Source organism: Helianthus annuus, chromosome 13 (assembly GCF_002127325.2).
Source record: "Helianthus annuus cultivar XRQ/B chromosome 13, HanXRQr2.0-SUNRISE, whole genome shotgun sequence".
In the NCBI taxonomy this organism is placed as follows: Eukaryota; Viridiplantae; Streptophyta; class Magnoliopsida; order Asterales; family Asteraceae; genus Helianthus; species Helianthus annuus.
The window spans coordinates 64,171,018-64,243,106 of NC_035445.2; the positions used below are offsets into that span (position 1 = coordinate 64,171,018).

Below are 72,089 nucleotides of genomic sequence, written 5' to 3' on the forward strand. Positions count from 1 at the left end.
TTGATGATTTGGGATTGAGGTTGATTTTGTGAGTTTAGATTTTGGAATGGTGGTATGCATGCAACTAGAAATCACCTGCACACAAGTAAACAAGAAACTACGCGTAATACCGCACGAAACAAAAAGAAATATTTTTGGGTTTTTATGATTAAAAAAAAAAAAGAAACACAACTAATCTAGACTAACACTAAGCGCACGAATTCCCCGACAACGGCGCCATTTTGATGACTGTCAGTAGGGTCAATCAAAAACTTAAATAAACTATATAGCTAGTGTAAGTAAGGTATCGTATCCACGGGGAATTTGTGGTTAATGTTCGATTTTAACTATGATCTAATCTATTCTAAATTCGGGGGTTTTAATAATTGTTTGAAAGAAAACAAAAATTAATGAGAAAAGTGTTATCAATAAGAGAAAAAGTAACCTCCACCCGGAATCCCAATTACCCGTTTTTAACGCAAACACTTGTTTACTGATTCAAAACACCACATAGACATGGCCTTAGATTAATGATTTTGATTAATTGTTAGGGATAGTTTTAAGATTCACCGTACACCTAACAACCCGTTTAATTATACCAATTACCCACCAGTTTATTAACCCAATAATGATGCAAATATATCGCCAATACGCTTAATAAACGACAAATAATTCAAATATAATAACCATTGCAGAAAATCAACATAAGTAGTCAAGCTTTACCGGTTTAAAAGAATGAGAACAAAGTATTCATATCAAAACAAGCAATTGTTCATCCGAGCGGAAGTCACAACATGTTTAGCCGCTCATGGTTGTCATCACAGCTTCAATCTTCATCGGGGACAGATTAATGGATGCAGTTTATGGTTAAATTAGCTGGAAATCGCCTCTGAATTCGTCTGGAACGGCTGGAAAGTGAATGGATGCCCTATAACTCAATTTCTGCCGTTTTTATATCATTCCCGTAACTGGACTCTCCCGCGCGTCGCGGGACAGTATGTTAATCCTGCCGCGTGTCGCCTGGACTGCCCAGGTCGACTTTTTCCGCTACAGGTCCCATGTTGACCCGTCAAACCCATTTTTCGGCTCGGTTTCTCTTTTATACCCTTTTTAGCACCCGTTAAGCCAAAAACACCAAACACGCGATAAGTATACAAACCAATATGAATTAACGTGTTAACACACTAAAATCAACGCGAACTACTACAAAACACAACGTGTTTTGACCCAACATCAGAGTTCACTTGTGATTTGATCATTGACAGAGATAGATATATACTTCATCCAAATCTCCAGGTATATGCAATAGTGATCAACTGATCATAGCAAGCTACTATATCTGCATCTTTAAACTTGATCCGAAATTAGCTTAAATCATATCGATTTTATTCATAAACTAAGAAACCATAAAATAAAAAAGTCGTTCATACATATTATAGCCGATTTATCTATAGATTAAACAGTCCAGTTGGATGAATACAGAGCAGTCCAGTTGGATGAATACAGAGAAGCAGGTTGAATTAAATACTTGAATGATGACAAGATGAGTGAACACAACAAGAAACCTGATTGGAGGTGTGAGTGAGAAAGGCTTGTATTGTATCGATTCTTGATTGTAGTATTGATTGTAACTGCCACTTTTGGTCCCATTATGGTCTTATATATTAAATCTTAATTAGATGCTCATGCTGATCAGCCTGCTCAAAGGTCAGATACTCATCATATCAACATAATGTGGAAAATTATACAATGTCTTACCACAACTAACATAAAGAACATCGTTGATCTTGTCAAACATTATTATACAAACAATAAACTCGTAGCTGAAACCAGACATGAAGTCTCATGAGAATTTCCATGAAGAAAGACTCTGGATCGGTGTTCCTTTCCAGCCGATGACGAGCGAATCACCGTCCCTATCAAATGTGCAACCACTTCCACACGGAAACTTTTCCACCACCAATTTTGCTTGATATAAAGAAGACATACTAAGCTCAGTCTCCTTCATCCCAAACCGCGCAAAAAACTTTCTCCAAACATTAATATTTACATGCCTCATAACTCTCTCCGCGCCTTCCGATGCCACAATGTTACTTATTCCCTTACCAAAATGCATCGACTCAGTAAATGTGCGGATTTCATCTTCACAACCCAAGCACTCTTCTAAAAAATCAAACAACGCCCCAAAGAAAAACAAACCTTCAATAAAACGGTTCACAAAGTTTAGTGAGTTAAGATTCGCTGCAACTTCACACACCACCATAACAAGAGGCTTTATACTTCTTATAACTTTCATTAAAGATTCTAAACGGTCCTGTTGCGCTATCATGCCCCATAAACCACAGGATGTGTAAACACCCAAAGCTTCATCTGGATCCAATTCAAGAAGACCTTTTTTGAAATCTAGCATATCTTCAACTATAACCAAGTTAAAAGAGAAAGATAAGTTTATAGATTCAGCAAAACTCTTCAACCAGACACCTGTTTGCTCAATTTTCTGTTTGGAATTAGTCCCGACAGCAGTTATTTTAAGATGCTCGATAGGACAATTGGGTTGAGATACGAGAGCTTGCATTAGAATCGTACACTGTGTGCCTTGTTTTATAGAGAGATCGATTACATGAACATTTTTCAACCCGGATAAACCGTCCACCAAAGCCTGCACCCCAGCAAAATGACCCGCTTGGTAAAGAGGTGTTTTTTCATAAAGCATGGTAGCAGTTGCACTTGGGGTCATCACTCTCTCTGCAAGATTTGCTTCATCTTTCTTTTTCGAACCACCAGATGTATCCCCCCCGTTTTCCTTATCAATCTTCTCTCGTAAAGCTTTTGAAAAATAGTGAACTAATCTTTGAACCGGGTTTTCCATGCTACAAGACAGAACATCACACCAATCAAGAAGCTTAATTGATCGTTCATACTGTTGTTTAGTGACTTTCTCTGAAGAAAGTAAAAGATTTTCAATGAGTTGAACATCTTTGACCTCTTCATCAGAAAGGCCCGAGAATGAACCACCGTAAGGGTGGTTCGATATCGAAATATCCTTCATCGAAGTGGATGAACAAGATTGTATGAATCGTTCTCCACCTAACCGAATAATCGCATCAGTTGATAACTTTGGGCCACTTGGATCATGTTGAACTGCTTTTTCATGACTTTGTGTGTGTGGTTTAATAAGCTCGGAATATTGAGATTCGATATCTGCAAGCTCCCGCATCTTATGTTCATATGAATGAAACGGCGGTGTGGTGTCGAGAAACAAGGCATCCAAACTATGGAAACTTTTTAACGGTTCAAATTCTACTTGATGATTTCCTGTTGAAAACGAAAACCCATAGGTCGCTTTATTATACTTGTTTCCCGAACCATCTTCGTATAACAGAGGCAGCTTTCCATGACTATCGATTTCTCGATTCTCAACATTACCAATAGAGTAGTTGTGGATTTTTCTAAAGATATGAGTATCCAAAGGAGGCATTTCATTCGATTTCATCACCTTTAGAGGTTTATATTTTATAACACTCACAGTTTCATAAACAGAGGGGAAAAACATACAGCATTAACTTACATATATTATAATCCTATCAGGACCGAGCACATTGAAATTATCGTTGTCGATATGTTCAATGTTGGTTCGCTGTCACTATATTAATCTAAGACAGTTTTTGCATTGACTTATTCAAAGGATATTCAGTTGCAGGAAAAGTTCGGCAAGATATATGCATCATTTACTTCTGTTTATAGAAGTAATTTTGTAACTAAACACCTACTCAACACTAAAAACTGTATAAAGTTTTACTGAAAGACTAGAGGTTCTGTAATAAATATAAATTGGGGCCTAAAGTTGGTAGACATCAGCATTCCAGATCAAAATTTACAGTTGAAGTTATGTTAATGGTTTCTTTTCCAAATTGTCTTTGTTGAGTACTTTGTAAAATTTGCATGCATCACATGAATAAACTTGTTATGTCTGCTTATCCGGTGTTTCGGATTAATCAAGTCAAGAATCACCATAAAAAAATTTCTAAGAATCGAGGGAGTGTTGGATCACAGATCACAATTCTTTTAAAATAATTTATATAAAATCCATCAGGTAAAGCAAAAACTGTACACTTGGAAATTATGACCCATTCATCAAGAAATGGGTTGATTTGGGTAAAAACATTTGCTTATGTGTTCATTTGGGTCTACTAAAATCAAACAAGAGGTCAATTTTGGTTTGCCTGGTAAATATGGGTCAGTTTCATAAAACTTGCTAATTTAAAATGGAGCCAAATTGGTGAGCACCACCTTCTTATTGCCACCCCTACCATAGTTGGCGTATCTGCCACCATCAACGCCAACACCTCCACTATTGTCGCTAGCCGCCATAAAAGCAAATATATCAAGTGACCCAATTTGATAAAAAAAAAAATTATTTTTTAAAAAGACTCACTTCAAGGTGAAACCCGTTTCAACCTGAACCAAATTGATACTCTTTTGTAACAGCCCAATTTGACCGGTTACCCAACCAAAGCCGATACGCTCCGCTTGCGGTACACTCATATAATGTATATATGTGTGGGCGCTCGGGGGAAAAAGTGAAAGTGCTCGAATTTTAACGTTATTTTACTAATTTTATGAAAAAAAAAACATTAAAAGAGGGGATGGTTAATCATGCATCATGTGGTGGTGTTGATAGCCGAAAGACAAGGGGTACATGCACTAATCGGCGTTTGTCTCAATTGCTGAGTGTTATGTGCCTTATGTCCAAGACTTGATACAAAACTACTATCGAGCCGGGGGTCTCACTGTAAGCGGCCTCTCTATTCCTACGGGGTAGAGGTAAGGCTGTCTACATCTTACCCTCCTCAGACCCTACCTTTGCTTTGCTATTGGTGGGATATACTGAGTATTATGACGACGACGACGACGAGGAGGAGGAGGATGATGATGATGACGACGACGACCCAACCAAAGCCGACTGATTTTCAGAATTTCAGGCCTAGTAAAAAGAAATGAAATTCGTATTCTTATAAACAAATAAAATCTAGATTAACATTCACTATACACAAAACCACAAATCCAACAGAAATGAAATAAGAAATCACCAAAGACTTGGTCAATAATAAAATGCCACGCCCGTTCAAAAACTTGGTCAATTAGGTTTATTCAGATATCTTCTTCCTAAACTAACGTTGAAACATTCTCTAATAGATCTAAACACAAAGGGATTGATTGGGGTAAATGGAGCTCTTTTGTAAATATGTAATTTTGTAGTTGTTCTTGTTGGTCGGCCCGGTTTGGGTCGGCTTGTGTGTTAATGAAAATTACCCTTCAAAAAAAAAAAAAAAAAAAAAAAAAAACTAATGTTGAAACCAATGCATAACTTAGTGATTAGATAATCCTACGATGAATAAACAAAAAAACTTGTTACAAAGAGGACAAATGGCAATATCACTGAATAAAACAAGAAACATGTCCTCAAATACATACAAATGGAGGTTAAATCCAAAGTTTATGTTGCTTTCTTACCAAATAGGACTTCACCTTTGATTTGCAACTTGTATGCAATAGTGATTATTATTTATTAGACAGGTTATTATGCGTGTATATATGCTGGGGCATTTATGTCTTTTACATTATTATCTGTTATAGAGGTTTTTACACATAAAATCATGAAAATAGGCATGTTAACCAAGAGTTTTATCAAAATAGGCATTGAATTTGTTGACTTGTAAAATAAGCAAACCAATAAGAGAAGGACAAGCAAGCAAAGCCGGCACCAAAATAGCCCATACTCTGACTTTCCGGTATGCTGGAGCATTTATGTCTTTTTTATTATCATTTGTTAAGAGTTTTTTACACATAAAATCATGAAAATAGGCATGTTGTCACACCCCGATTTCCACGTGTCACCGGTGGGCCCGGTGTGGGGTACAGTGACGTAGTTGGCATCGTCATAGACAATCAACACAATATAATAATGCACAGCGGAAGCAGAATAGATACATTTCAACTTTAAATAAAGTGCAATAATAAATATCACAGTAGTTGAAATGGATCCACAGGCGGATCAAATAAGATAAGATAAAAATAGTTCAACAGATATTTGTCGTCCGAGCTTGCGAGACTATAGTGGGCGCTCTTAGGAAACAGCCAGCCTATTTTCGTATAGTACCTGCACTTAACCTTTTGGGAAAAATACGTCAGTTTACACTGGTAAATACAAATCGACTGACTCATTTTGAAAATGATTGAAAATTTATTTAAATGCACAAGGCATAAATATTTTTATTAACTTGGGATAATTATATAATATAAACTTGTGAACGATTTACATGCACTCGTATCTCTGGTGGCCCGGGATCTGCTGTCCGGGCTAGAGATTAAATGACACACCACATTAAAGAGTTATACACGTCGGGTGTACGCCTACACCCCGTGCTCTGGTCGTGGCCATCTCGTAAGATAATGCCAAGGATATCCGGGACACGGTCAATAACCCCCCAAAGCCTTTAAGTAAGACAAGACTGTTTAAACGAAGTCGCACAAGCTATTCAAGACTGTACACCTATAAGGCGCAGGACTTGTGCGCCCGATCAAGCGGTATTTTAAATACCGTACCCCAAGCCCGTATAGGGAAAATAAGTCAAAATGTATTTACCTGAGCAAGTATAAGTCACAAATGTTGGTAGCTTTTACCGGGCCTCCTAATCTGGAACAAAGGTTTATAATTTACCTATTAGATTCCTAACGGCCTTTTATTTAAGCCTAAGCTTTGACCGGTTAGTTTTAAGAATGATACGGTTTACGCACGGTTAAGCGAAAGACCGGATAGAATGTGATTTAGACCCGACAAGTTTGAATACTTGTATAATATGGGTATACTAAATACATTCTGGATTTTGAAATAAAAAGATATCGTTTGACCTGTCTCGGTCAATTTACGCAAACTAGTTACGTAAACCGAACCGAACGCGAAAAGGGCGATACGGGTAGTCAAATGATTCAAATGCAAGTTCCCTGAGATAATATGCTTAAAATATGATATTATATCAGTAAGTTATGTTCTATATTGCCCGGAATACTTTTAAACCCAATTTATGCCTTAGAAGGGCATTTTGGTCATTTAAAAGATAATAAAAGGGTAAAATTAGAAATCTGAGTTTCGGGTCTGGTTCATACAGTAAATATACTTAATATAACATTTTATATCAGTAGGGTATGACCCATATATCAAATTTATCATTTAAAACCAAACTATGCACCGTAGGGGCAATTTAGTAATTTCACAAGGGCTAAAAATGCCAAAACTGGAAATCTGAGTTCATATACTTATACTTACTGTTTTTATATGAAAATAAGCTAAACACATCAGTAGGTATAGGTCTTATATGTTTAAAACAAGTATAACGCTTACTATGCGCTTAAAACGCTAAATATGCGATTTAAGGGCGTTTTCGGGTTTTCAAATTAAATCTGAGATTTTTATATTTCCAGAATACTTAAAATAATTTATTCATCATATAAAATCAGTAGAAAAAGGTTTCGGGTCAAAAGGATGTGTACAACTCATTTTATGGCTAAAACGGTCAAAACCGACATAAGCCGAAATGACTAGGCGATCTAGGATCCGTTCAGCCAAAAATTAATTAAAAATCATCAAAATTCCCAGAATATTATAATACATCAGTTGGTAAAAAGTTTTGTACCAAAACGTGGCCAGAAACGGGTTCTATGCGAAAAGGACCGTTTATGTAAATTTATAATATAGTTTTACGCTAATGGCCATAACTCACAATCTGGACCACCAACTGATCCGAAACTTTCGGTGCAAGTTCATATATTAGAAATAAAGATTTCTATCCTTTCATTTTTCCAAAAATCACGTTTTATATCAAAAAGGGCAAAATAGTCAACTTTATGCATAAATCGGAAACATGCATTCGAATCGGCTAAGCATAGACTTATGACATAAAATTTCCAGAAAGTTTAACTAAAATAAAAATAGTCAAAAATACTTTCCAATACAGATCTCGAACATGCATGTACGAATCCGAATCGATAGTCTACGAAAAAGTCATTTATTAAGACTTTCGGTTCCGATTCGTGTCTATACTATAGATTGTCGAGTTGATGATGATTAAAACACATTCTTATATGTGTTACAAGTTATTTATAATGATCAATCAGATTGCATGTCTAATATATTAACATTCAAGCTTATTTTTGCGAAAATCAATTCTGTTGACTTTTTAGAAACATGTTTGACTCGACAATTAGCATGCATATAGTGGGATTCAGATAGTGCCCTTTAGAGGGTTTGTTTCCCACATAAATACCAATCTATAACAGGTTTCAATTCGAGAAATGACTGAAAGAAATCCGTTTAATCAGAAAGTCAAAGCTTATGAACAACCAGTTTGACTTTTAGCAATAATCACTACAAGAACGGATTAGAGAACGAATTGAAAGCTTACAAAGGTCCTAAAGATGTTTAGTGAACACTAGAAGTCGGCCTTGATGATCTGATTATCTCCAGAAAGTCTTGAGAACTTTTGCAAGTCTTGAGAGCTCTTGTTCACAATGAAAATGTCCAAGAAATGAGATGATAATCTGATTTAAAGGAGGATCCAGAGCATTTGAAGTAGGTTACTGTTGTAGTAGCCATGCATGGCACTTGATTGGAGCATTTGGAGGCAAGACCAGCTGTTTACAACCCAAAATCGGACCCAAATCAGCCTATTTTGCGAATTCTGTCGCTGGCAGACCCACGCGGCCCGCTTGGGCTTTACCAGGCGGGTCGCCTGACCCCTGGTTCAGCCAAACAAGTTTCAGTTTTGGCAGAAATGGTCCCTGAGCTTGTACGCGATGTTTCGGCTACTATTCTCGACCCGTAAACCCCCAAACTTGGTTTTTAAGAACCTTAGGACTTTTACCAACATGGTAATGTCTTCGGATAACTTTGCGCTCAACCGAAAAGCCCTGAAATTCGACGTTGACGCTTTTAGTCCTTCAAGTACGGTTTTGGCCATAACTTTCTCATACGTTGACGAAACTTCATGAAATTTTTACCACATATTCTAGTGAGTATATTTTAGTTATACAAAGCTTCGGGTCTGCCAAAAGTTCACTCAGAGGTATAAATTAAACATGTTGACACTTTTGGCCCCTATAGTTTGAAATACTTCACTTTTGTGCAATTTCCGCGTCGTATGATCCATGAACCATCCGTTTAAGGTTATAAACATTATGTAGGGTTATCATAGAGTCTATTTATCCATTGTTGACACTTTGGACCCTTACGTTCCATAGTTTTCACCGTTTGTCACTTTTAGTCCCTCTAAAGTATGTTTTCACATAACGGAACCTTATGACACGTGTCAAGACATTATTGGACGAAATTTTTCGAGGTGTTACACATGTTGACCAAGAGTTTTATCAAAATAGGCATTGAATTTGTTGAGTTGCAAAATAAGCAAACCAATAAGACAAGGACAAGTAAGTAAAGGCAGCACCAAAATAGCCCATACTCCGACTTTCTGGCACCTTTTTAGTTCGCACCATATACACAAAAAATTACACCTGGTCCACATCTCACCCAAATAATCAATCAAAATATTACAAGTGTAAAGTGCCGACATTATTTTAGCCGGCGGCTAAAGGAGCAGCCACTATTTTTGTCGGCACTGAAAAAGAGGAAGATCCACCAATCAAAAAATAACAAGTGTAAAAGTTTCGACACTATTTTAGCCAGCGGGCTAAAAGAGCAGAAACTTTACTTGTAGTTTTTTATTTGTTATCGGGTGATATGTGGACCCAAGTGTACTTTTTGTGTTTTCTATTCCAACTAAAAAGAGCCGGAAAGTCGGAGTGTGGTTTGTATTGGTGCCGGTCATGCTTACTTGTCTTCCTCTTATTGGTTTGCTTATTTTACAATTCAACAAATTTAATACCTATTTAGCTAAAACCCTTAGTCTAACATGCCTATTTTCATGATCTTCCCTTTTCACACTTTGCATCTATTATTTCCTTTATAATACAGATTCAGTCATGCAATATACAGTAGATTTACACATAAGTAAGGTAGCACATCCGAAATTAGGTTAATCAAATCAATTTAATTCATAAATTAAGAACCCCTAAAATAAAAAAGAAGTTCAATCATACAAATTGAAGCTGGTGATATATCGATTAAACAGTCCATTTGTATGAATACAGATGGATTTCGAATGATGAAAAGATGAGGTGAATACAACAAGAAACCTGAATAATTTAACCTGTGAGTGAGATAGGCTTGTATTTTAACGACTTTCTAATCGTATTCTTGATTGCAACACCCATTTTTGGACAGATAGCTTGATTGCAACTGCTTGATTGCGATTTATGATCCGTTCATCAAGTTATAAATAATTATGAACAGGTCAGATAAGCCAAATCAATTAATTTGGTAAAAAAGGGAAATATGTCAAAAGTCGCCAAAAGTGTATTGTTAATGCATCCGGCTCCTAGATCTCTAATACTATATCAATCTTGTCAAAGGCATATAATAGTCTTTTTTTGTCAAAGGAAAGGCAACTACTTTCATTAAAACAAACAGGAGACTAAACTCAGCAAGAGGCTGAGAAAGACACCTAGAATAAAGATAAAAATGTCCAAACAATACAACAAGGTGTATAGTCTTTGGCGATCTCCAACTTTGTGACTGTTCATGCAACAAATAATAGACCAAGGCCTGTAGCGATATCTCTGGGGTAAAAGGGTTCAGGGGTTCGATTAGCCTAACGCAGGTCGTGGGGTCCCCCCACGTTTGCAAGACGTGGAGAGAGATTCACTAGTATTGTTTTTATCTTCCTTAGATCTTGAGCTGATTAGAAATCAGCCCAGAAAGCGATCGTTGGAGAAGATGAATTATTTAGTGTGAAGAAGAGAAGCAAGCATGAAGCTAGTTCTCAAGAAGGAGAAGGAGAATCAGAGAGTTAGAGTGACATCTGCTGATCCTGGAGTGAACGGCATGGTGGAATGGCCTGCATTTTATAGAGGAAGGTGTTTCTTAAAGGAGAAACCCGTGACTAGTGACTCTGTGCTTGCAGTGAGGGGTTTGCCCATTTTGGGGGTTGAAGGGTTTGGACCTGCGGACAAAAGGGTGTTTGGACCTACGGACAAAACACATGTTCTGGTTGCGGCTGGGCAGAAGGTTTCACACGTTAAGACTTGTTGATGTGACCGGACACTGTGCTTGTCCTTTTTACTGTTCATGACCGTTGGACCATTTCCGAACCTTTTAACTTTTTAACCTTTTAAGCTGTTGTGTCTCTAATCAGTTTATTAAGGTTTGAGCTACCCCTGTCATCAGCCCCCCAAGTCAGAGGTATTTGGGGTGTAAGCTCAAATGCTTCTGACTTTTGTACACGACTTTTATTGCTTAAAGGCAAGGTTATCAGACGTCTAAGTTTTTTGGATTTGAATTTTGAAATGACAGTTAATGTGATGGATGGCAGTTTTTTGCCTTTCGCGTAATAATAACTACCTATACTTCACTTTCTTTTTTCTTTTGATTGCCTCTCCTGGGTGCTAGCAAAGATCTGTATGTGAGTTATTCTTGTCTCACTAGATAGGAAGTTGAGGCTTTTTGTAAATAATGGGGGATCGATCAAAAGTTTAAGCCGGTGGCTCCGGGTTTAGATAAATCAATCGATTAGTGTCTCGCTGGTTCTATTGCTGCCATTTCAAGTTTTCCAACTTGTGTCATCCGTTTTCGGTCTTTGCTCTAAATGTTTTAGAGTATTATCGTGTGTCGTTTGGTCAGTTACGTCCTCAAGGTCTTGCTGGGACTTTATACTTTTTGTGATAGGGTATGGCCCATCGTTGATGTTTCTTCTGGTTGACCAAGAACGACAATTGGGTCACGTTTGAGACATCCCAAGTTGTTGTTTGTTTGACTTCCTCAATGGTTACTACCTTTGGTTCTTGGAAGGACCGATTTTTCTGGATTTTTGAGTCCATTGTTCCCTTTGAGCTTGTTGTGAGGCACTCTGATGATGTGTTAAACGATCTTGAGCCATTTGAGTCTGAACTGAATAATTGGTTGTTAAAAGTCATTAGAAAGTGTCCTTCGAGGCTTCATCTCTTTCCTGAACACTTTTTAGTGTTTGATGGGTGTGAGCACTTAGTGGGACAAGCCGGATCATGGCCCTGTGCTCATGAGGGATGATCGGGGTATGATGTTTTGCCTTATTCTTTATCAAGAGTGATGATCCCTCTGATGTTGTGTTTGAGGATGCTGAGGTTACCCCCTGGTGAAGATGTTGTTGCCAGAGGTGCTGAACACAGGTTCGAGGGTTCAGGTTATGTGAACGTTCCAAATGTCAAAGGCTTTACTAGGTTTGGTGCTTCCGAAGCTTTTATTCGTTGTTTAACCCGACGTATGTTAAAGGTAGCTGACAATCCATCGGCCTCTGAGCCAGTGCAACTGCGTGATGCTATAGAGGCTTTAAACGTTTGGACGTTGGGGTTGAGAAAAAAAGACGAGGATTTGTCCTTGGTGATTAGTAAGGAGAGTAAAGCAGCGGGTAAGAAGCTTGTAAGCTTGAAGGGTTTCGGGAAAGGTGGTGAAGATTCCACCAATGTTAATCCCGAAGAGGTTTATGTGCCAGATTGGAAGGTCACAGTTGGTGACAGCTTCAAGTATTCATTCGTTTGTGAGAATGTTCTTACCCATTTTGCTCCTCCTATTGTACGAGGTTTTTGCTCGTCTATGGACGACGACCTGATGATCTCGAAGATGATGATGGGTGCTTGCAACCTTGTTGCCTTGCTTCTAGAGGGTGTATCCCGATTTCGCAAAAGGATGCAAGAATATGAAGTCTTTTCGAAGAAGAGGGATGAGATGAAAGCTTCAATGGTTGCTTTGAAAGAAGCTGAGGGCTACGCTGAGAAGGAGAAAGCATTGTTGTTTGAAGGTTTGAGTAATTTTCTTCCCGCACAAGACTGATATGTTTGAGTTGTAAAAACGCTTGGAAGCTGACAAGGTTTAAGTCAGGATCGATAATGCTGCCTTGGAGATTCAGAAAAAGGCCTTATTAGAGGAGAAAGGATGGTTAAAGGCTTCACTTGCCCAGGCAACTAGTGATAATAAATGGCTCATTGAGCATGGATTTCAGCAAGTGGTTACCTATCTTCTCCATTCATCGGAGTTCAAAAAGGTCCTGGGTGATGTGTACACCGAGCTTCTTGCTCATGGGAGACACCAAGGCCTTCAAAGTCTTCAAGGGAACAACTTTTTAAGATTGAGCATATGATTTACCCTTATGTGGGTGAAGTCTCCAAGTGTTTTGGTAAACCTTTGCCTGTTTTGCAGGAGCTAGAATCCTAGGGCCTTAATGAGGCTGTTTGTAACAAAGTGTTGAAGTCCCTCTCGAAGAAACGTCCTTGCTCCGGAGATAGTGAAGAAACTTTTTCTGAAGGTGGTGATGGCTCAAAGGGTTCAAGCCTTGAAGCCTCTGAGACAGCGGGTGTCGTAGGGAGGAAAAAGAGGAAGGCTAAAAACACCCAAGATGATGGGCTTTCGAATAAGGATGATGCAGCAAAGTCTATCATCTCTGATGCTGCCAAATGAAGAAGAAACCTTAATTCATAGCTTTCTTAGCATGTCGAACAATGTTGTGGGTTGTTTGCTTGAACATCTTTTTATTTTAAAGGAATGGTCTAGATCCCTTGGTGGTTAAAGCCTTGAAGGCTTGTGGACAATGTTTTATGTTTGATGGCCAGTATGGCCCTTGCTATTTTTAACTTAACTTGCTATGTTGTTCTATTTATTCCCTTGCGTTTTCGTTGGTTTTGCATGTTGTCTTTGTTTTGGGTGGTGCATCTTATGTTATTTATACCTTAAAGGGTTCAGTGCTGCAGTCACTTAGCCTTAGGATATTTTTAACAAGAAGATACAACCTCTATCCTATGTATAACATTCACTTAGAGTCTTTTTGGTTCGTAAGCCAATGTTAGGGCTTAAGGAACATTTAGTGTAGGCTGTTCAAACCCGTCTATGAGACATGATTTTTAAATTTTATATGAATCTCATGGAGTAGTATTGATTTAGGAACTCACCCCTTATATAGGTCCATTCAACCCTTGAATCTATTGAGCGATGTGACCTGGGAGCTCATCCCCTTACATGGCCCTTGCCATGGAGTTTCTTGCTAGGTTCTCAACCTGATTATAGGATAGAAAGACAAATTTTGATTCGTTGTTCATTCATTTCAAAGTACTTTGATTACTAGGGGAATAGAACAACTATTTGGAACTATTTGTAACACGTTTTGGTTAAACATGGAACCTTTTAAGGTTTTTGCCATCCCAATGGCAGGGAAGCTTTTTGCCTTGCGGACCTGCCAGCTTGTATGATCTCCCTTTGTGGGCTTTAAGAATAGTGTATGGCCCTTCCTATTTACGGCCAAGCTTTCCTTGGCTTTATTTCTTGTCGGCCTCATTATTTCGAAGCACAAGGTCCCCAGGCTTGAAGCGTTCATGCTTTACCTGTGTATTGTAATACAATTCCTTGTTTGTACCTTGCTTTTTGTATGGCTGCTTGATCACGAGCCTATTGGAGGAGTTTCAAATTCAACATCGTCTCTTTCTTATTTGGCTCGAGGTCTATGTTGAATGTTCTTTGTGTTGTTACTCCGATTTTAGCTAGGATTACAGCCTCTGATCCAAACACTAGGTTGTAGGGTGTTTTCTTGTGGCTCGTTTTCTTGGTTGTTCGAATTTCCCATATCGCATTGGGAAGTTATTCGAGCCAGTTGTTATCGTATCTTCCCAATCGGGATTTAATCCCTTCAACAATGTTGCGGTTTGTCCTAACAACCTGGCAATTGGATTGTGGGTAAGCTACCGAATTGAATACTTGAGTTATTATGAACTCCTTAAACCAAGAGCTAGAAGGCTTCTCGGCAAACTACTTCTCGTTATCCGTGACTAGTACCCTTAAAACGACAGATTATGTTTTCGTAAACAAAATCAATCACCTGTTTCCCTGAGATTTTTGCCAATAGTTTTACTTTTGGCCACTTGGTGAAGTAGTTCACGGCTACCAATAAGAGCTTGACTCCTCATTTGGCTAGTGGGGATGGACCAACGTTGTTGATTCCCTACTTGTGAAATAGCCAAGCCGAGGGTCATGTTTGAGGCTTTTGGGTACCGGAGCATGTAACTGACAAGCTTCATACTTTTGCAATTGTTCGGAGGTATCTCGATGCATGGAAGGCCAAAAGTGTTCGAGGTTCATCAACTTTGACACTACCGATTTTGGGCCACAATGAGCTCCACATATCCCTTCGTGAACCTCTTTAATTAAATATTGGCTTTGTTCTAGGCCAACGCATCGAAGTAGTGGTGCAAGGTATCCTTTTTGTAAAGGATATCTCCTTGTAACACATATTGCCTTGACTTGATACGAACCCTTTTAGCCTCAGTCTGGTCATTAGGTAATTCACCATTTTGAGGAACCTTTCAATGGGAGTCATCCAATTTGGCCCTTTTCTAGTGATCACATCTTGAACCTCAAGTCTTTGGACGGATGAGGTTTTTAAGACCTCAATTAGTACCTTATTGGTGAGGTGGGCAAACGTAGGAGATACAAGTTTGCTTAGTGCATTAGTTCTCTTGTTTTGAGATCTTGGAACTTTTTTGATGGAAAATGTTTGAAATGTGTTCATCAATTCCTTTAAATTCTCTCGGTACTAATACATGTTGGGTTCTTTTGCTATGTAGCTGTTATTGTCTTAGCTTGAGAGAATCTGTAAGGACTTGAAGCTTTTGAACCCCCATTTCTTTGGCTATGTAGTTGTCACTTATTTGGTTTGAAACAAGCAACGAGTCTGTGAAGACTTGAAGCCTTTTGACATCCATATTTTGCAAGCTTGAGCCCAGTAATCAATGTTTCATACTCAGCTTTGTTGTTTGTAGTCTGAAATTCAAGACGAAGGGCATACGTGAATTACAATTCGTTAGGATCAATTAGAACTAGCCCTGCTCCTGACCCTTCAATGCTGGAAGCTTCGTCGGTAAAGAGCTTCCGGGTATCAGGGTTGGAAGGTTCAGTTGCAGTTGTATTAAGTTCTGTTATGGCTTCTTTAGGGACTTACAAGATGAAGTCAGCCAAGATTTGAGCTTTGACAAGTTTTCTCAGGACATAGGTGATTTTGTGTTCACCTAGTTTCACAACTCATTTGGCTAATCATCTGGAATTTTCTTGTTTTTCAAGCACATTCTTAATTGGTTAGTCAATGATCACTTGTATCGGGTGTGACTGAAAGTACCTTCGAAGCCTTCTAGCCGTTTGGACTAGGGCTAGAGCAAGGTTTTTTTTTTTTTTCAAAGAAGAATATTTGATTTCTGCTAATTTTGAAGTTTTGAAAAAGTAAACGGGTATCTGAACTTTGTTTCGTTCAATGATTAGAGCCGTACTTATGGTATTTTCAGCAATCGAAAGGTAGATAGAGGTCGTTCCTCCTATTTCTGGAGCCGAAATGGTTGAGAGTGAAGCCAAGTGTTGCTTCATTTGGTTGAAGGCTTCCTTTTGAGGTAAAACGCTTCAAAGCTGTAAGCTTTCCATTGAAAGTCTTTCTTGTTAGCACATCCTTTGAGGGTTGGCTTTTATGCTTTGTTTCCCCATGATGTGCCCTAGAAACGAGCACTTGACTGGATTAAGCTTTCATGTTTATATTTCTCGAGGTTTGGAAGGTTTCTTGTATGTCATTGAGCATTTGGTATTCCGTTTTGCTCTTGATCATCAAATCTTCAACATAAGCTTCTATGTTCTTGCCAGTCTGTTCGGTAAACGCTTTGTCAACTAGGCGTTGATAAGTGGCACCTGCGTTTCTTAAAAAAAAAGGCATTTTTTGGTAGCAAAATATACCTTTATCAGTGTGTAATGCGGTTTTTTATTCGTCTTCTTCTTTCATTAGGATCTGATGGTAAACCTTTTAGGTGTCAAGAAAACACGAGAAGCCCGTGAGTAAGTTAACCTTGAGGTCTATCAAGGGCAGCGGGTGGCAATCCTTTGGGCATGCTTTGTTCAAGTCTTTAAAATCGATATACATTCTCCAAGACTTGTCGGGTTTTTAAACCATTACCGGATTGGCCACCCATGATTGATACTTGACCTCTCGAAGGGTTCCGGCTAGAACAAACTTTTCCATCTTTTGGCATTCTGCAAGGCTTCTTTTAGGGGCTTGACTCCGTTTCTTTTGTATAATGGGCTTAACATCAGGTGGGATCCATAACTCATGTTTTAACAATGCTATGAGGGATGCCGGTCATATCTTCGGGGCATCAAGCAAATACATAGTGCAAGAGCAGCTTTTCAAGGTATGAGAGGGTTTCATTGTAAAGGTTAGTGTTTACCCTTATCCCCTGTTGAGGATATTTTGGGTTTATGTTCAACCCTTGTTCATCGTCTTCGTCCTTTCTTGAGCTTTCCCCTTCAACCACAAAAGCTTCTTGGGTAGGTTGAAGGGTTGCTATCCCTTTTTCAGTGGGAAACTTCATAGTGCCTTGACCAACTAAAACTGCCATTCCGAACACACCTTGCTCTGGCCTTCCTACGATGATATCATAGTTGGAAGGGATATTGATCACCGCAAAAGTGAGCTGTTCGGTTCGTCCCTTTGTTCTCTCGTTGAACAAACATAATGGGTTATTTGGCCTAAAGGCTTGATAGGTATGTCTGCGATACCTTCGATGGAGGATTCAGACTGTTGAAGCTTTGAACGTTCATTGTCGCTGAGAGGGTTAAATCCTTTCTCAAACATGATTTTGGTGGTTGCACCGGTGTCAATGTAAGCCTTTTGTGTCTTGATGGTTCCTATGTTGGATTCCATCACCAGAGGGTTTGAAAGCAATTCTCCTTCTGGTGGTGGAAAGCAAACATATTGACGTTCCCATGCCTTAGAACGATGGCGTTTGTGGGAAGCTTTGTTTTCAAGGTCGACCATGTTCACTTCCTACTTTTTATTTTTCAACCATCTTGCCCTTGACCCCTTCAACCAAGTGAGCCGTTCGGACTTGACGGCTTCTTCGATCCTCATTTTGGGTTGGAAGCAATCGTTGGTATGGTGACCTTTCTATTCGTGAAACTCACAATACTAGCTTGATTTTTCTAATCTTTTGTTTTTTTGACAAAGGTTGAGGAGGGCGGAAGCTGTGTTTTACCTCTTCGGTTGCCAAGATCTTGTGCGGAGTCTTGGTTAAGGCTGTAAAGTTTATGGTTTTTTCTCAGCTTGGAGGGTTCCGGCCTTCAGGCCTTCAGGAATCTGAACCTTTGAGCCATTTGTCATAAGAGCCATACTGGAAGCTCCAGTTAAGAGTTCTCTTTTTTTTATGTCTACAGTTTATTCTCCTCGAATGTGGGCTTCAGCCCTTTCGAGTGTTTCTTCAAGGGTTTTGGGCAGGCATTTATTGAAGTCTCTTGTGAGATATTTGGAATTTATAGCATTCATTAACCCTGCAACCCTAATATTTTCTTCGGTGTAAGCTAAACCTTCTTTCTTGTAACTTTCGATGAAGTCTCCAAGACTTTTATCATCACGTTGTTTGATCTGGAAGATTATCATGGCGTTCTTGACATACCTATGTTTTTATAGGGAACTTTTGCTAAGATCGTCAAATGTCTGAACACTTCGTCCAGGAAGGTCATTGAACCATATGCGTGAAGACCCTTCAAGGGTTTGCCTGAACATGAGACAACATTCGGAGTTGGGTCATTTTTCAATTCTTGCTGTCCCGACAAAGATTTGGAGGTAGTCTTCAGTACCGTGATAGCATCTTTATCTGGGTTTGAAACTCGTACTTAACAATTTGTTTGGAGAAGCAAGACAAGTTGTTGGGCTTGTAAGGCTTTAAGAGCTATTTTACTACCCTTGAATCTGGGTTACCGTTTGAGGTACCCTGGTGAGTGGTTGGCACTTGGTTGATGAAGTTAAAGCTAAAGCCTTGAAGGCTTCCTGTGTCATCATCCAGCTTTCACGTGCTGCAAAGGAAATTGTGCCATCATTTGTGTCATCAGCTAGGGCATAAGGTTAAATTCTTAAAGGCTTTCTGATGGTACTAACAAAATATGCCTTTATCTGTGTCATAAGGTTAAAGCCTTAAAGGCTTACTGTATAAGGCATTCCCATGGATGTGCTCATGACTGCACCTCAAGCCAAAGGCAGGGTGGCCATGGCTTGTTTTCACGAAGTAGCAATGGGAGGGGGAACACTTGAAGCTGGTGACTGCCATAATTGATCAAGAGTGGTTTTATGCCCCATAGGTTCATCGGTTGTAACGGGTTGGGAGGTAAATAAGGGAAAAACGGTTGGACTTGGCCTCCCCAAAAGCTAAAGGGCTTGAGTGGTTGGTCTGTCACACTAGGACCAGCTTCAAGGTAAGATGTGGCTGAACGTGAGCTGCTAAAAGGAAGAGATGGAGGGCCATGTGATAATGAGGGTTCAGACTCCTCATAATTTAGTCTTATTCTCACCCTTTTTTTTCCTTTTCTAAGCTCACAGGCTAGTTGAGAAGAAATATCAGTTGTAAGAAATTTCTAGCTACTCCCTCGGGTGTTAGATCTACGTGTTTCGGTGTATGCATTACATCGATTTGAGTAGCCGCAACCCCTGACCAAGATGTGTTTGTGTTTGAAAAGAAGTGAACTCCGGTTACATATCCCGATGGAGTACTTCCAGGAGTAGAAAGAGGTGTAGATAGGACCGGTGAGATCCGACCCGAATTTGGTGTTAAATCGGTGTTGTTAGGCACCTGATTTACCTGACCGAGAGACTCGCTTTCAGACATGATGTAAAGAGAAAATGGAGCTACACAACTGGTCTTTAAGGTAAAGTTAGCGGCGTGGCCCCACGGTGGGCGCCAACTTGTTGATGCAACAAATAATAGACCAAGGCCTGTAGCGATATCTCTGGGGTAAAAGGGTTCAGGGGTTCGATTAGCCTAACGCAGGTCGTGAGGTCCCCCCACGTTTGCAAGACGTGGAGGGAGATTCACTAGTAGTGTTTTTATCTTCCTTAGATCTTGAGCTGATTAGAAATCAGCCCAGAAAGCGATCGTTGGAGAAGATGAATTATTTAGTGTGAAGAAGAGAAACAAGCATGAAGCTAGTTCTTAAGAGGGAGAAGGAGAATCAGAGAGTTAGAGTGACATCTGCTGATCCTGGAGTGAATGGCATGGTGGAATGGCCTGCATTTTATAGAGGAAAGTGTTTCTTAAAGGAGAAACCCGTGACTAGTGAATCTGTGCTTGCAGTGAGGGGTTTGCCCATTTTGAGGGTTGAAGGGTTTGGACCTGCAGACAAAAGGGTGTGCTCTCCCACATGTTCTGGTTGCGGCTGGGCAGAAGGTTTCACACGTTAAGACTTGTTGATGTGACCGGACACTGTGCTTGTCCTTTTTACTGTTCATGACCGTTGGACCATTTCCGAACCTTTTAACTTTTTAACCTTTTAAGCTGTTGTGTCTCTAATTAGTTTATTAAGGTTTGAGCTACCCCCGTCATCAGTGACCATAAAACTTGCTCTAATTTCTGGTTCCATTATGCAAAAAACTAAACACAGATAATACAGAAGCAAAAGCCAATTTAAATGAAAACTGGCACAGAGACGTAATCTTTTTAAGATTTCTATGTAGCAAATTGGAACCTTGTAGAATGTGTCTATTTCAACAAATATGTTTCAAAGATTAAATGGAATGCTCAATTATACATAATAAGTACCTATTCTCATCAGAATCCGGTAAAATTGACCGGAAATTTCCTGGCACCATCAATCCAACAAACAAACTCAAAATCAACACCACTACCAACTCAATTAAAACCTGCAAACAACACAAAAAAAAAAGTGACAGAATCAGATCCACAAAATTGACCAGCAACCCGCACGCCCATTGCATTCAGCCTGTTGTCTACATATATAAGAGCACCCATTGCATCTAGCTCGGTCGGTCGGGTTGGTTGACCTGAAACGTTTTCGCCCCACCTTTTTTACAAAAAAATAAGTGTCAGATCCGAGTCCAAAGTTAATTTTTTTTTTTCAATAATAGTATGACGTTTTGAATATAAAAATATAGGAGGTATTATGGATTAAAATACACTTTGAATGACTTTGGACATGACGTTTTTCCTTTTATGCAAATGCTGCATATCACCCCCAACTTGTCATGGTGTATGATTAAAAGTAACATTTCCCAAATTAATATCACCCTGCAATTTTTCCATATTTTAGACCTAGAATAATGACAAATATTATTCACTAATAGAAAAAAAATACATAAAGATGTGTGTACCTAACGGTTGAAGCTATTCGTACACATGGTTCAATCTCGAGCCGAACATATCACACTGCAATTTTTCCATATTTTAGACCTAGAATAATGATAAATATTATTCACTAATAGAAACAAAAAAAAATACATAAAGATGTGTAGATGTGTGTACCTAACGGTTGAAGCTATTCGTACACATGGTTCAATCTCGAGCCGAACAACAATAATGCGTTCCTATACTGCCACAACCCAAATAAACTTATAAACATATAACTAACATTTAAATTATAGAAAATATAAACTCTACACATGTAACCTGCATCCATATAACGAATCCAATCAATGAGAAACAAACTGGCCTTACCAAAATGAAAACCATGCCGTCATTGGCCACGTATAGTGTATTATATATCACATGAAACTCTATAAATTAAGCATTTTTAATTAGTTATTATATAATAATATACAAACCAAATTGACCCATATCTTCAAGTTTTTTTTAAACCAAAGCAGATCCATATTAGTCCTCGTGTCCCAGTTTTGCCATGAATTAAACAAATAAAAGCATGAATCTAAAAGGGATTAGAAATTGATATGACCAAAACCTAAAAATCAAGAACTGAAACAATTTTGCCCTAATTTGTGCATACCTTATGAGACCGAGCAGCGGAGCAAGCAGCAGCGCTGATCGCCGACAAATCAGCGGGGTGATTTTCCGGCGAGGTCAACAGATCTGCGACGGAAGTGTCCGGTTTAGGGCATGTTTGGCTAACCTTTTTGAAACAACTTATTGACTTATTGGCTTTTTTAAAAGTTATAAGCTCTAAAAAGTTTGTTTGACAATGGGGTGTATGTGAGGGGAAAAGTGACTTTTCCAAAAAGTCACCACATCCTAACTTTTCCAAAAAGTCATAAGCTCTTTAAAAAGCTAAGCCAAACATGCCCTTACTCTAAATGAAGATGTAAAGTGGGTGAAAATAATTACCTTCAATCAACGGATAAAATAACTAGAATCTGTAAAGATTTATTTAGGTGATGGTAGTAACAGATGTTCATCAAACCATCATCATCGCCGCCTGAAGACGGCAGTTTCACCGTCGTTTCCATCACCGACAGGTCCCCTCTCTTGATTCCTGCTCTCAATCCTCCTCTCTCTATCGATTTCTCTCCTTATGTCTCTTTTTCTCTCTTTGCTTTCCTAGTCATTGAGTAGGGTAAGTGAAAGGCATGTGACGATTTTGACAATTAACATAGGAGTATGATTTCCTAATTTTACCCTCTAGGAATCTCAAAACTTTGGATAAAGTCCCATTTCAACCCCTCTAACATAGCTTGTTATTTCTTGTATACAATGAGAGGTACATAAATATACAAGAATTAGAGAAATATGTGGAGAGAAATCTTCCACATTTACAACAATAGGAGTTACATAATAATTACATTTGAATGAGTAATATTGACTAGAGGGATTTTAGGCTAAGACTTTGTGATGGATTGATACCCCCCGTCAATGCAAGGATGGAGGTGGTCCGACATGAAGCATTGAACGAAACTTGTCGAACAACGGTTGTGGGAGACTTTTTGTGAAAATATCCGCAACTTGTTGATCGATGGAGATGAATTTAGTGTCGAGCCGACCAGAAGTAACCAATTCACGAACAAAGTGATAATCGATATCAATGTGTTTTGCTCGTTTGTGTGAGATTGGATTTTGGCTTAGGAACAAAGTACTCTTATTATCGCATAATAAGGTTGGGCGAGTTTGAGGCAAGGCATGAAGCTCACGTAGTAGATTTGTCAACCAACTTATTTCTGCAGTGGTGTTAACCGTCGCCCTGTATTCGGATTCACAGCTTGAGCGAGAAATGTTGGGTTCTTTCTTTGCACTCCTAAAGACTAAGTTTCCTCCCAAGTAAATGCAGTAGCCATAGGTGGATCTTCTAGTGTCTAGACATCGTGCCCAATCTGCATCAGAAAAACCTAGCAAAACAGTGTTAGGTGGTCGATCAAAAGTTAAACCATGAGATAATGTGCCTTTGACATATCGAAGAATTCTTTTGACTAATTGAAAGTGAGTAGTGGTGGGTTGTTGAAGAAATTGACTAGCTTGATTAACGACATTTGAGAGGTCGGGACGAGTAATTGTGAGATATTGGAGTGCGCCTACCAGAGAGATCGGTAGAGGGTAGGATCATGAAATGGTTGTCCTTGGGTGGTGAAAACATCTTTTGATGTTAGAGGAGTGGAAACGGGTTTTGAGTCAAGAAGACCCGCACGTGATAAAATGTCGTAAGCATATTTGGATTAGTTTAGAAAGAGACCGGAAGAAGTATGAGTAACTTCCAAGCCGAGGAAAAAATTGAGTAGGCCGAGATCCTTTATTTTGAACTCCTTGTGTAGACGAGATGTAAACATGTTAATGAATTTTTCGTTGTTTCCTGTTACAACGAGGTCGTCTACATAGACAAGAAGATAAATTAAAACTCTGTGATGATTGCAAATAAACAATGATGGATCGGCACTACTATTTTGGAAACCAAGGGCAATGAGAAAGGTTCTTAGACGTTGAAACCAAGCTCGTGGTGCTTGCTTTAGACCGTATAAAGCACGATTTAGTTTGCACACATGAGTTGGTTGTTTGGGGTCTTCAAAACCCAGAGGTTGTTCTATGAAAACGGTTTCATTGAGATGACCATTTAAGAAAGCATTATTGACATCAAGTTGTCATACTTTCCACTGATTAATGGTCGCGAGACTTAGAACAACTCGAATGGTGGATGATTTTACAACCGGACTAAATGTGTGTGAGAAATCGAGACCCGATATTTGAGAGAATCCTTCGGCTACAAGTCTTGCTTTGTAGCGATCGATAGAACCATGGGATTTGTATTTGATTCGATAAATCCATTTGGAACCAATGATATTGGTGTTGGTTGGACGCAGAACGAGTGTCCAAGTGTGGTTACCATGTAAGGCATCAAGTTCGTTGTGCATGGCTTTGACCCATTTAGGGTCTTTGAGAGTGGTTTTGATTCCTTTGGGAACATGGCTAGAGAGAAGAGCATAAGGAGAATGATTAGCAAGATTTACAAAATGCTTGGGTTTAAAAATACCATTTTTGGACCGAGTTTGCATGGAATGTGTGTTTGTGGGTTGGGTTTCGGATTGAGAAGAGGATGATGATTGGGTTTCGGTTTGGGCCGAAGGTAATGTATCGGCCGAGGGAGATGTTTAGGCCGAGGGATATGTTTGGGCCGAAGGTGAGTTAAGTGTTTGGGTGGATGGAGAGGATGAGGATTGTGTGGATGAAGGTGCTTGGTTTATGGATGGAGGGGTTAGTGGGTTCGTTTGGTTGTCAGATGGGTTTGGAGTTGGATGAAGTAATGGTGTGGGTAATAGAGGGCTGTTGGGTATTATGGGGTTGTTAGTTTGGGTTGTAGATGGGTGAGAATGGGAGGGTGTAGTGGGTGTGGGTAATTGGCCTTCAAAGTTTGTAATAGGTAATGAGGAGATATTTGTAGATGTAGAGGGTGTTTGGAAAGGTAAAATGTCTTCGTCAAATTTTGCGTGTTGAGTAGAATAGATACGACCCGTGGTTGGATCTAGACATCTAAACCCTTTGTAGCGAGGACTATAGCCAATGAAAATACATGGAGTACTTCGAGGAACAAGTTTGTTTTTTTGACATAGTCTCTAAGGTATAGATAAACTCGACATCCAAAAATACGAAGATTGGAGTTTGTAGGAGGTTGTTTAAACAATATTTCAAAAGGTGAGAGATTGTTTAACAGTTTTGTGTGAAGTCTGTTGATTATATATGTGGTCGTTGTAAAAGCATCAAACCAAAAAATTGGTGGTACGTGGGCATTAAAGCATCAAACCAAAAAATTGGTGGTACGTGGGCATTAAACATTATGGCCAACCCGGTTTCAATGATGTGACGATGTTTTTGTTCCGCCCTTCCGTTTTATTCCGGAGTGTGAGGGCATGAAACTCGATGATGAATGCCATTTTGTTGAAAACACATTTGTACTTGGTGGTTTGTGAATTCGGTTCCTCCGTCGCTTTGAAAAACCTTATCATTTGAAGAAAATTGATTTTGAACAAAAGCTAAGAAAGTTTTAAGAATGTTAGGAAATTCTGATTTTGCTTTTAAAGGATAAAACCAAATAAAGCGTGAATAATCATCTATGAAAATGACATAATACCAATATCCATCGGTGGATGTGACCGGTGCGGGTCCCCAAAGATCACAATGAATGAGGTCCAAAACATGGTTTGCATGTTTGTGGTTTTCAAGAAGAGGTAAACGTTTAGCTTTTGCCATTTCACACGAATTACATAATCCCGGTTTAGGTAACAAAGATGTAACAAAAACATGACCACTTTTATTTAAAGTTGAAATAGTGTCAAAGGAGACATGTCCAAGACGACTATGCCATTTATTGAAAGAAGCACGAAGATGCGAAGCGGAGAGAGCGACAACAAGAGACTTGTGACTTTGAGTGAGAACATAAAAGCCATTTTCACACGTGCCTTTAGCTAGAACTTCCGCTGTTTTTCGGTCTTGAATTTGAAAATAATTGTTAGAAAACAATACATCAACGAGAGAATCATTAGTTAATCTACTAATGGACAGTAGATTTTTTGTGAGGTTAGGCACGACTAAAACATTTTGTAAAGGAAGATTGTTTTGAATATGAGTGTTACCAATATGGGTAACGGGTAAATACCGTCCCCAAAAGTAACTCGTGTGTTACCGTTTTGAGGTTTAGAATTAATTAAACCAAAGGTTGTAGGAAGCATGTGAGTGGAAGCACCCGAGTCTGCAGTCCAATCCGTAGTATCGATAGCAACATTGCATTGGGGAAGGAATGCATTGGCTAGATTGGCATCAAGAAATGTCGCCTTTTTGGCATAAGAGGCGAGTTGTGGGCAAGTGGTCGCATAGTGACCATCATGGCGACACAGTTGGCAATGGGGTGTTCATTTGGTGTGTGTGGTACCACGAGCACGGTTTGAGGTTGTGTTACGACCTCGGCCCCGTGACGTGGTAGGCCGATTGGTAAAAGGTTTGGGTTGATGTTAGGCCCTAAAGTGTGAGACTGACACATCAAATTAACATAACGGGCTATGGTTACGAACTGGGTCTTACCGGGTTAGTTTATATTAGGTTTTGGATCTTTATAGGTCACTTGGGCCAAGCTTTAGGCCATGTGGGCCAAGCAGGCACAAGGGGAGCCCATGTAGGGAATTGGGCTTAAGTTAGTATAAAAACAAGTTTCCAACTTGTTTTTAGGGTTGACCTTCTTGGAGCCTCATTTACACTAATTCCATAGAGTTAGAGAGAGGTGATTTGATTTGTTGGTGTAGGAACTTGTACCAGACGATTTTGCTAGTTGATAGTAATAGAATCGTGTGCAAGTTTGAAAGGTGATTTGGTTTGTTATTATTTGTTTTCATCCCATTTCTCGAATCACCTATTGATTGGATTCCGCACAATCAATAGGTTGTTTGATATCATTGAAAGATCCGGTTTACCGGACTTACAAGTGGTATCAGAGCCATTAGAACCTGTTTCTAGGCTCGGTGTTATATCAAGGATTCAAGATTTTTGTTATTTTTGGTTCGATGTTCATCGCGTTCTTCGTGTTCTTAGTAACATTCATCGAACTTTTATAAAAATCAACATATTTTGGTATTTTGATTTGTTCTGAAGGTTGTTATAAGATAAACCAAAATTTTCGAAATTTTTTAGAAATATCTTAGTTCAAAATTTACACAGCTTTCGGAGATTTGTTGAATTGATATTTTTGGAGAGATTGAGATTTCCATATTTTATTTTTAGTCACAGCTCATCATTCATCACATGCTCTTTTGAGCCGCTATCACCGTCAAAATCTTCATTGGTCTCGAGTCCCATCTATCTCAAGGTCTCGAGTGGGACATTGTGCTAGTCTCGAGTCGCAACCCTCAACCTCCATAGCCATCAACAGCAATTTGATTCCGACCAGCAATCGTCATCAACATTCAAACAAGATCAACAAGTCTCGAGTCATCAACTCTGAGTTCTCGACTCAAAGGTCTCGAGTGGGATTTCATAATTATCTGAGTTCTTGACTCAAGTAGGTCTCGAGTCCTTCATTATTCTTGTTTCGCAACCACCGTTTCAAACATCCACTGTCTCGAGTCCTTCATCAGCCGGTCTCGACTCATCATCCTTCACAAGTCTCGAGTCATCGTCTTCCTGGTCTCGAGTCATCAACCTCGGTCTCGACTCTTCAACATCTTCACCGGTTTCGAGTCGTCAAGTCGCAATCACAAGAGGTTCCTTCAAGGTCTCGAGTCTTCCACTTCATCATTCAAGGTCTCGACTCACAGAGGTCTCGAGTTATCTCTTTCGCGGTTCCGAGTCGCAACTGAGATCTCGAGTTATTGATCATCCGAGTCGCAACGATCATCGCCGGAACTTGCAACTCCGTCTCTGGTCATCGTTCATCATTGTCACGAGTCGAAACCAATTCCGAGTCGCAACCATCTCTCACTGTTTCGAGTTCCGATTTCGACTCCATCGCTTATCGTCCATCATCATCATCGTCTTCTCTGCTTCATCACTACAGTTGTCTTCTCCGGTCATCCTCTCCGATCAACCTGCATCTCGACCTCCGACGTTCATCATCGTCGACCGCTGTCCTCCTCCGACCAAACCGCCACCATCCTCATCTCCGTTCAACATCGGTGGTGGAGCCTGAAATTAATTAAGGTTTCGTTTCGGCAACGTTAAACGAAGAAGACGTCTGTGATTTTGTTATTAGGTTTTATTATTAATAATAAATAATAATAATAATTATAATATTGATCATCATTAGATCATCATTACATAATCATTAATTATAATATAATAATAATAATAATAATAATAATAATAATAATAATAATAATAATAATAATAATAATAATAATAATAATAATAATAATAACTAGTAGATGCCCCGCGCTTCGCCGCGGACATTCGTTCGGTACCGGTTAAACCGTATTTAAGAATAACCATTAAATATAATTTAAAATACAGAAATACCAATAAATTGAAAAAAAAAAAATTTAGTGCATCTATTAATGAAACCCTCAGCTAGTACAGGGCCATTGTTGGAGTTCAACGCAAGCATAATGAAAGCCTAAGCTTTTTTTTGAAGGCAGTGGAGTTATCATTCAAATATAACCAAAACAGACTACTATAGCAAGTTGCTGTTGTAGCCAAATAGTACAGCAACAACATCATGACATACTACATTCCATACTATAATCTTTAGAATTACATAAATCTTATCTATTCCTCCCATGTTATGCTTGATCTATGCCTTCACCAATCGAACGATGTTTGCTTTTTTCTTCAACAACCGTGTATACCGATGTACTTCTGTCCTCTGATTTCTCCAAAACAATACCCTCCAAAGCGCTAATAGATACACCGCACGTATAACTTTCCTCTTGTGTGAGGATAAACCCAACTCATTCACACTTTGTAGCAACTCACCCACCGAGTCAAACTTGCGGCCTGTCGGGACTTTCATCCTCCAGAATATCCGATGCTGGACCATGTGTGCGAACGTGCATCTGACCAGCACATGGCCCGCTGACTCGTCCAGTACTCCACATAACGTACATAGTGAATTCTGAATTGGTATGCCTCTGTTTGCTAAAGCGTTCATAGTAGGAATCTTCCTGTCTATCGCTTTCTATGCAAAGATATTCTCTTTTGGAGTCACATCTTTTTTGTTATGACTTGCTGTGCTAGAAGCCTAGAACCATGTTCAAACTTGCCATTTCCATTCTTCCCTCCTTATTACCCGACACTCTAACCCAACCCCAGTCCCAAATGACACTATTATTGCACTTTTTGTATCATTCCACCACCAAGGATCTTTTTTTTAGTGACTAAATTGGTATAGTAACGAAAACGATTTTTCAAGCTTCTATCATTTGACGAATTATCGACCCAAAACATGTTCCTATTCCCTTGACCCAAAACATTCCACTATGCTTTTACTTGGGTTTCATTCACTGCAAAACTACTATAGTATAGATAGACCCACTAAATTAAAATATAACTGGTTTTAACCTCTCCAAACTTTAAAAATCTAATGGTAAAACCACCAATCCCGTTAATGTTCTTACTTGTCAATTTTCTGCATAAATTCATGTTTCAGCAGCATATTGAATGGGGAAAAGATAGATCAATTTAGTTACTTGTAACAGGATTTTGACCTTTCACACTAAAAACTACATAATTGACCAATAGTAAAAAGGGTATTTTTGATATTTAGTCGTCTAATTAAGCATGTATTCAAATGCTATATTTTCTTTAGACAGTAGGGTGTTGCCGTGTGCTGGACATAGTAACTCTATCTCCTATAACCTTGATCTCAAAGGAAATATTCATAAACATGATTTTTTAGCTTTTAATAATGATATTTACACTGAGATAATTTGGGCGGAGACATGCGAACCTGAATCGGGTAATCGGAATCTCGCCGGAACCCTAGCCGACTTGTCGGAAACTCAATCCGCAATCTCATGACACACGGATGCAACCAGATCTTCTACTGTGATCCTGAACTTTCATGACCGCCTATTCTACTCCAAAACATGGCTATCTCCGCCCGTTGTTGCTGCCGCCGGAGGCATGGCACCAACATGTTGCCTTTTTTTTCTAGAAGCCACAGCCGGCTAATCTAGGTTTAAGTGACCAGGGGAAACGATCACCGGTGGTCCACCGTGCCCCCCTCCAGATTCTCTCCTTTATGTATGGATCGTTCGCTCTATGTTCTGCATATCTATTCTAGTATTTTCCTTTTTACTTCCATACATGTGGGGAAAAAATCTAAGAAAACAAACTTCAGTGGTGAAAAGCCAAAACTCACAAAAGTACCTAGCGCAAACCAACGATGTCAATTGATATATATAATAATAATAATAATAATAATAATAATAATAATAATAATAAGTTTTCTTTTACAATAAAAAAAGGGTTAAATAAAAAAAGGTTTTTTTGTTTGTGATATCGGTCTGACAGGTTTTTGAGGCGCGGTTCAGAAAGCGGGTTTATTCGCGTGCAAAGGGTTTGAGTTAGCGAGTACATGGGTTCTCGTTTGGTTTGTGTTTTGAGGAGAAGAACAAAATGTAGGTCCCTCGGAGGTTGAGGTTTAACCTATTCCTTGTTATGTTTAACCCACTAGCAAGTGCGGAATCCAAGCTAGCAAGCAAACCGGAGTTTATATGTAAGCAAAGTGAACAAGAGAAAGAGTAGACAAGCAAGTATCAAAGTTTTCTCTTGTATTTCAGTGGACACGGTTACAGACCTTGACCAAACTGAAAATACACTCTAACAAAGACCTGGGTTTCACACACAAAAGCTCTCTATCAAGAACACACACTTTGGACAGAAACTTATCAGAACTACTGTGAAAGTGAAACCCTTCATGGATATATATACCCAAAACAGATTCCCATGCACGAAGGATAGACATTCTGATCGAAGGATTATCTGTCGACCAGAAAGCCATTCGAAAGATCTCGAAGGATCTAAGCATACCTCGAAGGATTGTATATCCTTCGAGGTCCACAGAGATACTTCGAAGGACATCTTTCGAAGTCATCGAAGGATACTAAACATCCTTCGATGACATCCTTCGTGGCATATCATCTTTCAACTACTAAGTGTTCAAGTTTGGCCAAGTCAAACCAGGAGGATGGTTGACTTGGTCAAACAACACATTACAATACATAAACACACATAAAGGACGTAAATACAACGACAAAAGACATCGTTTTATACATTACAAAATATAGACAAAGTACAGACACAAAGTGCACCAACAAACTCCCCCTTGGCTGTAGCTTTGTCTTCGTCTTCAAGTCTTAAGTCTCTAACGCCCTTTCCACGGCTACATGATGCGCCGACCATGCACTTCCTGCATTGATCAACAAGTTGAAGCAGTAGCGAGCCATCCTTTGAAACTTCATGGCTTGATCTCGATCTTGAACTAGGTAATTGATTTCATGATCCTTCAACACAATGATATCCGATCTGGACATGTTTGTAATCCACATCGGATCGATTATCCTGAAGTTCTCTGCATTGTCTCTGAACAAGATCACAGCTTCACCGGTATCCGCATCATAAACCCAGCAGCGGAAATTCTCAAGAAAGTCAGTTTTCATCTTCAACAGCGGAATCTTCTTCATCAACCTAGGAGGATCATATACCAGACGATAACGAGCAGTGTTAGTTTCTGGATCAAGAGTGAACTTGATTTGCTCGTATCTTGGAAATTGAGGTTTGTACAGAGGATCCTTCCACCCCAAACGCCTTTCTAGCCTGATTTTCTTCGCAAAGAGATCTACCATATGCTCTTTAGATCGATTGATCACATCAAGCTGCGCCAACACTGCCACATCATAATATGGAAGTGTGAGAATACTCAGGAGAGTCCCGAAGTATTGAAGACCAGATTCTCTCTTCACAACCATACAATGCAGATCTTTCACAAACATCCAGCTGATGATTCGACCACGCGCCTGATTTTTCTCCAGAACCATATAGTTTGCCTGCTCCAACGGGGCGAGCGGAGGAGGATTCCTAGCAAGGAAATCCGCTCGCCATTCTTTAATAGTTTTCTCACGGCTTTCTTGTGCAGTAGGAGAATCAGAAGAAGTGTTGTCGAACTCAGCAGTCTTTGCAGCAATAAATTCATCATCAGGCACATTCAGCTCAGCATCGTCCTCTCGAACATAGACAGGACGTTCAGGATCAGAACTGATGAAGATTTCATCAATTGTTGAGAAATCAGTCTGATCCTGTACCAAAGGAGTCGCATCAATCACACCTTCAGCAACATCATTCAACTCAAACAACCTTGATAACTGTTCATCTGTCATCTCAGATACAAACTCTCCCTCTTCTAGTGCTTCACCCGTGATAGGATGAAACTTTTGAGCACTTGACGATTCAGGAGGATCTTCAGTAAAGTTTTCTGGATCTAGACTGATCTGAGAAGGATCTACAGACGTTTCCAATGTTTCAGTCTGTTCAGTTGGACCAGTAGAGACTGTAGGAGGAGCTGGAGTATCTTGAGCAGTGCTAGATCCGCCTGCAGCACCGGATGCAGCTGCACCGGAGCCTGAGGCTGCTGTCTGATCTGGATTAGCAGAATCATCATCCTGATCATCTTGACGTCTTGGGAGTACTATCCCTTGAGCATTGCACCTCTCTCTCCATAATATCCCAACCTGTTTATGAACCCTACCAAAGTTTTCATGCATAGGTTGGAATGCTTTCTTCAGTCTTTCATCACGATCGCTAACTGTTTCCCTTAACACTTTTGCTGAATTTTCCAGATTAGTGCTGTGTCTTTTCATGATCTCCACCTCTCTATCTCTTGCCAAGTTAGCCTTCTTTAATCTATCAATTTCTTCAGCTTGTTCTTTGATCTTCATACTTTGAGCATTTACAATAGAACACAGCTGATTGTGAGCCTCTGCATCCTTCACTCGTTGTACACGATGTTCTTCAATCGTTCGTGTATGACGGCCAACTATATCACCCAGTTCACTGATTTGTTCAATCAAGAACTGTACCTTATCAGCTTCAGAGAAACCCGACAAGGTTTCTGCCAGAGATGGCCTAGAGGGCTCAGGTCTCGATGAACCAGATTGACCTGCCTGACCCGAACCACCTGAAGGACCAGTTATAACAAGAATAGGTCGAGGTTGTGTACCTGTGGTGGGAGTTTCAGGTGGCTGTTGATCAACAGACACCTGATGTGCTCCCGAAGACCTTTGTGGAGAAGACATAAGATCGATTGTCTCAGAAGCAGTTAACTGATCGCCAATTGGAGGAAGCTGCTGCTCAGGATCAGATGAAGGCTGAACTGACACTGGAACAGAAGTGTCAGCAGTAGATTTCTTTGATCCACGACCACCCTGTCGTTGAGCCTTCCTTTTCCTGATGAAACCTGGAGAAGTAAGAGCATAATCCTCATCTTTATCAGAATCTCCAGTATCTCCTGTCTTCTTAATCTTTTCAAACCGGGGATTCCCGCGTTTGTCAAAGACTTTCTTCAACCCTTGAGGAGGAGGATTATCATCATCAGAGGATGAACCATCACCATCAGGACCTCCTTCCTCTTCAGAGGATGAACTGCTTTCATCAACAAGTGTTCTCGGCTGATCCACTTTGCCCTTTCCCTTGTCAGTCGCAGCAACACTCGACTGACCAGCACCAACATCACCACCAGAAACAACTGGAACATCAGGATCAACAGGCATGTCCTGAGCCACTTCAGCAGTCACATTCACATCAACCTTAGCACTAGCTGCTGCACCAGAACTGCCAGCAGATCTTCTAGTGGCTTTGATTCCATGCTTAGATGTGAGTTGCTCATCAGCCATAGCAATCAATCTTGGTTCTTCATCGTCAGACACACTTCCTTCACGTCGCCATCTGTTGTTCTGTGGAGGCTCATACTCAGGAGCATCAAGATGACCAATCATTTTCCTATCTGGATGCGTTCCCGTGTAAACCCCCATAGACTTGACAATTAGAAGTGTGCGCTCGTTCATAGGATTCACTGGAAATACATCTGCCTCGGCTTTAGCAAGATCAGGAATCTGATTGTCTATCAACATTTGCAGAAAGCGAGGATATAACCAAAACTTGGTGTTAGTTCGCTGCTTATCGGACGGAAGTGGCCTCTGAGAGTTCTCCTTCAGATTGTTGAAAATATAACGAGAGATGTTGAACGGCTTGTTCAGAATCAACGCCGTAAACAATCCCGTCAGATCTATAGGAGATAAGTCATACCCAGAGCGCTTGTTGCTTAGGCAGTGAATCAGAATGTGCAGAAGGAACTTGTACTTAAGCGGCAGATATTTCTTGTTGATTTGATTTGTAAGGACGTTGTCGCTGTACTTGAGCCTTAACAATAACCCCCTTTGACACTGCAAATCTATTGAAGTTGGATCTTCAGAATTATCACCAAGTTGAAGACGTTCTCTAATAGAATTCTCAGTAATGACTACTGGCTTTTCTGCAACGATTGCCCTGATTACTTCCTGATTATCCACTGTTTCCACCCCAGCTGTACTCCAGAATGCCTTGATATGTGATTGATAGGCGACATGCTGTGTGGTGATAGCATAGTTGATTCGCGCTCGATGAAGATATTCCATAATCCCAGCAAATTCAGGACTAATGCCTCCTTCTGGTTGTAAGTACGCCACCATATTATGTCTAGATTCAGACATAGCTTCCAGTTCAGATTTCACTTTCTTGGTGGGTTTGGCCCGCTCAAACTTAATTTTTGGTGCCATTTCTGCACATCACAATTGCACGTAATAAGCATGGGTCAAACAGTCAACATGAGTTTCACACTTAGAAAAATTTTCAATTTCTTGAAAATTTCCTAAGTGTTGAAACTATTGAAGGATACATTCTGTCCATCGAAGGATGAAATGTGGCACGAAGGATGATAATCATTTCGAAGGATGATGAATGGTTCGAAGGATGTTGATCCAGCTCGAAGGATTTTATTTATCTTGAAAGATGTTAACTTGTCGAAGGATTATCTTTCGAATGATTGAATATTTTGAAAGATATCCTCATCATTCGAAGGCTTGATCCATCGAAAGATGATCTTTCGAGATATCCACCATCTTTCGAGCTTCACCTCGAAGGATGCTGTTTGGCACATCTCTCGAGGTGATGACTCATCATCTTCCCAAACGGTTACTGTTCATCGGCGATTTTTCAGGTGAGTTTTCCGGTGATTTGAATTGTTTTTCCAGCGACAGTTATATCGAAATTCAAATCAGTGTTTATAGCAAAACAAAACAAAACTCATGACCATTTCAAAACATCAACAATATTGAAACAAAACCGGATCCTGAACATAAATCAAACATTTAAACTTTGCCCAAACCCTAACCTCCCCTGTTTTATCAAGGTTCAAAACCCCTGTTATGATCATTCAAACCAGCCTTCAAACAACAATGTTCATAACATCCACAACATATACAGTAACATTACATAAACACAAAAACACTAAATCATAGGCTAAACATTCAAAATTTCATGAATAAAAATAAGAACATTAAAGAATGAATCAGAGTCAGTGATATGTTTATGAAGTTTTGATTTGTTGTTCGTTAATAGATTAAAGCATAACATCCTACCAAGATAATGTTATGAAATCCTGAAAATCAAACAAGTGTTTTTGAAATTTTGGCAGAGTTTCGAGAGGGTTTTGAGGTTTTTGAAAACTGATAATGATGAGTGATGAAGAAGACAACTATTTATATTCCACCTTGAAAGTTGAACCGTCTCGAAGGACTCAAACCGTTCGAAGGATGGACAGCTGTCACGAAGGATTCTCTTTTGTTCGAAGGATCCATATAAGGTTCGAAGGATCCAGATATTTTAAGGATCTGGATCGAAGGATGCCAGATATTTTTGGATTCTTCGAAGGATATCCTTCGATATAAAGCCATCTTTCAAGGGTTCTAGTCAACTCGAAGGATCACTTGGTCAAAACTTTCGTTGACCAACTATCTTTCGATGGAGACTGTTGACATCCATTGACTTTCTTTGACCATCTGATCTTTCGAGGGCCATTGCTTCCTCGAAGGATCAGATTTCCACCAACACTTGGATTTTTAGGGAATTTCCAATTTAACCCTTCAACATTTGAGGTTTTTCAGAAATGACCATGTTGAAAATTATCCGTTATGAAGTTCAGCAAGGTTAATTTTATGAAGTAATTCGGCTTGTCAGGTATCGGATCGAGCACCAACATCATTCAATCAAAAATAAAGTTAAGATGAAAATCTTTTTGGATTTTGAAGTTTGATAAAAATAAAAGGCAACAATTTTAAAATCCTTTGAATGTTATCAAACGACATCACCGCTAATGTCGTGCTGATATGCACCAAACGACAAAAACTGTTTTAAAAATTAAAGCAGTAAATTAAGCAGAAAGTAAATATGTACAAACACAACAATATTTTTGCGAGTTTCTGGCGAAGAGAATCATATCAGCTTGCGGTCTTTTGTCAAAACACACTTCCCTTTTAAAATTCTTTTACAGAAGCGGATAAGTATTCTACCACAATTACCGATATTGTTGTCCACTTAAACTCAACGATCAGGTGTAATCATAATACAATGAGATACGTTTAAGGTATGATTTATACTTACCGACCGGTGTTCATCCATTCACGACACATTCCCGTATCAAGGTATGCACGAGAATTCATCATACTGGGGAGTATACCGTTTATCATCCGTTTTTGACGTATATATATACAATGTGAACAAGTCACTTATTTGATTTGAAAACAAGCCCTTTGTGATATAATCACTTATTGATGAGGAACTTGAGTTTCAATGCATGAGGGCACAAGAGCAAGTCCGTGAACAGGTCAGTACTTCCGTACAGCAGAGAGACGAACTTGACTCCCGGATGAATGTGATATTTTATCACTTATTTTGGGACATGTGATTGTTTATCACTTATTGAGGTCGAATGCAGTATGAGATATGTACACGTATGTATGGTATCATGGAAGAACTTAGACTTAGTCTATTTATAGAAGCAACCATGATACCCGGATGATAAAAAGCATAAACCCCGAATATCTCAGAACCTCGGCAATCTATCAAACGAAATTTCGGTACCAAGACCATATGCCAATGAACGGTTCCCACGCGGTTTTCAGTCTGTTATGTTTATATCTCCTGCATACTTTAAAATGATCGTGAGTCTACCGGTACATCATTAGAAGAGCTACTTATCATTTTCTTTTTCTTTTGATTTCTGGAAACATGTTTCAACCGACCTCTGATGTAATATCACTTTCCCTCATATTACCAAGAAACTCATTTTTGTTTTTCTATTGTTTTTGTGTTTTTCTGGATTTTACTCCCCCTTAAATGCAGAAAGTAAATAAATTAAAGACATATTTTTGTATTTTTGAGATTTTTCAATGTTTTTGTATTTTTCTTGAAATTTTCTCCCCCTAAAATTCAAAAATAAAAAGAAATGAAAATATTTTTGGATTTTTGATTTTTAGAAAAATATTTACAAAAACGATTTCATGATGTTAGTTACTCTTGCTTCACCTTAATGCCGTTTACCAAAAGTAAAAAATCAAATCTTGATTTATCAAATGCTTTGGTAAAAAGGTCGGCACGTTGGTGGTCGGTATGAATATGAACCACATCGATAAGTCTCTTTTCAAAGCAATCACGTATGAAGTGATATTTAATATCGATGTGCTTCGTTTTCGAGTGCTGTACTGGATTTCTAGTGATCTGTAAGGCAGCCTCATTATCAACATAAATAGGAGTAGTTAGGAATTCAAAACCGTAGTCCCGCATCTGTTGTTGGATCCATAGAACCTGGGAGCAGCAACTAGACGCAGCAATGTATTCTGCTTCACATGTAGACGTAGCCACACATGTCTGCTTCTTGCATTGCCAAGTGACTAGGCGATTGCCTAAGAACTGACATCCTGCTGTAGTTGATTTTCCATCTTTCTTGCAGCCGCCGAAATCAGAATCACTGAAAGCTATAAGATCGAAGTTATCATCCTTAGGATACCATAACCCGGTGTCAGGGTAAGTCTTCAGATAACGAAAGATCCTTTTGACAGCAGCATAGTGAGAGACCTTCGGATTCGCTTGATACCTAGCGAGAAGACAAGTTGGATACATGATGTCGGGTCTTGATGCGGTGAGATACATTAACGATCCGATCATAGCACGATAGAAAGAAGAATCCACAGCATCTCCTTCGTCATCCGGAGTAATTCCATGATTCTGAGGAAGAGGAGTAGAAATAGGTTTCGCATCGGACATCTGGAACCGGCTCAAGATGTCCCCGACGTACTTGGTTTGATGAATAAAAATTCCAGATTCGGATTGATTTACTTGCAAACCCAAGAAGAACGTCATTTCACCCATCGCACTCATTTCGAATCGATCCTGCATCACCTTTTCAAATTCTTTACACAACTTATCATCGGTAGAACCAAAGATAATGTCGTCGACATATACTTGTACCAACAGAAGATCTTCACCATTCTCTTTAATGAAGAGGGTACAGTCGATCAAACCTCGTCGAAAACCATTGTTGAGCAGATAGGTAGACAACGTTTCATACCAAGCCCGAGGTGCTTGATGAAGACCATATAACGCCTTGTTGAGAAGTAAAACCCTGTCAGGATGTAATGGATCTTCAAACCCCGGTGGTTGCTCGACATATACTTCCTCCTCGACTACTCCGTGTAGAAAAGCACTCTTAACATCCATCTGGTACACCTTAAATTTCTTGAAAGATGCGTAGGCTAGAAAGATTCTAATAGCCTCCAGACGTGCAACAGGAGCATACACTTCATTGTAGTCAATTCCTTCAACCTGACTAAAGCCTTGCACCACTAACCTTGCCTTGTTTCGGACAACAACCCCACGGTCGTCCTTTTTGCACTTGAACACCCAGCGAGTTCCGATTTTCTTGTAGTTATCGGGCCTATCAACCAATTTCCATACGCCCAGTTTCTCAAACTGCTGAAGTTCTTCCTGCATTGCTTCCACCCAAGAATCATCCTTCAATGCCTCTTTCCAAGATTTAGGTTCTTCTTGGCTAACGTAGCAGGCAAAGGACCATTGATTCTGTTGTCCCGATTCTCGTATCTCAGCATACAAGCCAGCATTTTCGTTGTTTCTGATTTGATTTCTTGTCCTTACACCACTGAGAACATCACCTATTATATTCTGCTGAGGATGAATGTTATGAATTCGGGTTTCAGTGACTTGAGGAACTTCAACATTTGACCTCAAGTTAGTGATATTTAAATTCCCGATATCATTTTGAAGCTGGTGAGTAGTAGACGATGATGCATTTTCTTCTTGAATAATAGGAGCAGACACTGGATCCGTTGCTTCTGAAGTACCTTGCACCGGAGCCCGTGTTTCACCATCATTAGCATCAACAAACTCCTCATCTTCCGATGACACATTGTAGTCGACAGCATCATTAAACACCTCATTTGAAACGAGATTGTTGACAGAAGATGTTGCTTGTGAGTCAACAAGGATTGGGCGAACCAGCTGAGAGCCAGTCGCGTTCTCGCTTTCAGACAACATTTGAGCTATTGCATTATCATCGTCAAATGTCGGCAGATTAAAAGAGTCGAAAAGACCATCATAGTCGAACATCCAAGGATCACCAGAAGGCTTTGGAGGATTAGAATATCTCTGGACTCTTACTTCACCCCATTCTTCAATCCTTTTGGTAGTTAGGTTCCATACTCGCAGATTAGGAGTAGCATACCCAAGGAAGTAACCTTCGATAGCTTTGGCACCAAATTTCCCATCAGGTTCAATCATGGTACATGGTGCACCAAAAGGTTCGAGATATTCCAAGTCTGGAGTCTTCTTGTGAAGGAGTTCGAAGCATGTTTTCCCGTGTCTTTTCACTGTAAGAACCCTGTTCAATGTGTAACAAGCCGAGGCAACAGCTTCAGTCCAGAATCGAACTGGAAGCTGAGACTCGACTAACATGGTTCTGGCAGTCTCTATCAAGGTTCTGTTCTTTCTTTCAGCGACCCCATTTTGTTGTGGCGTATACCGAGAGCTGTACTCGTGAAGGATTCCTTTTGCAGCACAAAATTCATCCATAACTCTATTCTTGAACTCGGTACCATTGTCGCTTCGGATTCTTCTCACCTTTAGATTATACAGATTTTCTAACAAGGTGATCAATTTCTTCAGAATCTCAGGAGTTTCACTCTTGTGAACCATAAAATCAACCCATGAATATCTTGAGTAGTCATCAGTAACTACCAAGCAGAAGACTTCTCCATGCACACTCTTGTGTTTGACTGGGCCGAAAAGGTCCATATGCAAACGCTCAAGTGGCATGTTGACAGTGTTTACTTTCTTCAGTGGGTGAGATTTCTTGGTTTGCTTTCCCTTTTGACATGGCACACAGACATCTTGGAGCTGAAAGTTCTTCACATTAACACCTCTCACCAGATTGTTTTTGACTAGGTGATTCATTTTTCTAAGGTGAATGTGACCCATTCGTCTGTGCCAAGAGATCGTCTCCTTTTCAGTGGCTTTTGAAATGAAACAAGTGACTTGCTTGGACTGAGTAATAGCTTGGCTCATATCAAGGACATATAGATCATTCACCCTTGGAGCCGATAAGAGAATCCATTCAGGAGGGATCTTGAAACCCGGCTTCAGCACATAACAACCGGCATCATCAAAATGCACGGTGAACTTCTTGTCGCAGATTTGAGAAACACTCAAGAGATTGTGATCCAATTGTTGTACATAATTGATCTTGTCAAAGCTCACAATCCCATTAGAAATTCTTCCCTCGCCGGAAATGTAACCTCCCTTGTCACCTGCAAATGCGACATATCCGCCTCTGATACTTCTCACATCGAACAGAAGACGATAGTCTCCAGTCATGTGCCTGGAAGCTCCACTGTCGACAATCCAAAGACTATTAACAGTTCCTCCTGGAGCCGCCTGCACATACAGTTAACACATCAGATTGAGAGGGGGACCCAAGCCTTTGTTGACTTGGGTCGTCCTTGATCATCAAGGAAAGTGATCTCTATCACTTGATGATTAGGAAATAAAACTTCTGGTGCTCCCCCTGAATTCAATACCTGCTTTTGTTTCCAAGCTTGTGGCACTTTACCAGTATTTGAATTAAACATTTTTGTATTTACTGGTTTTACGTTTGCAGACTTAGCTTGTACAGGTTTTGCATCCTTGACCTCAGATTTCAAGGCCTTCTCAATTACCTTTTTGTTCTTTTGTTTTTCTTTCTTTTCCCTTTCTTGTAAGACACGCGGGTCTTGTTTAGGGGAAACTGGTTGTTTTTGGTAATTGTTTTCATGGGGAACACTTCCTTTTTCTTTCAACTTCTTCAAATATGGGCAATATCTTACGATGTGCCCAATTGTTCCACATTCAAAACACATTCTCCGCTCTACAAACCTCGGAGAACTGTGTTGATGACTCGACTGAGAACCAGAAACTGAACTTTGTGGTTTAGATGTGCTAGGACCTAAGTCACATCCGTTTGTGTGTTGGGTATAATTGTTTTCATCATTTCTCTTTAAAATTCTAACTTGTTTTATGAATTCAATGTTAGATTTATTTTGAAATGTTTCCAATTTGTCCGTACCCTTTGACTCGACAAAGTTCATTTTCTGTTCTCCTTTCTTGACAGAAGCTCTCTTGTTTTGCACCCTAGGAACCTTAGGTTGCTCAACCCTAGATTGTAGAATTTTGGGTTGTGCAGCCTTAGGTTGAGGAGCTTTAGACTGTTCAACCTTAGGTTGTTGAACCTTTGGTTGTGCAGTTTTAAGCTGCTGTACCTTTGGTGCTTGTGCCTTTTGAGCTTTCTTTTCCTGTACCTGCTCTTTACCTTTTCCAGAATTCACTTGTTGTTTTCGCTCATTTGACAATTTTTGATTTCCGTATTGTTTTCTAATTACTTCACACGGAACGGGTTCACATTGGGTGACCGTAATTTTGTTACCCTTGTTTCCCAAAAACTTGTCAGTTCTTCCTTCAAAAATTTTCTCAATTAACTCTTGATTTACGTTTTTGATTGGAAAATCCTTGTCAGAATAAATTTTACTGTCTCCCTTGAGCGTATACAACAAGTTATTCGTTTCACTGCTAGGTACACTGGGTTTCATTGCCTTTGGTGTTTCAGCCTTACTCGGTTTCACTGCTGGATCACACAAGATGTGATTCTCAACTGGAATGTCTGGTGTAACCGAGTTAGACTGTGACCTCACAATTTCTTCAGATTCATCGTCTGAAGAGTCAGCATCCTCAATGATGGGAGGACTCTGTTCCTTTTCACACGATGAATTTTCCACATTCTCAGAAGCTGATTGTTCCGAGGAAGATGTACCAGTTTTGAACCCGAGGCCTGCAGCAAAGTCATCTCGCGCAAGTGGCACAGTAGGTTCAAAACGGGGCATATCCTCGTCATCAGGCTGTTTTGAATAATTGTGGCTCATTGGGGGAGGACATTTTTTGTATCCAATACACTTTTTATCCCCCTTTTCTTTTTGAACACTGATGATGTGATCCAAAACAAAACGGGAATTGGAATAACTGTCCAATTTCTGCTTGATTGCATCACACTCGCATCGAGCTGTAGCTAACTCCACCATTTGTTTCTCAATTGTGTCAATTAAGTTATTATTAGCATGTTGTTTTCTCAAAACAGCTTTTTGTAATTCAGAAACATCATGTTTTAATGACTTAATTGTTTCTTTAAATTCCTTTTCATTTTTGGTTAAAAAGAAGTTAGCTTCAGATGCTTTGGCAAGATCAACAATCAGTTCTTGATTGTGTTTTTGTGTGATTTCAAACAAACTTTCCTTTTCTGCATATTCTAGACATTTAGCACATTCAACAGCAGCAGAAACAGAGTCAGGTTTAGAATCACATACCTGTGAGGTTTGTCCTTCAACATGAGCCATGAAGGCTGTAAGAAAAGAGAAAGATCCGTCTTCAGAGAAAAATTGAGAAAGCTTCTCAGAAGTTCCAGCAGCTTTCTGGCACAGAATAGACTTTCTCTTGCATAATGCTTCAGCATCAGCCAATAATTCATCAACCTCCAGATCTAAAGCATCACTTGACATATCACCAGTATCAAGTGATTCACCATCAACACTTCCACTGTAACCCGAGCTATCTTCATCTTCTGAAGATTCGCCAGCAGACACGGGTTCTTCAACCTTTTCAACTACCTTGGCATAACAAGCTGTGCCACCATTACCTCCATTACCTCCTTCTCCAAGCTGAACACTCCAGTTACAAATCTCATCAGCTTGAACAACTAATCCTCTGTGGGGATTAGAGTTTGCGGATCCAGAAGTATTTCCTCCCACGGGAACTAATTGTCTGTCAGAATTGTTCTGTTGTTGCTGAGGCTGTCTTGAATTCCTAAAAGGATTCTGATTGCCTTGCTTGGGTGGCTTCTGACATTCCCGTTTGAAATGACCCTTTTCTCCACAGTTGAAGCAGGTGACAGCATTTTTATCAAAACCATACTTGGTGTTGTTGTTGCTTTCCAAGCTGGTTCTTCCTGTTCTCTCCATAAACTCTTTAGCTCTACGAATGGCACTAGCAAGGGCCCACTTTATATCCATCATCTCAAACTCTTCTTTGTCAATTTGCTGGTAATCTTCGTTGGTTAGATTGATGTTTCCAATCTGACCTGCAACCATCCCACAATAAGCACTAACCAAGGTGTTTAGCATCTCCATATGTTCCTTGGCTATCTCAACACTGACTTTAGAAAAATTTGAAGTATCCAATCTGACAGTGTTCGGATTGGAAGTAGCTTGAAAGCTTGAAGAACTTCCATAAAATCCTTGTTGTTGTGCCTGTTGCTGTTGATCTAGGAAAGATGGTGGAGTGAACTGTGGAGCTGTCTGTTGCATATACTGCTGTTGTTGAGAAGAAGAAGAATCTGGTCTTGAGATCATAGTATATGCTGATGGATCAAACTGATCTGCTGTGGACGGTCCGGAATTAGAAATGAAGGCAGTTTGCAGCTTAGCATGTTGAGAAGCTGGCTTTTCTCCACTAATACCACCTGCAATCCCAAAATACATCTCTGGATTCTGAGGAGTGACTGTTCTTTTCGCCTTGAGCTTTTCTTCAACATCTTTGTTTTCTAACTTCTGAATAAGCTCATAAACGGTAATCGTATCCAGAACACCATTTTCCTTGAGGATTTCAAGATAACTGCTCCACTTTGCTGGTAAGCTATCAGCAAATCTCTTCACTAGTTCTTGTGGGGAGGCAGTGACTTTGAAAGCAAACATTTCACTCAGCAGATGGTGAAATCTTGTAGATAACTCAGCTAAACCCTCATTCTCCATGCATGTAAAGCCTTCAAATTCTTTCTTCAGCAGCTCTTGTTTAATCTTCCTTGATTGAGCATTTCCTTCACATCTCAAAGTTAACATATCCCACAAGCTTTTAGTCGTTGTGCAGTAAACAAATTGGTGGTATATGTCTTTATGAAGAGCTTGCGTAAGAATCATGAATGCCTTCTTTTCTAATTCAAACTTCTTCTTGTCGTCATCAGACATGGTGCTATACGTTTCTGGATTTGATCCTGCAACTTCTAATTCATTTTCAAATGGAGTGAAGAAACACATCCAGAGATCTTGACCTTGCCCCTGTACATACGTTCTTAGCCTTTCCTTCCACCATCCCCAGTCATTGATATGATTCAATTTTGGTGGTTTTGTACTTGTACCGGTTTCACTATCGTTCTGCATCATGGCTTGAATGCTGTTGCTTTGATTTGTAACTAACGCCCACTGACTTGCAGTTATCATTGCAGTTTGAGGTGGAGCGATAGCCCGCATCCATGCATTCTTATCGAAATCTGACGCAGATTGCGTAGAGGATGATTGTGGATTCAAGGTTGTTGTCGTCCATGCGGATGGGTCCCATTGACCGTTTGTACCCATTTTCTATTTTAATATATTCTGTGAAAATTAACTTAATAAAAAGTTGATTTTCACAAACTATGTTAAAAGTTTCGAAGGATAGCAAGCAGCCGAAGGATTGAGGATCGAAAGACCTGAAATTCACAACTGTTAAGTCTAAACAATTAAGACTCGAAGGATCCACGAAAGATCACACCTGTTCGAAGGATCAACAGTGTCGAAAGATTACTGTTGAGATTCGAACGATGACCTCGAAGGCTAACCTTGAAAGATTCACCTTCACGAAGGATCCTTATCTTTCGAAATGAACAGTGACTCGAAAGATGATCTTTCAAAAAGATTCCTTGACTCGAAGGATAACCTGCTGACTTCGAAGGATGTTCGAAGGATGGCTATCTTTCGAATCTCCTAGTTCGAAGGATATCTTTCGAGTTCGAAAGTTATCTTTCGACGGTTCTGACACAAGTACAGAAGGTACAAAAGTTGGTGAAAAGTTGATGTGGTTGGTGACCAGCTTTCGACAAAGAGGTATGATCTGACAACCACTTTTTCAACACAGTTTTGACTTTTGAAAATAATACCCAAAAAGAACTTTCTTATCCACACCAATGGCAACCGGAATTTGACCGGAATACTAGCCGGAGAACAGAAATTCTTTCGGATATGCTTTTTATGTTACCCAAACCTTCCCGTAACACACCCGGTTAGCTTAGAACACGTTTTTTAAGGTTAAATATCCAGAAAACACACTAAAAACGGGTGCTAAACCAAGAAACTTTTTGTCCAAAAACTACCAAGTCTTGCACAAAAACCCGGTTTTAACAAGGAAAAGAGCCACGGCTCTGATACCACTTGTAGGTCCCTCGGAGGTTGAGGTTTAACCTATTCCTTGTTATGTTTAACCCACTAGCAAGTGCGGAATCCAAGCTAGCAAGCAAACCGGAGTTTATATGTAAGCAAAGTGAACAAGAGAAAGAGTAGACAAGCAAGTATCAAAGTTTTCTCTTGTATTTCAGTGGACACGGTTACAGACCTTGACCAAACTGAAAATACACTCTAACAAAGACCTGGGTTTCACACACAAAAGCTCTCTATCAAGAACACACACTTTGGACAGAAACTTATCAGAACTACTGTGAAAGTGAAACCCTTCATGGATATATATACCCAAAACAGATTCCCATGCACGAAGGATAGACATTCTGATCGAAGGATTATCTGTCGACCAGAAAGCCATTCGAAAGATCTCGAAGGATCTAAGCATACCTCGAAGGATTGTATATCCTTCGAGGTCCACAGAGATACTTCGAAGGACATCTTTCGAAGTCATCGAAGGATACTAAACATCCTTCGATGACATCCTTCGTGGCATATCATCTTTCAACTACTAAGTGTTCAAGTTTGGCCAAGTCAAACCAGGAGGATGGTTGACTTGGTCAAACAACACATTACAATACATAAACACACATAAAGGACGTAAATACAACGACAAAAGACATCGTTTTATACATTACAAAATATAGACAAAGTACAGACACAAAGTGCACCAACACAAAAGTATCAACCATCTCCTGAAATTAAATTATGGCATTTATGTTTAACAAACCCGTGACTAAAGAACGTGAAGAGATACTTTCTGTCTTTTGCACTCCTGAGTGTAGAGAAAGAAATGAGGCATATCGGTTCCACAACGCTGAGCTAATTCAAGATTACAAAGATATTAAAAATAAAAAGAGTAAATTACAAGTTTTGTCCTTTATGTTTACCTCAAATTGCAGGCGCTGTCCTTTTGGCCAAAAGTTTACAGGCGGTATCCTTAACCTTTCAAAATCTTGCATGTTTTGTCCTTTAGCCCAAATCTGGTTAGAAATCTCAGTTAAAAACTGTCATGTACAGTGCACATGAGGCTAAAATAGTAATTTCTCTCTCAACCCCTCCTATTCCCAATTTATAACCCTCACCAACCCCTCAATACCCTATCACTCTAAACCTGTGATCAAATAACAACCACCGCCATCCCCTCATCTTTAATTCATCTATAAGAAACCTGAAAAAAAAATCCCGAAAATACAAACCAGTGGATGGAATATGTTAAAAACATGGCTTTGGTGGTATAAAAACTCAATTACGGTCGTAAACGAGATTCGTAAAAACCTATTTCAAATCACCACCACCGCCGTAAACCGTAGTTTCATCAGATTAGGCTTCAATGTCGGCTTCTTCTCCTCGTACAGCAAGTCCATGGGGGTTTTCTTTTTAATTCCCTCAAATTTCTTTTTTTTTCTAGGTAACCGAAGCAGTCACGATGCGTTGACTGTAGACGACGCCGTTGGCTTTACAAGAATATTTTTTTACCAAAACAGAGCCTTGTCTGCCCAGTTGATTTTGATCCCAGTTCACTATGAGCCTTGTCTGCCCAGTTGATTTTGATCCCAGTTCACTACAATTAGCAATAATGATGAACAATTTGTATCGTTCTGATGATTAACTCGTCTTGAACCAATATCAGAATTTTTTTTCTTACCAAAACCGAGCCTTGTCTGCCATTTGATTTTAAATACAATTCATTAAAATTAACAATAAATAATGAATACAAGCTTTAAATATACATATGTATTCTACTGGACCATTATGGCTTCCGAATAAAACACAAATTTTAGCAATCATGTTGTTCTAGGATTACGAATTTCATATTTTATGGAATTGATGTGGACATAAAATGGAAATAAAAATTAGATTATAGAAGGAAGTGTTGCAGGTGTGGGTTTGGGTGGGGACAGAACTGGGTGGTTGCAGACTTGCAGGGGGGGGGGGGCTGTAGGTAGAAGTGGGTAGTGGTGTGGAGATGGAGGGGTTGGGTGGCCACTTCTTTAGTTATTGAGGGATTGATGAGGGTTATAAATAGTGAATAGAAAGGGTTTAGAGGGAAATTACTATTTTACCCTCATGTACATTGCACATGACAGTTCTTAACTGAGATTTCTAACCAGGTTTGGTCTAAAGGACAAAACGTGCAAGATTTTGAAAGTTTAAGGACACAGCCTGTAAACTTTTGGCCTACAATTTGATGTAAACATAAAGGACAAAACTTGTAATTTACTCAAATAAAAACTTTACTTTGGCTAAAAATGAAAAAACTTTATAAAGAAAAAATTGAAGCCCAAAGGAAAGATATCATTCAGTTAAAAGAAGATCTCAGCGCTAAGAATTGTAATGTTTTAGATGCTCTAGCAACAATTAGTGACTTGACCAAAGAGCTAGAAGACTTAAAGTTGAAATATCAGGTTAATGAAATTAATGTTAAAAAGTATGACACTTCTAGTAATTTGGTCAAGAACATTTGTAATATACAACTAGCGTACAAAGAAAAGAAAGAGGCTGGATTGGGATACACTAAAACTCCTCCTCCATACAATCATAATTATACTTACATGCCGTTCACGGAAGAGGAGTTAATTAATGAGGGCAAGATGACTTATGGTCCAAAAACTGATAAGTCATCAGTCAACAACAGATATGTTGGTAATAAACAGTCAGCCCCGTCAATAAATTTTGTCTCTAAAGGAAATGTTGATCCTAACAAATCGTTTACATGTGCAGAAGAAAAGGTAGACTTGAAATGTGAAGACACTCTTGGGGGAGAACAAGCTTTAAATTCTGATTTACCTAAAAATTGTTTTGATGAAACTAATCCTGACCTTATTTTGGGACAAAGTATTTTTAATATGTTTCTTTCTTTGGCGTCTAATGGGCCTGATGTTTTGGGCAAGACTGATGATGTTTGTGTTGAATCTGTGAACATTGAGTCTGGTGATGAATTTTCTCTAGTTAATGATTGTGAATGTGATGTTTCTAACTCTTCAGTTGATGATAGTGTGACAGGTGAGGTCCCTCAGGATACATTCAGTGATACCACTGAAATTCCTTCCCAAGAAAATCAAGAATGTCCTGATTCTTCTTCTGAATCGGTCTCAGTGGACGTCCCTAATGTTGAATCTAGTGGGACCCCATTGGAAATCGTGACTGAAAGCAGACCTCAAGTAGATTCACATGATACATGTGTTGACGAAACATGTGTTGATGAAACCTCATCTTCTTCATCTTTTGAAATTAAAACTAAACCTGATTTTGTAAAAGAAGAAAGGGGAGTTGAAATAAATGAACAGTCACCGACAAATGTTTCTGAAATTAAAGTTAAAACAGAAACTAAATCGTCTATTCAAAATGATCATGATAAAATCGTAAAAGACGAAAAGCATCATCCGTTTGAATCTCATGCTTGTGCTAGTTCTGATCAACAGGTACAGAAGAACTCAAAAAAGGCACATGGAACACAAGCAAAGAAATCAAAGCAAGCTCGTTCATCTAAACCAATCAAATCAGCTACTGCTGCTAGCTCTTCGAATCTCCATACATTGAAGTGACAAACATGTTTCAACTGTGGAATTCCTGGACACATTGCTAGAAATTGTGTTCGTCGTCCAAAAACGCAACAAAATGTCAACACTCACTCTTGTGCTGATGTTTGTGAGCCGGTTCACAACACACAAAAGGAGCCAAAACGAGCAGATCAAAGTCGAGGATATAAGAAGTCTGCTTATCAAAGACAATCACGATCCTATAAGGCTCATGACAAGGTGATTGAAAGCTCCAATCAGGGAGAAAAGACGAAGAATGGTGCTCAAAGCAACAAGACTTCTACAACCAGCTCATACAAGTACCCAAATTCGTCTTCGTCTGAAAGTAAAGTGCAGGCGCATCCAACGCAAAAAGGACCGGTTGTTCCTTTAGGACCTGCTAGAGCAAATCAAGCTGCTCAAAACGTCTTTCCGATGAAAAGACAAATGTGCTACAACTGTGGCATTGCGGGTCATATTGCTAGAAACTGCACAAGGCGTCCCTACGTATCCTACTATATGCACAATCAGAGGGTTACACCAAAGGATAACAATCATTCCAAGCCGATGAAGGTATCATCACCTAAGGCAATGAAGAATGTGAATCCCAAGGTTAAACCATCTGATGGGGATTGGAACGCTGCTAAAAACAAACGCAAGGCTGTTCAAGAACAAAAACGTGTTTCTAAAACTAACAAACCTGAAACAGCTAAAGTTGCTCAACCGAAGGCAACAAACACGTTTGTTAAACCAAAACAGATTTGGAAACCCAAATCTAAAGCAGCAACGTCTCCAATCCTTGAAATGAAAGGGGACTTGTGTTTAAAGGACGTGTCTTATTTTGATGCTTCAGGAAATCCCAGGACCACGTTGGCCTGGGTACCCATGTCTTACTAATCTCCTTATTTTTCAGGAACAACTAAGGATGAGCTGTTGACAATCTCTGGAATGTTGATAGCGGTTGTTCCAGAGATAAAAACGGGTAACATTTCACTGTTGCAAAAAGTTCAAATTTTTTTTTACAGATGATATGTTTCCTTTGGAGGAGATTAGAGAAATAAGATAAGATCAGCAAAAGGTACCGTTTAAATTCAGTACTTTCATTTGAATATTGATTAGTCTTCAATCTGATGACAGATCGGTTAAGCAAAAATATTTTTTTCTTTTTTAGTTCATTATTTTGTATATAAAGTGTCCTTTCTCTAGTAAATGGTAAATTTGCGCAAAAATACAAGATTTATGCACAAATTTAGGGGGAGGGACATATAGATAGATATAGAGTTTTAGGGGGAGAAAACTCAGAAAAGAAAAATACAAAAAGAGTTTGCTGTATATATAAGTATTGTTTTAGGGGGAGAAAATGAGAAAAAGACAAAAACATTAGAAAAATGAAAAAGCCAAAAAGAAAGATTGCATGATATGGGAAGTGAAATAAATGTTTGTGTTAAAGGGTTTGACTAACACATGTAAGGTGCCATAGCTGAAAAGACTAGGATCTACTGCGATATGTCGATAGGCTTGACGCTCAAAATGATAAAAGATACTAAGTGATATAAACATAACGAACTATGTACCATGTGGGTAACATACCAACGGCGTATGATTTTATGGTCTTAAAACTTGCGTTGATAGATAGCCAACGTCTGAGGTTTCGGGTCTTTATATTGATGAATCATCCGGGGATATCTTGGCTGTCATTCTGTTGCATCCAGATTATATGCAGACCTAGACACAGTCAGGATATCTTAAAAGATCCCAAAGAGGACAAAAACCCTAAGGAATCAAATCTCAAAATGAGAAAATTCCCAATGCTCAAAGAGCCAAATTCGTACCAAAATGGTATTTGCCTCGCCCTCGTTGGACAAAATCATTGGTCGCTCTGCTGTACGAAAGTACTGACCTGTCACCAATGGTCTAATGTTGTAAATCAAAAAGGATGACATCAGTATACTCACCTGCTACGATGAATCGTTGTGCTTACCTTGATCGCAGGGGTATGCCTTGGAATGGGACACACAGGTATAATAGTATAATATTACCTTAATCATATCACGAAGTTAAAAAAATTGAAAGTTGAGCCTTAAAGTTTAAGTGGACAAACATATTGGCAATCGCGTAGACCGGTTTGATTAGGCTCGTAACAAAAAGTGTTCCTTAGTCTGCCTGAGAACGAATTTTGATCCCATTGCAATTGTAATTGTATATTATGGTAGTTGTTTATATTTTGAGTTCTTATTTGTTTCTAGTTCTTATAAAAAAATAGAAAAATTCAAAGTTCTTATTTGTTTCTAGTTCTTAAAAAAAATAGAAAAATTCAAAAATTCAAAAATAGTGTCTTGTTTTTCTATAAAATCAAAAATCCAAAAATAGAGTGTTTATTTGTTTTCTTAAAAATTAAAAATATAACCGTTCTTGAAGATTTGACTGATCATCAAAAGTTGAAAGAATTTGAATTGTGAAATCTGAGTATAAGTACTTGGATGTACCTAGTGCTCATACGGTACTCTCCCTGTTGTGTAAGAAATGTTTGCTTATGAGTTTGTGAGCATGTGCAGAACTTGATTTTTATCAAGAACAGGGGTTGATGAGGAATGAGATGCTGTTAGTTGCTGAAGAAGCCTGAAGCAGCACAACAACAAGATGTACCTGAGTCAGAAGAACCGGATACGAAACGCCGTCTGACAGTGAAAGTACATTTGAAGAAGTACCTGTGAACCTGCTTGAAAGACAAAGATTGAAGAAGAAAAGAGCTGCTGAGAATCCTCCTCTCACATTCTTTCTAACAAAGAATTTCAAGCTAAAGCTGATCGAGATCCTGATATGAAGCTAACCACAAGAGCTGAAGAAAGAGACCCAGTGCAAAGAGTTTAGAAGTCAAGAACTTCCACAACATCTGTAGCATAGCAACAACCATAGATTTCGTTGAAGACGTTGCTGAATTCAAGTTATGAAGACAATTTGATGGCATCAGTCTAGGGGGAGATTGTTAGGCCCTAAAGTGTGAGACTGACGTATCAAATTAACATAACGGGCTATGGTTACGAACTGGGTCTTACCGGGTTAGTTTATATTAGGTTTTGGATCTTTATAGGTCACTTGGGCCAAGCTTTAGGCCATGTGGGCCAAGCAGGCCCAAGGGGAGCCCATGTAGGGAATTGGGCTTAAGTTAGTATAAAAACAAGTTTCCAACTTGTTTTTTGGGTTGACCTTCTTGAAGCCTCGTTTACACTAATTCGTTAGAGTTAGAGAGAGGCGATTTGATTTGTTGGTGTAGGAACTTGTACCAGACGATTTTGCTAGTTGATAGTAATAGAATCGTGTGCAAGTTTGAAAGGTGATTCGGTTTGTTATTATTTGTTTTCATCCCATTTCTTGAATCACCTATTGATTGGATTACGCACAATTAATAGGTTGTTTGATATCATTGAAAGATCCGGTTTACGGGACTTACAGTTGATTAGCATAAAATGCGGCTTGGGGTGTTGAGGTGCCATGAAATTTTTGAATAAACATACGTTTTGAAAACATTTTATCAGGAAGAAATACTGGCGAGTTCATTCCTTTTTACAAAAAAACTACATTGTTATAACTTTACATTATTAAGGGTAATTACAATGTTTATATCTAACAAAAACTCGAAAGTACTTGTCACTTGACGGATCTGTGACTATGGTCATATCACACATTGGCTACCCGTGTCCAATTGTGAAGTTTATCAAGTAATGTATACAAACCCCATAATACTAGCAGTAATTGTAGAATACAAAGACTTAATCCCTGTAAGTATAACTGAAAAACATTTAAGGTTTTGTAAAGCAATTTGATAAAAAGAGAGAATGACTCACGTTGCAAACTTAGGATTTACTATAAGCTTCCTAATAATAACTTCTAGTGAATATCCTGAATTCCTAAATAATATATACAATGCACGCGTGTTAGTATAATAACGCAATTCAACTTTATCAATATATCACGAGATCAGGACCCCAACGTAGTTTACAAAGCATAGCCTTATTCAGGCAGCGCCTTGACATCCGTTGATGGGTTCAAGATCGATCGGATAGGGTATCGAATTAGTGATCAGGGGTTAAAACACTTACAACGGGGCAGAGCTTCGAAATAATTTGGGGTATTATAACTTGAGCAGAAAGTTTGAGCGAAAGAAAAGAATTGAACGAGTTTGAAATGTTCCATGACTGCTCAATTTATAGCTGAATTCTGACCCCGTCGCGCTACGCGACGAGAATCCTTAATCACCTTCGTGTAGCGCGAAGGCACTTGCTAGGGCTTAGGTGGCCTTAGTCATCACCCTAGACCTGCCACGTGGCTGCCAAGTGTTTCCGGTGACTTTAAGAGCGTCGCGTCGCGTAGCGCGACGAGGTAAAAATCAGTTTTTCCTCGTTTCTCGTGCTAGGTTTCGTTGTATGTGTTTAGAGCCTCGGTTATGGTGTTTTTTAGTATTGTTACAGTTTTGATGAATTTTTTTCTTGTTCTAGACTTTAGTAGCATGATTTTGTTGTTTTGATGTTTTTTGTTGTTCTAGACGTTACTAGGGCTTGAAAATTAAAATCGAAAATTATGGATCAATTTATATGTGATAGAATCCATGACTAGTGAAGTTTTGGCGAGATTTCTCATGATGAACCATTAGAAAAGTAACTCCAGATGATGTTTTGTATAGATTTCAAAAAATGAAAACTTGTAGGGCACAATTTTAAACATATTTATAATGACGTTTGACATGTTTTTGATTGTTATATAAATTTTAGTTTGATGTTCTTTTGTTTTACATGACCCGACCCGATATAAACCGATTTTTTTATATATACCAAGGGGCCTAAATTCTTTCAAAATGTTCTGCACCCCATAGAAAAATTCTTGAGTCCGCCACTGGTTCGAACATATGCCTTTTTTTGCAGGGCCGACTCGTAGGGTGTGCATGGTGTGCAGCCGAGCAGAGCCCAATAGTTTTCGGGGCCCAAAGGTTATTTATTTATCTATATAAAAAATATACAAAGCCTTTCTAAAAAAATATGAAAAGAATACACAAACCATGAAAAAACAATAATCTTGATGTTGCTCTTATGGTTGAACGCATAGTTTGAACCATGGTTTAGTTTCTTGGCCCCTTAACTTAGCAGTCCCTTAACTTTGCTTTGGGCTTTAACTTGTTTTTGGTTTCCTAGGCCCCTATTTATTTTTCCCTTAACTTTGCTTTGGGCATTAACTTGTTTTTGGTTTCCTAGGCCCCTATTTATTTTTCCTGAGCTCTTAAACATAGTAGTCCCTTAACTTTGTGTTAGAACCTTGCTGTTGCTCAGAGAATCTATCTGATGTATTAACTTTTTTGCATGCATTTTTTTATGTAAAGATATTTAAAACCACAATATCATTTGCTTTGGCTTTGCTTGTGCCCCCCTGACTTGGTACATATTAAAACATAGAGTAAACTGCAATTTTATCCCCTGGGGTTTGGGGTCATTGGCACTCTTACCCCCCTAACGAAATAATTGCAATTTTACCCCCCAACGTTTGGTGTTATGTCGCAAGTTTACCCCGTGGCGTCAAATAGGTTAACAGATCTGTTAACTATAACTTGAAATGACTATAATGCCCTTTCATATTACCCCCTGTGTTTTGTTCTAATCTGTAATATTACCCCCTGCCACCACTGCCACCGCCATTCACCACCACAACCACCACTGCCACCTCCAGCCACCACCCTCAACCACCTCCAGCCACCACCCTTAAACAATACAGATATCGTCTCTCCCCCTCCCACTCTCTCTCCCTTCACCTACCACCACCACCGTCTTCCCCAACACCATCATATGCCGCCGCCATCACCGTCTTCACCCTCATGATCAAAACCCTTTGAGATGCTCAGGAGTCAATATGAATCGCTATCTACATGGAACTTAATGCTCTAATACAGAATATAACACCGCCTGATTTAAAGAACTTTTCTTACTAAGTGATTCAATTCTACACAAGAATAGTTGGGATTCTTAAGAGAAACAAAAGAGTATTTTTGTGATTCAGCAGTTTGCGTACAACCACCGTTGTTCATGATTCTTACTGTAAATTTTTGCAAAATTAGTTGACTGAAAGAACATACAGCAACAAAGGGTTGAAAACCCCAAACACATCATCGAAATAAGAATTTGGAGGTTTGTTAGTGGAATTAAAACCGATATCTATTGGGAAGCCATTGGAATTGAAATCGCTAGCTTTTGTGGAGCACTGAGAACTTGAACATCAATTCGGGGCAACTTTACTCATTGCCAAAGAAACTCACCACCGTCATCGTCTCCTCCATCTAACCCCCCTCCACCATCCATCCCCATCATATTCATCCCCACTGTATTATCATCATTTAACAAAATCTGCAAATCATCCTCACTGTCACTATCATCCCAAACATTATTATCATCACCACCTTGTTCCAAAGAAACTCAATAACCTTTTCTTCTAATTTCCCCAAAATCCTAACTCCTGAATCAGTTTTCACTGTAGCTATATCTCTATTATTATTACTCAAATTCAAATTCAGATTTGAATTCAAATTAGATTGACCTAATTTCAAGCTATTCGAACTTTTGGAACCATATAGAATCTCCTCATCATCGCTCGGGATTCTATTGAAGGAACGTACCGGCGGCGATTGCAGAGGAGGTGCAGACGACGTCGTTTGAAGCGGCTGGAGTACATCGGCGTATAGAACTCCGAACTCATCATCGTCTTCCATTGTTAGATCCTAAATAACAAGAAAACCCTAATATGAAAAAGAAGATGATGCAGCAGTTATGGCAGTGAACAGAGGTGATGGTTGTGCGGTGGCCGGAGACGATAACCGGAGACGAAGACCGGAGATTTATGATGAAGAAGTTGATCGGAGATGGTGACCAGCGACGAAAGGTTGATCAGAATATTGCTATGAAATTGGTTGAACAGTGAACGACGGAGAAATGGCTGTTGATGGTGCTTGGTGGTGGTTGACGGAAGTTGAAGTATGACGATGGGGATTGTGATGAACGGAGGTGGTGATGGAGACCAGCGGTAGCAGTGATAAACGATGAACAACTGTGATTGCAATGTTTGATTCTTCTGGAGATTATATAATAATAATAATAATAATAATAATAATAATAATAATAATAATAATAATAATAATAATAATAATAATAATAATAAATATAGGGTAAGATTACCAAAATACCCCTGCCTATAACAGTCAAATAACTGTTGACTGATGGCAGGGGGTAAAGTTGCGACATAACCCCAAACAGTGGGGGGTAAAATTGCAATTATTTCCTTTGGGGGGTAGACATGCCAATGACCCCAAACCCCAGGAGGTAAAATTGCAGTTTACTCTAAAACATAAGATTTGGTAAAAGTAATACAAAGAAAGATATTATCATACACCTAACAAAGATTTGATAATAATAGCGTTAACCTTTACATGTTATGACCAAGAGACAATTACATGTAACTTATAATGTAGTATAAACAAAAAAATTAAATCTCAAATACAATAAAGTTTTCACCCAAAATAATGTGTTTAGTTATATTTATATTTAGAGGCCCATTTTTTCTACTCGCATCTGAAGCTAATTGGATTATCAGGGACGACCCTGGTTTATGCTATTATACGATTGATTAAAGAAAAAGATCAGATGGCATTTCAAAATAGAGGTGCATACGAACCGGTCATGTTTGATTTTATCCCAACTATAACCTAAAGGTGTCACCTACTAATATTATGAATCGGATTGGTTCGGCTAGCTAACAACGGTATGGTTTTTGGTTGTTGACATCTTAGTAGTTTGCTTATTGACCACTGGATGCAAAATGAATGTTAGTTTCACTAAACAACTAAATCTATACAGTTATGTGATAGACACAGTTGGAGCTAATATCCTTGTCAAGTCAACACCACTAAAATGTGAGATCTTGAGTATGAACAAAGTGTAGTATAATGAATGTGTAACCAGTGTAATTAAGTTTTGGGTTAGAATTAGACTGATCCAACCATTTTATTTTGTTGTTGGTAAATTGATTTTCTTAACAAAGTATTTATCAACACCACAAATTAAATCACCATTAATTGCAAATTATTCTCCATTATCATTCCATTTACTTAGTCAACAACATTTGTAACCATTGCATAATTCTCTCCCTAAAAGATCTGTAATCATTGCATAATTCTCTCCCTAGAATCAAGCTCTTGTAATTATTGTATTCATTCTTGTACCACTATATATTGATTTGTAAATAATGAGAATAGTATCCTTGATTCAATCAAAGTTTATATGGTATCAAGAGCTTAAAGCTCCTACGAGCAAAACTCTCTTCAATCCTGCCTCTTTTTTTTCCGATCAACCATGGAAGCAGCCCACCTGATTGTTCACATAACAACCCGAAACCCAAATCCACCTACAAACATAAACCAATGGCCACCTCGAACTACCAATAACAACACTCGCCCAACTCGCAACAATAACACCTATTGCTACTATTGTAACATTCCCGGACATGACACTAAAGATTGTCGCAAACTTAGTCGCTTCCTACGAGAACACAATGTCTCACCTCAAAATAACAACACCCCGGTGGTTAACTACACCACCCCTCACCCAACGGCTACAACCCCATCTTGGATGTGGGACACCGGTGCGTCCAACAACACCACGAACAACAACCAACAATTTCCTGTTCTTTCCGAATACGGAGGACCCGATAAGATCGTGCTAGGTGATGGTAAAACTCTCCCTATAACTCATATTGCTCAAACAACTATCCAACAAAATCTCGCCCACTTCTTTTAAATAACATTTTAATTACTCCTAATCTTTGAAATAATCTTATTTCCGTCGCCAAAGTTTGTCGTACTAATCTTTTTTCTGTTGAATTTTTTCCTATCATTTTTTGTCAAGGATCTACGCACGGGGGTGCGTCTCATGTGGGGAGTGAACGTCAATGATGTCTACTATGGACCAATCTCCTTTTGTCCTCAAGTCAATAACACCCAAACAATCTCTCTTCTCATGTGGCACCACATACTTGGACATCCATCGCTTCAAGTGTTTAAGTCTATAATTTCTAAATTAGGACTTGGTAGTAATAAGGTGACCCATGAGTCTTTTCATTGTACTTCATGTTCTCTAAATAAAAGCCACAAACTACCTTTTGGCAAAAATTCTTTTGTTGCTAGTCAACCACTTCAACTTCTCTACTCCGACGTATGGGGTCCCGTAAAAACGTCAATAGATGGCTTTAAATACTATGTCATTTTTTGTTGACTATTTTTCCAAATACATTTGGTTATACCAAATCAAACGAAAATCTGATGTCAAAATTCTTTTTCCACAATTTAAATCTCTTGTTGAAAAATTTTTAAAAACCAACATCGTTTCGTTATTAACTGATAACGGGGGTGAATATGTGGACTGCTACTCACCTCATAAACCGTTTTCCTACACCCATTCTCCACAACAAATCACCCTATGATGTGTTGTTCAAAACCGACCCTACCTATTCGAAACTTAAACCTTTTGGTTGCCTTTGTTACCCATGGGTAAAACCATATGCCACTTCAAAACTACAATCATGGTCCACGGCATGCATCTTTCTTGGATACTCCTCCTCTAAGGCGGCATTCAAATGCTATGACCCTCTTAATAAAAAACTCTATCACCCTCGACATGTTCAATTCATTCCCCACATCTTTCCATCCCAAACCACCAACTCCAACCCTCTATATATGTCCTTCGACACCTTTTTAAACCCGACACCCTCGGTTCCCATTCCCTCCCACCGCCTACATCTCCTGCCCAAAACTCTCCACCCACTGTTCACACTTCCTACTCTACCCAACCCACTCCATCACTCGAAGCCCAACAATACACACCAACCGAAGCCCAACCAACCACCCCACCTTACCAAACATCCCACGGCCCAATATCATCTCCCTTACAACTCCACGGCCTATCTCCAACCTCCCCGGCCCATACACCACCCTCCACTTCCACCGTCTCCCCTCTCGGCCCAATGCTCGAGTCTACTGACCAGCCCACTCCACCCACCGGTTCCACCACCTCTACACCAATCAACTCATCCAACTCACAATACCATCAACCCGACCCTCCAAACACCCAAACTCCACCGCCTCGTCGACAACCCAAACCCAACCCCAAATACTACAACTCTAACTTTTTTAACTCCACCACCATTCATCCATTACCCGTGTCCCTTGAACCGTCAACCTATACTCAAGCCTTGAATGATCCGGATTGGCATCATGCCATGGATCTTGAATATAATGCCCTCATCCAAACTAACACATGGGAACTTGTACCTCACACTACTGAAACTCCCATTGGTTGCAAATGGGTGTTCCGCATTAAACGCAAACCCGATGGCACCATCCACAAATATAAAGCACGTCTAGTAGCGAAAGGGTTTCACCAACAATTTGGAAAAGACTACCATGAAACCTTTAGCCCGGTTACTAAACCAGTTACCATTCGCACCGTCCTCTCCATTGCTCTTTCAAAAGGGTGGCCTTTATGCAAACTTGATGTTAACAATGCGTTTCTTCATGGGACCCTCCATAAAGATGTTTTTATGATACAACCTCCCGGGTTCACAAACACGGAATTCTCGCGTCACATTTGCAAACTAAAAAAATCCATTTACGGTGTTAAACAACCACCGCTTTCTTGGTACATAGAACTAACCAACTTTCTCATTAGTTTTGGTTCTAAAAAATGTCTCTCTGATTCCTCCCACTTTGTCTACAACTCCAAGGATATCACTTGCTACCTCCTTGTGTATGTTGACGACATTGTCCTTACAGGAAATCACAATTCCTTCATGGATTCATATATTCAAGCCCTAAGCAAACAATTCTCCATCAAAGACTTAGGCCCTCTCCATCACTTCCTAGGAATCGAAGTCATTCCTATGCCTCATGGTTTATTTCTTTCTCAACATCGCCACATTCAAGATGTTCTCACCACCTTTAAAATGGATGGTGCAAAAGAGGTTCTCACTCCTTTGAGCACATCTGATCCGCTCTCTCCTAATGACTCCTCTCCTCCCGTTGACCCCACCCCTTACCGAAAACTAGTTGGTACTCTACAGTACCTTGCATTCACCCGTCCAGACATCTCATTTGCCATCAATAAATTATCTCAATTCATGCACTCGCCCAAATAATCACACTGGCAAGCTCTCAAACGGATACTTCGATACTTGAAAGGAACGGTACATCACGGGTTGTTCTTGAAACGCAACACCAACCTTAACTTGCAAGCCTTCTCGGATTCGGACTAGGGCGGCATTAATGATGGAGGTCGGTCAACCACAGCATATCTTTTATACCTTGGGCCCAACATCATCTCTTGGAAATCTGCAAAACAAAAAACTGTCTCTAGATCCTCAACCGAAGTTGAGTACAAAGCCCTTGCTAATGCCGCTGCTGAACTGTTATGGGTTAAAAAATTACTCCATGAACTAGGTTTACCACCTGTGAGCCCTCCCTCATTATACTGTGACAACACCGGGGCCACCTATGTATGTGCCAATCCAGTTTACCACTCACGCATGAAACACATAGCCTTGGACTATTACTTTGTATGGGAACAAGTCAACTCCGGGCAACTTAAAGTCCTTCACGTTAGCTCAAAGGATCAACTTGCGGATGTCCTCACCAAACCGCTTCCACGGGCACCTTTCCTGTCTTTTTGGTCCAAGATTGGAGTCTCCAATGTATCCTCAATCTTGCGGGGGCGTATCAACACCACAAATTAAGTCACCATTAATTGCAAATTATTCTCCATTATCATTCCATTTACTTAGTCAACAAGATTTGTAACCATTGCATAATTCTCTCCCTAGAATATTTGTAACCATTGCATAATTCTCTCTCTAGAATCAAGATCTTGTAATTATTGTATTCATTCTTGTACCACTATATATTGATTTGTAAATAATGAGAATAGTATCCTTGATTCAATCAAAGTTTATAGTATTATCAGAACACACTCAAGACTCCCACTAATGTTAATTGGATGCTAATCAGCCTGCTTAAAGGGCATATGCTCACCATATCAACATAATGTTGAAAATTATTCACTTGGTCTTACAATAACCAACATAAAGAACATCCATCATCATGTCAAACATTAAGAAACAACGAACACGTAGCTGAAATGGGACATGAAATCACATTAGAATTTCCAAACGGAAACACTCTGGACCGGTATTCCTTTCCAGCAAATGACGAGAGAATCACCATCCCTCTCAAACGTGCAAGAACTTTCACATAGAAACTTTTCCACAACCAAATTTGCTTGAAATAAAGAAGACATACTAGGCTCAACCTCTTTCATCCCAAACCTTGCAAAAAACATTCTCCAAACATTAATATTTACATGCCTTACCACTCTTTCCGCGCCTTCTGATGCCACGATGTTCATTATTCCTTTACCAAAATACATAGATTCAGTGAAACTGCGGCTGTAATCTTCACGACCCAAATAATTTTCTAAAGAATCAAACAATGCCCCGAAGTAAAACAAACCTTCGATAAAACGATTCACAAAGTTTGGTGAGTTAAGATTCGCTGCAACTTCGTGCATCACCATAACACGAGGGTCAACACTTTTTATAACTTTCATTAAAGATTCTAAACGGTCCTGTTGTGCGATCATGCTCGATAAACCATACGATGAATAAACACCCACAGCTTCATCTGGATCCAGTTCAAGAAGATCTTTATCGAAATCTAGCATATCTTCTACTATAACCAAATTAAAAGAGAAAGATAAGTTTATAGATTCAGCGAAACTCTTCAGCCACTCACCTGTTTGCTCGGTTTCCTGTTTAAAATCAGTCCCGACAGCGGTTATTTTGAGATGCTCGACAGGACAATGGGGTTGCGATACGAGAGCTTGCATTAAAATCGTACATTGTACACCTTGTTTTAGAGTAAGATCAATAACATGCACATTTTTCGACCCGGATACGCCATCCACCAAAGCCTGCACTCCAGAAAAAAGACCCGCTTGGAATAAAGGTAATTTATCATAAATAAAGACAGAAGCCGGATTCGGTCTCATCAGTCTCCCCGCAAGATTTTCTACATGTTCCTTTCCTGACCCACATGTCGAAACTCTCCCGGTTTCTTTATTGATCTTCTCTCGTAAAGCTTTTGAAAAATAATGAACTACTCTTTGAACCGGGTTTCCCGAGCTACAAGACAATGTGTCGCACCAATCAAGAAGCTTGATCGATCGTTCAAACTGTTGTTGAGTGACTTTCTCTGCAGAAAGTAAAAGATTTACAATGAGTTGAACATCTTTGACTTCTTCATCAGAAAGGCCCGAGAATGAACTACCGTAAGGGTGGTTCATTATCAAAATGTTGTTCGTCGAAGTTGAATACGATTGTATGAACCTTTCTCCACCTAACCGAATAATCTCATTGGTTGACATCTTTGGGCCACTTGTTTCATGTTCAACTGCTTCTTCATGACTCTGTATTTGCGGTTTAATAAGCTCGGAATATTGAGATTCGATATCTGCAAGCTCCTGCATCATATGTTCATACGAAGGAAACGGTGGTGTGGTGTCGAGAAACAAGGTCTCTAAACTATGGAAGTATTTTGATGGTACATCTTCTACTTGATGATCTCCTGTTGAAAATGAAAACCCATGGGCCGTGTTATATTTTGTTCCTGAACCATCCCCTTCGTATAAGAGAGGCAGCGCTCCGCGACTATTGATTTCTTGATTCTGGAAAACACCTTTAGAGTAGGTGTGAAGTCTTGTAAAGATAAGAGGATCAAAAGAAGGCATTTCATTCTATTTCTGAATGTTTTTTGGGAAGTCAGATAGGTATATATAACACTCACATTTTCACAAACAGGAGGCAAAACAACATACAGTATCAAGTTACATACATCAAGTTACATATCAGGACGGCGCCCATTTAAATTATTGTTGTTGATGACTGCAATGTTGGTTCGTTGTCAATTTCTACGCTGACTAAAATATTCAATTTTTTCGTTGACTTATTCATAGGATACTGCCAACAGAAGAAGGACACAAAGTTGCAGCAAAAGTTCAGGATGAATGCATCATATTCAACTAATAAATGCATAAAGTTTTTATTGCAAGTGCAAGACTAGAAGTTCTATAAACAAATAAAAATTTGAGCCTAAAGTTAGTAGAGATCGGTAGTTCTTTACGATGATTCTAATCTCTAAAGGCCCAAAATCGATTAGAATAGAAACACCAAAACACGAGATGAACGACTACACCTTTTATTATAAACCAAAGTACACCCTAAAACTCCTATATTATAGTAAACCCAAACTTAATCTTCAAGATACCTAATCCTATCTTTGGAAACTATTTAATGTTTTACAATTGTGTCATTTGTCTGAGGACATGGTCCAACATGTAGAATTAGGGTTAAAGACTTCTAGAGGATATTGCAGTAGGATCTTAGGTATATTTAGGGACGTAGATTTTTCTTATCTTTTAAGTGACTTTACAGGTGATTGCCTTCTTGTGTTTATACCCATATGATGTTGTATGCTATTATACATGTTTTACATTATATTGTGTCTCTCTCTGATCCCTTTCTTGGTATGTTGGTATGTTGTGTGTTGGTATACTCTCTGACCTCTTATTTCTGTATTATTTGACTTAGTGTGATGGTATGTTGTTTGTTTTGGAGCCGAGGGTCTCTCAGAAAGCAGCCTCTCTATCCCTAGGGATGCAGGTAACATCTATAAGTAGCTTTGCTATTAGTGGGATATACTGGGTATGGTTGTTGTTGTTGTTTATCCTTTGTTCTTTTTCTTCTCAGTTTAATTTTCTTCTCAAATGAACCTCCCCCTATACATAATACATGTTTAATTTATTATCATGATGCGTTTTTTGTTCTCATGCCCTCGCTTTTTTTTGCCCTTTGCTCCTAGCCCCCATGTGAGGCCTATCACTAAAGTCGTCAGTAAAACCATACAACTCACCGCTAAAAGTGTATCACTTTTAGCGGCCACATCTTTAGCGGCGATATCCACCCTTTAGCACCGACTTGCTGTCAGCGACATAAGTTGCTGCTATTGCGATGTTTCTCAGGAGTGTATGCGCCTTGAGTGCGCCTAACGCCTTTAATAACTATCTTAAATACACTACCACATGAAAATAATTACCAAAAACTATACATAACCCGACCCAAACATTAACCCGTGAGTCCGTGACCCATATGTTAACACACCCTATTAAGTCATAGATTGCATGCATCATATATATAAAGTTAACACACCCGATTATGTCATAGATTGCATGCATCATATATAAATCTGTTATGTCTAATACGTGGGCCGTCAGGTTAAACAAGTCAGGAATCACTACAAAATTTCAAGAATTCAGTGTTAGATACTTTAATATAATTTCTATAAAAATCCATTCATCAAAAAGTGGGTTGATTTACAACCTGGCATGAATAAATAAACATAACAAGAAAGATGACCTCAAATACAAACAAATGAAGGTATAATCCAAAGTGTATGTTGCTTTCGTTGACATAGATCAATAGGTATATCCTTATTCCAAATCTCCGGATCTCTGGACTTGATCCCTAAAATAAATATGATAACAATGATAATAATAATAATAAAAAGACAATCATGTTGATCAGTTCTGATTGAAACATGATGGAAAACATAAATAAATGAAATATCTGTGACAAGCAGACAATATCTGTGACAAGCAGACAGTCCAGCCAGGGGCGGAACAAAAGGCATGTGAGCTGTAGCACGGGCTACGGCTGAAGTCCGTATGCATAGTGTATTTTTTATATATATTTTTTTGGGTTTATACAAAAGATGCCCCTAAAATAATACAAGGATACCCCTAAACAACCCAAACTTATAAAATAAGGGAGCCCAATTGAAACAATGACTCAATTGATTAGATAAGCTCAACTGATTAGATTAGCCCAAAAAAAACACAAAACTACATATGGCGGCATTCTTTCTTATCGTCGCTTAGGTTCTGGAAGAAAACCAAACCTCGCTGGTCATCCTTTACGCACTGGTCTACTGTTTTGCTACTACCAATAACACCGGTTTGATAAAAGAATCCACAATCCTGTTGTTTGCTGTTACGATAACACTGGTTTGGTCGTTCCGCCCCTGCTTTTTAAAGTAAAAGACGATGATGTGATTAAACGATTTTAAGCTATGAAAAAAAAGATAAATTTATTAGGGACTTATTTTACTTTATTTATTTATTGTCTTTTTTAATAATTTATTTATTATCGCTTTTTAATATTGTTGATTGCACAATAAACATTTTTTTTGGGGATACCCCTGATTTAGTTGGCTAGTTCCGCCACTGAGTCCAGCAGAGAATCCAGTCAGAGAGACAACCATTGAGTTTGCCATGATTGTCAGAATGATCTGGTTCCTCCTTAGGGTGGACGGTATGGTTGGGGTGAGTTAGGGTGTTTGAGTTTTCTCTACCCAATGATATAATTGATTCAAACACCCACTCAATTAAAAAATAAAAAATTTTGATTGGTTCTTCTCTCCTCTCTCTCCTCTCTCTCTCCTCCATCCCTCCTTCTTCACCTTCGGTGTATAGTCACCGATTTCTCTCCCTCTCTCCTACCCCCCACTCACCATTCAAACACTAGGGGTGATTCCCCACTCGGTAAACTTCTTCCCCGAAGCCACTCAAACATGCCATACCGACCACCCTTAGAGTGTAAAGTTATGATGATGAAAACCGAACTCTAGGGTTGAGTTCGTGAATGCTATGAAGAGAGAGGTGTGGAACGATTTTGATGATTATGATGTTATGATAATTGTCTAACCTCTTAGCTCTCTAGTTATCTCCTTAAATATACACCCAAGAGTAAATCTAATTAGTTAATAAGGCTAATATGGTTCATCAACAATTACCAACTAATTATGTAATAGGTTTTTAATATATTTTGATCTATATAATATAAATGATTATATGGCTACAAGATTAAATATTAAAACAATAATATATTTAATCTTACGTTCTCCCACTTTGCCGAGTAATCATTAATCATGAGTATTAGATAAGTCTGATCAGGAGTTAACGCTCATTTTAGCCTTAAACCAAGAACTGTAGCAGAGAAATATAGTTGTTGAATTATTATGCGACTCAGGACCCCTATTAGTCAGATTACAGCCTCAATTTAAAACTTAACAGTTATGATCAAAATATGCATAAGCCCTTTAGCGTTCGATTTGTATTTATATTTGTCTATATGTCATTACACCGGCAGAACATATGTTAGAGACATACAAAATCAAACTAAGCAAATTTTATTAATTAAAACATAAGCTAGTACAATATGCTATTAAATAAGGTCTTTAGTAAATCTCATATTCAAAACATGTTCTTCGAAAACTTTAGGTGGGAGACCTTTAGTCATCGGATCCGCAATCATATTTTTAGTACTAATGTACTCAATACAAAGATTATTTTCCTCAACTCGTTCACGTACCAACAAATACTTCGTATCAAGATATAAACTAGCTCCAGTCGAACTGTTACTGTTCGAGAAACTAACGACAGCTGAGTTATCACAGTAAAGCTTTAATGGTCTACAAATGGAATTAACAATTTTGAGTCCAGTGATCAGATTCCTAAGCAACATTCCATGACATGTTGCGTTGTGAACAACAATGTATTATGCCATCATTGTGGAAGTTGTAGTCAACTATTATTTTTGACTCTTCCATGAAATGGGTCACCCTGCTAACATAAAGATATAGCCCGAAGTGGATTTCATGTCATCTTTGCATTTGGCAAAGTCAGAATCAGAATAGCCTACCACTTCTAAATGATCACTTCTTCTATAAGTCAGTTTATAGTCTTTCGTCCCTTGCAGATATCGAAGTACTTTCTTAGCTGCTTTCCAGTGATCTAGGCCAGGATTAGTTTAATAACGGTCTAGCATTCAAGCAATATAAGCGATAACTGGGAGAGTATAGACTTGAGCATACATCAGGCTCCCGACTACTGACGTGTAAGGTATCTGGCTCATTTGCTCCTTTACTACCTCTGTAGTCGGACACTGGAATGAACCGAAAACATCTCCCTTAACTACTGGAGTGACTGAGGGTTTACACTGTTGTATGTTGTAACGTGTAAGGACACGATCAATGTAAGCCTTTTGAGACAGTCCTAAGAACCCTTTGTGTCTATCTTGGTGAATTTCGATGCCAATGACGTAAGAGGCATCTCTGAGATCATTCATGTCGAAATTGTGCGAGAGTAACCGCTTCGACTCATGCAACTTGTCTAAACTATTACTTGCCAATAGAATATCATCTGCGTAAAGGACAAGTATAGGACAATTGCTCCCACTCATCTTGAGGTAAGTGCATTGATCCACTTGATTCTTTACAAAACCTTGTTTCTTCATGACTTCATCAAACTTGAGATATCATTGACCTGATGCTTGTTTTATCCCGTAAATGGATTTCTTCAACTTACAGACTAGATGCTCCTGACCTTCAGGTTTAAAGCCTTCAAGTTGTTTCATGTAAACATCTTCATCTAAGTCTCTGCTAAGGAAATCGGTTTTAACGTCCATATGATGCAGCTCTAAATCAAAATGAGCTACTAGGGGTATAACATGCCTTAATGAATCTTTACTTGAGACAGGGGAAAACGTCTCTTGATAATCAATTCCCTCTTTCTGCGTGTAGCACTTTGCAACCAATCTCGATTTGTAGCGTTCAACGTTCCCATTCGGATCCAGTTTTGTTTTGAATACTCATTTACATCCTACGGGTTTGACACCGTTGGGTAATTCTACCAAATCCCAAACGACATTTTTCTTCATGGATTCAAGCTCATCAATCATTGCTTTATTCCATTCAGAAGATTGATCACTGCTAATGGCTTCATTATAAGAGATAGGATCATTAAGCTTTCCGGCATCCATTTCAGTTAGGTAGGTAACATAATCATCCCAATTAGTAGCCCTTCATTATTAGAGATAGGATCATTGAGCTTTCCGGCGTGCTTCTCGGAGTAGAAAATGAGGTGGGTATAGCCGGTGGAGTTTGGCTAGCACTAGGTGTCGAAGTACGAGGTACTTGATTCACCTCACCCAGAGACTCGCTTTTAGATATGATAATCTTGACGAAGTTGGAGCTACGCTACTGGTCTTTTAGGATAAACTTAGTGGCGTAGCCCCACGGTGGGTGCCAACTTGTTGCTACAACAAATATAAGACCAAGGATAGTGGTTAGACTGGTTAGACAGAAGGGTTCAAGAGTCTTGGTTTGCCTAACGCAGGTCGCGGGGTCCCCCCACGTATGCAATACGTAGGGTCAGATCACTTTACTATGGATTGCTTTGAATTCTGGATTAAAGGAGACTCAATCCAGAATGTTCGCATGCAATGTAATAGTGTTGGAGTGAGTGAAGAATAGAACAAGTGAAGCACAAGTTCTGGAGGGAGAAAGTGAGATTTCAGGAGTGGCTGATTGAATGTACATGAGTTGTTATTTATATAGAAGGAATCAGCCATGAAATGAAACCTTTGACTAGTTATCCGATTATGCAGTGAGGGGGTTGCCCTTTTTGGTATGTTGAAGACTTCGGACCTGCGGATAAAAGGGTGTCACTTTCCACATGCTCTTTTGCAATTTGTTGATACACTTTGTGTGGTTCGACTCGGTACGACTTAGTTTCGACACGGTTAGGTCCGGCTCAAGCCCGACGTCACGACATTCCTCCGTTGTGCGCCCCAGAGTTCGACACGCGAAGCACGGCGAGCCGCTAACTATTTCACGCTGACACATCATCATGACATCATCATGATGATGTCATGATGATGTCACCAATTTGTCTTATCTTCAAATTTGTGAAAGTTTGGCAACGAAACAGATTTGAACCCGAAACTACATCTGGGCCGTGAAACTTGATTTGGGCCTTTGACTTGTTATGGGCTTCTACACATCACGAAACAAAAGTTGAATTTGAAATGGTTGTCGACGAAACACATTTGTTTCGTCGACTTTGTTTTGTTTCGCCGAGTCCTTTTCAGTTTCGTCAAGTCTGTGTCTTTGTTTCAGTATAAATAGGTCTCTTAGTTTCTGTGTGAAACTTGGACGAGAGACGAGAGCTGTGCGACTTAGTGAGAGTCTGTAAACATTGTTTGTATATGTTTGTATCGTTCTCATCCCTAATCAATAGATATTGAATCTTTTGGTTACGCGTGTGTTTTACACTTTGTTTGGTTTGCACCGTCACGGGGATTCCGCACCCGTTACCGTGTTCGTGATAAACAAGGATAGGTTTACGTTATCGATCCACCGGAAAAACGGGACCTACAATTGGTATGAGAGCTTTGGCTCTAATCCTTGTTTAAAACCAAACAAGTTTCGGTTTTTACCAAATTTGTTCTTGAAAAGTTCATATTTTTTTTTTTTTTTGGAAAAAGTGGCTAAAATCTGCTAGATCTTGGTTGTTTTGCTCAAAAGTTTTATCAAAAACCTTGTTAAGTTGATTGTTTACGTGTTAAACCAGGTTTTTAGTAAAAGCTTTAAGCATTTTCGGGTTTCGGAAAATTATTCGGTGACCGGAATCTTCAAATCTTCATCGAGTTCATCTTATATATTCAAAGTGTTCTTCATATTTTCACCTTTTTGATCTTTGACAAAGTAACTGTGCAACTTGTTTTTGAATTAAAAAAAAAAGTTATTAGAAGATTTGATTAAATATTATACACCATACGTTGGTTGGTGTGAAAAGCATGTTAAGTTTGAATTTGGTGTCGTGTGTCAGAAGCAAGATAAGGCTTCTCTGAAAATAACTCACCAACTCACCAATTCCCATCCTTATCCACATCAGTTTCGTCGAAGCACATCAAATATCAAGGGTTTTCTTGTTTCGTCGTACATCAAGTCATCAGATCTGAATTCATTTTCGTCGACCAAGAACATTCAGTTTCGTCGAAGTAATCATTGAAATCTGTTTCGTCACATATAAGAAATCTGTTTCGTTGATTTATAGATTCACAAATAAAAAAAAAAAATTAGTTTCGTCATTATTTAAAACATCCACTCACAATCCAACGTCCACTAATAACTCGGCCCAATGAGAAATCTAATAACTTTGGTTTGATTTTGCCAGCCTAACATCACGTGAACAACAAAGTGAGGTCTAATAGGATATTTGTAAATGTTTGCCTTTACGTGCTTACAACTATCCATCACATGCATTCCATTGATTTGTGGCCCATGTGAAATTCTTAGTGGTCCAATAAAAATTCTTGAAACGTAGAAAGAGGTAGTTGGCTAGTTGTGTTGTTGACTTTTGGGTAATATTGAAATGAAGGGTTTGGTTGGTGTAAAAATAGAGAAAGTGCGGCTGGTGATGTTTTAAAAAAAAAAAAAAATGGGGTTGTTTACTTTTGGATTCGATGACATCTATTAATTTAATTGATTTTGGTTTGCAACTTTAGTGGGCCTTAATGCACGATGGGAATTTTTTTTGGGGGCCACTAATTTATGAAATTGATTAAAAAAGTTGGGTATTTTTAATTGGGCCATAGTTTTGGGCTTTGTAAGATTTAACAAATTCTAAGTGAATGGGTTATTATTTTCTTTAAAGCCCACCTGAGTGCATCAAAAGAATTAGAAGTTGGTGTTCGCAAAATTTGTTAGAAGTTGGTGTTCGCAAAATTTATAAGGTTGTCGGCTGATTAAGATTATAAGCTGTGTGTGACCAGATTTTTCACTTCTATACACCAATCATGAGTTGCACAAGTCCGTGGGATTGGAGTACGGACCCACGATCAGCTCAAAATCAGACTTCGATGGCCGAATATTTAGCGAATTCCATACCTCGACTCCCTCCACATCAGACTTCGATGGCCGCATATTTAATGAATTCCATTCCTCAAGCCCAACCTCAACCTCAAGTTTCCACAACACAACCTCAATTCAATCCACGTGTCGATTGTGCTCCGGCCATACTGTTGGGAAACGGTGATCAAACAAGAACTGTGTTTTACGCTGAAATTGTCAAGAATGTCAATAATGGTGAATCTTCGGGAAATGATGACAGTTCAGGATATAGTGGCAGTACTGATGAAGATGGCTCAGGTGTGAGTGATTACAGTTCAGAATCGGACGTGAAGGAGGGAATGGATTCTGAAGCTGATAATTTGTCGAATGATGCTAACGAGAAATCTGACTTGAACAAGAAAGCTGATGTTACATCAGAAGAAATGGAGAAGATTCTCACTGAAGATGGATCTTTCTCTTCTCATACTGCCTTCATGGCTAATGTCACAGCTCCTACAAGTCAGGTAAAATCTGAAACTCCTAGCATATGTAGTGATTGTGCTGATATAAAACTTAAATGTGATGAATTGAAACGTGAATCCGAAACGGTTCATAGTCACAATCAAAGTTTGGTTATTGAATTGTCTAAGTGCAAAGAGGCAAACATGGCTTTAACTCGAAACGAAAAGGATTTTAAATCTGTAATTGAAACCCTAAAGAAAAGTGTTTCCGAATTGAACAAAGTTGTTTATCATAAACAAGTTAGTATTAACGATTATATTAACATTGTTGAGGAAACCAAAAAGGAGTTAGCCATTGCCAAATGCGCGCATGATGCTATCAAGCAAAAGTTGGAGAGTTACTCTAACTCCCGATTTGTGCTCGATCACATCATAGACGTTCAAAAACTGAAAGGTAACGTGAAAGGCGTTGGGTATAAGGCGTGTCCACCTCCTTTGAGACACAACTATACCAAAATGCCCG

The 72,089-nt window shown here is 39.1% G+C and overlaps 3 protein-coding genes across 14 annotated transcripts; all 3 read right to left on the reverse strand.

Annotated features, from left to right (window-relative positions):
• Positions 1 to 1,822: 1,822 nt before the first annotated feature.
• On the reverse strand, positions 1,823 to 3,457 carry LOC110900900 (DELLA protein RGL1). The gene has a single exon (XM_022147759.1). It carries the CDS (start codon positions 3,455 to 3,457, stop codon positions 1,823 to 1,825), a length of 1,635 nt encoding a protein of 544 aa, XP_022003451.1.
• Positions 3,458 to 20,611: 17,154 nt separating this feature from the next.
• Positions 20,612 to 30,206, reverse strand: LOC110897965. 12 transcript variants are annotated; one of them, XR_002569126.2, is made up of 5 exons: positions 29,783 to 30,205; positions 21,448 to 21,509; positions 21,297 to 21,351; positions 21,103 to 21,213; positions 20,612 to 20,989 (listed from the first exon to the last, which is right to left on the reverse strand). XR_002569126.2 is itself a non-coding variant. In XM_022144701.2 (4 exons), the coding sequence occupies exons 1-4, from the start codon at positions 29,849 to 29,851 to the stop codon at positions 20,818 to 20,820; spliced, it is 414 nt and encodes a 137-aa protein (XP_022000393.1). In that variant the 5' UTR covers positions 29,852 to 30,206; the 3' UTR covers positions 20,612 to 20,817. The 12 variants fall into 12 exon arrangements, 1 of the variants encoding a protein (XP_022000393.1); XR_002569123.2 differs by having other exon boundaries at positions 21,448 to 21,514; positions 29,783 to 30,204; XR_004877121.1 differs by having other exon boundaries at positions 20,612 to 21,213; positions 21,297 to 21,375; positions 29,783 to 30,204.
• Positions 30,207 to 61,476: 31,270 nt separating this feature from the next.
• LOC118485769 (DELLA protein GAIP-like) lies at positions 61,477 to 63,105 on the reverse strand. Its single transcript, XM_035982213.1, has one exon. The coding sequence runs from the start codon at positions 63,103 to 63,105 to the stop codon at positions 61,477 to 61,479; it is 1,629 nt and encodes a 542-aa protein (XP_035838106.1).
• Positions 63,106 to 72,089: the final 8,984 nt, after the last annotated feature.

Bases quoted from the DNA above. Each gene is read 5' to 3' on its own strand.
- LOC110897965 (XM_022144701.2), bottom strand. From the start codon at position 29,851: ATGAGATTGCGGATTGAGTTTCCGACAAGTCGGCTAGGGTTCCGGCGA. The intron at 21,214-21,447 runs GTACACACATCT...GAAAAATTGCAG, and splicing joins CGAATAGCTTCAACCGTTAG to GGTGATATTAATTTGGGAAA. The intron at 20,990-21,102 runs GTATTTTAATCC...TTTGTAAAAAAG, and splicing joins TGTCCAAAGTCATTCAAAGT to GTGGGGCGAAAACGTTTCAG.
- LOC118485769 (XM_035982213.1), bottom strand. From the start codon at position 63,105: ATGCCTTCTTTTGATCCTCTTATCTTTACAAGACTTCACACCTACTCT.
- LOC110900900 (XM_022147759.1), bottom strand. From the start codon at position 3,457: ATGCCTCCTTTGGATACTCATATCTTTAGAAAAATCCACAACTACTCT.